Here is a 72,089-nt window from a genome sequence, read left to right as displayed (position 1 = left end):
TTAGAGTGTAATGATAACCCCCAAATTTGAGCTTCCTACATTTATATCAACAACTCTTTGATACAACCCAAAATGCCCATACTCATTCGTCCAACGCCAGAGTCATGGCGCCCAGCGAGCAGATCTCGTCACCCAGCGAGAGCTCAAACAAAGAGCTTCTCCAGCCCAGCGAGCTAGCTTGCCTAGCCTCTAAAGCCTACTGCCAAGAACACTCCAAACTCGCTTAACGAGCTACTTGCTCGCCCAACCACTCTATATAATTCTGCATAACACCAATTTTGTAGAATTTGAACCCTTTCAACCTCACATGTCCTATCTTATGCACTTCTACCAACTTCTACCACTTCCATTTGGCATTCTACGCCTCAATTGACCTATCCAAGTGTATGTATCTCAACCCAAACCATGTTTAAACTCATTTTACCATGAAATCCTAACTCAATCCAACTAAAACTCCATTATATAGACCTTGAATCAATTCTACCTTTTCTAATGCATAACTTAGAACCATAAGGGTATGAAAAAGTCACAAATTATTCAAAAACAGACCCCAAACATTCCATCTTTGCCTCATGCCTTCTACTTTATAAACTCATTACTCAAAACCTCTAAAATGCACTTAAAATCATTCAAAACACAACCAATTGGCTACCACATTATTCTAGATCACATATATACTAACTCACAACCCAAACAAGTTTTAAAGGACCATACAACCTGTCCTAATTCCCCATTTCTCCCCTTAGACCATTGTTTCTGAACTTCATCTATTAAAACCTCCATTTTGGATCAAAAATGACCTATAACTCTACTAACTCATTTCTACTCAACATTTCAACCAAAATAACACTACAAACTTCACAACAACAACATTCACAAGATTAAATCACATTCAACCAAAATCATGTAACCAAGTTCAATCATTCAAATACGCTTACTACTAAAAACACTCATTTCAAGCATAAAAATCAACATATATTCAACTAACAAACTATTAACTATCATTTCATGATTCATAACCCAAATTAAAAGAAAACATTAGCTTCTCTTACCTTAATAGGAATGCTACCAAGCTCTATACATGCACAACTCTTACTTCAAGCTTAAGAAACTCAAGAAACTCCTACAAACCACAAAATTATGATCGAAGTGAGCCCTTAAGATCTCTAATCAACAAGGAACTAGAAAATGAACTTAATTGACACATGTGAAGGAACTTCTAGGCATGGCCTTAAACGAAGAATTAAAAAAATGGTAGAAACTTACTTGCTCTAAAATGGAAAATGATCGATAGAGAATGAAGGATTCACCACACATGATCCCTTATACACTTCCTGATCGTTAAACCGATGATCAGGAATCAAAAATTCTAGAGAGAATGGAAATGAAACTCAAAGAAAGAGTTATAGAGAGATGCCTAATGTTTAAGAGACAAGTTTGTGAAATTTTATTCATATTATCAAATTATTTTAACATTAAAATATTCGATCTCATTATTTTAAAACACTTATCAATTCTAATACTCTATTTTCTAGGTTTTTATATTTCAATAAAAATATATTTTAAATTATACAATTAAACATATTTTTTAAAATTTAGGTTATATAATCTAAAATACATTTGCATGTATTTTAGACTTTTAGATTTCTGAATCTAAAATATATTTTTTATCTATAAATGCATTTTAAATTTCTAGATTAGATAATTCATAACAGATTTATCAATTAGTAATTTGGAATACATTTATATATATATATATATATATATATATATATATATATATATATAAATGTATCTATTGATTTGATATATATATATATATATATATATATATATCAAATCAATAGATACATTTATATATATATATATATATATATATATATATATATATATATATATATATATATATATATATATATCAAATCAATAGATACATTTATATATTGTGTACAACTAAAAATACTTTAATATGCAATATATCTTTAGTTACATGACTTGAAATATACTGAATTATACAATCGAAAATACATTTGAATTCTAAATTGTATAACTTCTTAATTATATTAATCCAAATATTTCTTATTCATCGGTCAGTTTTGAGGTTTTTTCAGCCTATGGAGGTATGGGAAAAAGGTACTCACGACTTCATAGTACCACCTCCCTTTTTACTAATGAAGTCTTTGCTTCCTGCACCTCTCAAATTCCTAACTATAGGCCCAAAATTAATGAGCAATGGAAGTAGTCTCAGAATACAATTCCAAAATAAAAGATAGGTAGAATCCAAATAAAATCAACTTTAAATTTATTTTTCAATTATTTCTTTGTTGAATAGATAAAACGTGTTTATAAAATTATAATTTCAAACTTGTAATTACATGAAAAATTCACAAAGATATTTGAAAAATCTGTACAAAGTGAAGATGGTTCCAAAGAGTTCAAAATAAAGATAGTTGAAATTAAATGAGGGTATGTTATATAGAAGTCACTTTTTCTTTACATTCCATAAACTTTACTATATCTAATGCATATTTTGTTCCCTCCTTTAACCTTTTAACTTCAACAACCTTATTCTATGTCTATCTCTTTATCACAAAACATTACCATATATTCCTTAAATTTAAGAAAAAGTTGGAAGATAAATGTCCCCCATTAATAGCAATGTAAAAGTCCACAATAATCTCTTTCAACAAACTTAATTAATTACTTTTTGCACCATCATTTATGTATTTAATTGAATTTGTTCTCCATCTTATTAAATGATTCAATCCAATCTCTTAGTTTTCAAAATTATAATAATATAATTCTTTTAAAATTCAGTACTGGAAAGTTTTAATAATGATTTTTCAATTTCATTATACCTTTTAAAAACGATTTAAGGTAATATTTTTAGTAAAATTCATGATGATAAAAATTATTTTAATAACATCCATTTTCCATTTCTCGTGTGCCACGTTTTTTTTATTACAAAGTCAACTTTCATCAATAATATATTACTCATTATTTATTTTATATGCCATTTTTGTAATATCATTAGTTTTATACCATGCTTTATTGTCTTAACATTATTACCATTAATTTAAAAAAAAAAGAACATTGCTTGTTTATAACATTAAATTGAGAACGTTCAAACAAATATGATAAAAGTAAAAATATAATACGATAAAATTAAAAAAATATTTAAAAATCTTCGGATGGTAATAGCACAAATATTTCATCTACTAAAATTGATATCATTAATTTCATAAATCATTATTATTATTTTTATTTAATTTCATAAATCATTATTTTTTTTATAAATTGTGTATGTGTAAATTAAAATTAATATTATTTTATCATTGAAAAAAAAAATTGTTAACTTGTGCTTTTCAAATTTAAGAAATTTGATGGAATTTTTTGTTAATGGATAAATCAAACTGAAATAAAATAAATAAAAAAGTTACAAGTAATTGAATCCGTACAGAATATATAATTCATGAATCATTTTTTTTGAAAAAAAAAATGCAAAAGAATATAAAATGAACAAAGTAGTTACTTTGCTTTAACAGAGAATAAAGTAAAAGGATAATAAAGGTAGTTAGTTAGTTGTAACTAACAACTGAAAAAAGTGTTTTTGACTAAAGAATGAGAATTGCAGTTGATTCTTTTCAGTGGAAAACTCAAAGTTTTGAATGGTAATGGATAATCATAGAAAGGCTAATGTTGTTAATGGCACTCCCTTTATTGTTTATTACACCTCCTTTTTTTTCTTACAAAAAATAAGTGTATGTTAGTTGAATCACACAATTTAAAATCTGTTTCACATAATAAAAATAAATCAATTAAAAAATAAATTCTACATTATATAACTTATAATATATTCTTAAGCTGTATAATCCAAAAATGCATTCAAATTCTAAATTATATTATCTATGAATGTATTTTATATTAAATAATATGGAAATACATATCGGAACATACAATCTATGTGAAAATGCATTAGTAATTATATAATATGGAATTCTAAAAATGTGTTATGAATTACACAATTTAAAAAACATTTTCCTATTACACAATCCAAAATATTTTTTCAAATTCAAAACTAGATTTATACGAAATCTACAACCCAAACACGTTACACTTCCATATAGATACAACAAGAAAGCATGGGAATGCAAAAAGTAATTATCCCGTTCATTCTAGAAGTTTGGTCACAAAATACCAACATTAGGCTTTTGCTTTCTAGACCCCACAATTTCTTTGAGCACCATCAAATTTCAAAATGAAAATTTTACCCTCAAAATGATTTCTGGATCACATGTTTTGAAAAAAATATTGGAACAAATTTTTTGAAATTTCTAGAATAATTTTTTTTACAAGATTTGAGAATACATTCCGAAATAAGCTTTCAAAAATAATATTTCCAGAAAAGCTGTCTGACACTAACACTGAGAATGATGATGGCAACGGTGATGTGATACAATACAACGATTAAGAATAGTTTAGTCGTTTCGTATTAATATGGGGGTGCATTTAGTATTATGGAAATGGAGGAGGCAATACCAATATTGTCCAAAATAGGTGTTGTTTTTAAACTTCTTTTTTTAAATGTTGTGTTTGATTTATTTTGAAGTTATATATAAGTTTAATATAAATTGAGTGAAGTTTTGTTTTAGTCTGTATATTTTTTTATCTTTTGAAAATTAAAAAAATTTATTTCCTTCTATCATATAACACTATTTAGATAGTTGCATATAGAAAAAAAATATAACGTCAACATGATACATTAAAAAAAGTCTTAAAATTGGTAAAATACAATTTTATTCATTTATTTCAATACGAATAAGAAACTAAATACATTGTTTTAAAATTTTTGAAAAATTTAAAAAATAAAAATTATAAAGAATAAGATAAAAATTTACGCATTTTACTATAGCTAAATTAATTGTTTTGACTGAATTTTGTATGCGAATCTGAGTTACAGGTAGACACTGTTCGTGTCTGATCCGATCTGTTGTCATCTCTGTAAGCAATTGCTCTAGAGAATATTTTTACATAATAGACCGACCTTAAATAATATGTGTAAGAAGAAAGTAATTAACTTAAGTGGGTAACAGTCCCTGATCGAGGTTTTTATATTGAATTGAATGCAATGTGGTTGTTGAGCAGTGAATTTATGAAAAGTTAAGCTAAATAAAATAGCACATAAAGAGAGGACACAATGTATATATGCATAGAATGTGGATTTATTAGTGAAAAGTGTTGAGGTTTATGAAGGAATTGAAGTCTTTCTTTCTTGGGTAGGATGTTGATACAAGTTGAGTATGTACACAAGTCTCCAAGTTCATTGGAAAAGGGGTAAAGTTTTTTTGTTGCAGTGATGACCAGCTAGTTTGGTCAAGGTGAGACTTAATTTCATATGCAAGTAGATAGTCAACTAGCAAGCTTTAATTATGGCGGGGTTTTAGTCTCTGAACTTGTAGAGTTATTTGTCTTTTTGATTTCTATGTTACATTAATGAAGGGTTTTGAGTTATGATGACAAACATTATTTTGCATTTAATGTAATTGACCTCCTTGTTTTAACATTTCCTACTTTAAATCATCATATTTTAACACATTTTGTTTCTAAACTTTAAGTGATAATTTATTTTCATACATAAGTCTTTATCTTTATCAATGCATAATAGGCCCAATACACTCTTCAAATTCAAATCTATAAATGTCTTACTCTCACTTTTTTCTAAAAAAAATATACATCTGTCTTTTAACAATGTATGTTTTATATGATTGATTTTTGTTTTTATTTGAATGAATTATATTATATAAAAATGTTTGCTAAATTGATGAGAATTATATGAAATTATAGTCATGTGTGGGATGACATGTGAGTTATTGTTTGTGTTGTGTATTAAGTATTGATATCCTTGTGCTAGCAGAGATTTTTTCGTAGTTCACTAATAATCTAAGTCACGTAGACTAAGATATTAGGTAGTAAAAAATAAATGAAAGAGTTCTTAACATTGTGATATGTGTGGATGTGTAACATATGTTATAATGAACTTATCTTCGTCTCTTAAGTTCGTTTGTAAATTTAAGTTTTTTTTTGAATTGATTTATATATTATTTTCTTGTAGAACATTTTTAATATACCTCTTTCCTAAAGGTTTCAATTATCTTAGTGTATATATCTATATATATAGTGTTTGTGATTGCTACATGTTGGATTTGAATGAAAATAAATTATCATGACTTGTTAATTAAAATATTTTATATATATATACACGTGTGAAATTTTTTATATTAATCAATTCAAACCATGATATACATATGTAAAAGTTATGTTAAAAATTAGTTAATTTTTAAAATAAATAAATAATTACTTCTATTAATTGATGTCCTTAAACACATTTTAACAATCATTAATTTTTAAACGATATTTTCAAAATATGTATTATTAAAGAATAACTTATATTTAAAATATCTTATTTTTCTATAATTTCTACTTGATTATTTAATAAAATTAAATTTAAAAATATATTTTAATTTTATTTATTAAAATTATATTATTTACAAAATTATATATATATATATATATATATATATATATATATATATATATATATATATATGAATATATTAATAATTATATATGTATGAATGTATTAATAATTAAATAGTTTGTTAATGAAAATTATGTTTATCATTTTTTTATATCAAAGTATTATATATATATATATATATTTATTATTGAATATTCTTTGTATTTTTACTATATAAAAATTAAATTGATATTATTTAAAAAAATTTAACATGAATTATGTTTACATAGAACTTCGTATAAGTTTTAAATAATTACATTTTTAACAAAATAAAATAAAAGATAATGGCTTTAAAATATATATTTATAATATAAAAAACACACTTCATAATATTATAAAAAGAAATTATATCTATGGAGTTCATTTTTATTTTATTTTTTAAGAGCACAGCAAGACGTGTTTTAGAATTAATAGTTTTATATAGAGATTCTATTATTTTAATATTAAAAGTTTATTCTATAAATAAAATTTGAGTTTCATTATCTTAAATCACATCATTTCTCTAAACTCTTTTTATAAAGTTTTCTCACTTCTCTCTAGAGTTTTTAACTTTTTGTTCATCTGTTTGAAGATTGAATTACTAGGGTGATCCTTGAAGTGAGCTCTCCACTTCTATCCAATCAATTTCTTTTATAGAGTAAATTGATTTTCTGTCATTTTTCTTAGTATGTACATTCTTCCTATGCATATGGATCATCTAGGTTTGCATTGTTGTTTGGCTTTCTTTAAGAATATATGATTGCCAGTGGTCCTAATGGTTTGCTATGATCATGTTTGTGTTGTTCATAGGAGTCAACACAATTCTGAGGGTTTAAAAGTGTTTTAGGGATTATTGAGTGGTTTGGTTGTCTCTCAAATAAATGAAGCTAATTGTCTTATTTTAAAGTTATAAATGCTTTGAGAATGATAATTTGCATGTTTGATTTCTCTAAAATTGGTTGATTTGTTGATGTTGGTTGTTTTAAGTGTTGTCTTGTTGAATTAGTTATGTTGAGTCATGGGGAAATGAAAACCTGATTAATTGAGCCAATTAGTATGTGTCCTGACATTAAAAATTATTTTTGACCCAAGTAATAAGAATAAAATATCGATTTGATTAGTTGAATAGGTTCCACTTTCACAAATCACTGAATTTTCTTCTATTGATATCTGATATAACGCTGAGCAGTAGCAAGCTGGCGCTAAGCGCTAATTCATTGTGTAAGTTTGGGAGCATTTTAGCTTTAGATTGTTGAATTCCAGACTCATATCGTTGAGCATGAGAAAATGCGAATGTTTTGTCACTAGGCGGTGACAGGGCACCACTGAGCGCCACTTTTCATTATAGATTTGGAACAAGCAAGAATACAAAGAATGACAGGGCACCACTAAGCGCCACATCTAGTCTTCTTCAACAATCTTAGTTGAAGGATATCACTATAATGATTGAGTTACATGCAAGAATACAAAGAATACCTCTCAATGCACTCTCCTTCCCCACTCAAAATCAATTACAGTAAACAAGAGGTGAACACCCTTACACTCTCACAACCTAGAAAGCAATCCCAACTTTCTGTAACCTTAGAGCAATTCCACTCTCTAAGAAAACCTTTTGAGAGATCCCAACTCTCAAATGAGAACGCACACAGTTCTCTCCTCTGGCACAAACGCACAAAAACTCAATCTACAGATTGAAAAAGATAAACTTGATCTTCACACTAGACACTCAAATAGTGCATATATGATTAGCAACCTTTAAGCAAACTTCTTGATAGAATCTTGATGTATAAACCCAAAGTTGATCCTTGATTCTTCAAGACGGTTCTTGGACACTTTCTGCAATCAAACTCAATCAAAATATCAATTATGAAATTGAATGTTCAGATATTAGTTTGAAACCGCGTGCAAGACAATTATTTATAGGATTTTTTAAATCCTGATGCAATTTAATCGACTACGCTATTAATGTAATCGACTACGTTTTTCCTACTAGTTTAGCAGTTTTTAACAGCATTTCGAAATTCAACTTTTAACCAATTTAATGGCGCATGCAATCAATTAAACAATTCTTAACAGCCAAAAATAAATGCAATATGAGCGTTATAACTGTATTGACTTGAAAGAAATTAAATTCATCATATGAGAATGACTTAACTGATTATACAACTTATGTAATCAGTTATGTCCAACACTTACGCAAAATTTCAATTTCAACTTTATTTTTCAGATTTTCATTGTTTTGAAAACACGTACCATATTTTCACTCTTTTGAAAACATGTATTGGCTAACTTTCTTACTTAATCAGTTATACACATTGTATACCAAATTATGTTAGAATAGTTTGTCTCCAATAAATGATATAAGAAATCTAAACAATTTAACAGACAGATTACATGGATTGCTTAACAGATTAAATTATACCAAAAATACATTTTCAATCTGTTTAACCATGTAAACCTTTTTCCAATCATTAATACATGTATCAAGCACACACATCAATAATATCAAACATTTGTAATGTCATTTTGTGCAAGATAACTATAAAACATATCCTTAATGTCCATCAACAAAAATGTCCATTATACAATGTTCATCATCATGTACATCATCAAAAACAACATATTTTTCCAATCATTAATACATGTATCAAGCACACACATCAATAATATCAAACATTTGTAATGTCATTTTGTGCAAGATAACTATAAAACATATCCTTAATGTCCATCAACAAAAATGTCCATTATACAATGTTCATCATCATGTACATCATCAAAAACAACATATTCAAAGATTCATTCTTAAACAATGAATATGCATATCTTCACAGATATAATCACAATGAATATGCATAACATATAGTTCAAACACAAGCAAATATATAAACACAACTTTGCATAATGTGTGCAAGAAACAATTAAAACATTTCTGTTGTTATCATGGAAACATATATGTGTTGTCATCATAAAAAACCAAACACATAAGGGATTGAGTTTAGCATTCACATTGCTCCCCCTATCAACAATCTCCCCTTTTTTTGATGATGCACAACCATGATGTACAACCAGAAATTGTTTTATCAAGGTTTAATCATTCGCGAGGTCCTTATTTGGGGTGAGAATCTCAAATCAGTCCTTTTCTTTTCTAGCGTCTCAATTGGGTCCTTATTTTGTGAAAATTGCAATTGGGTCCTTACTATTGCAATTTTCACAAAATAAGGACCCAATTGAGACGCTAGAAAAGAAAAGGACCAATTTGAGATTCCTACCCTAAATAAGGACTTCACAAATGATTAAACCTTTTATCAATTATTTTCAGTTTTACCAATTTCTAATATCAATAATTCTCCCCTTTTCACTAGCATCACTACTTTCTCCCCCTTTGGGCATTAGCAAAAAAGGTATCATGAATTAGAAACAGAATAGCATTCAGAGATACATAAATATGTAAATACATTGATTAAACGACTTTATCAATACACTAATTAAATGAATCTAGCAACATACACTACACGAGTATGTTTATATACTAATTAAACATGTCTATCCGTATATATTAGACAAATTTGTTCATACACAAATTAGACGAGTCTACTAATACACATTAAACGAGTTTGTCCACTCATTGATTAAATGAGTCTTGCAATACACATTACACGAGTCTAAATATATATATTGATTATATGAGTCTAATAATACAAATTATATGATCATGTCCATATACTAGTTAGACAAGTTTAACAATACATATTAAACGAACTTGTCGATGTATTAATTAAATGAGTTTAACAATACACATCAGACAAATCTTTCCATACATTAATTAGATTAATATAAAAAAAATATATGAGCTTAACTGTACACATTGGACAACATTGTCCGTACACTAATTAGACAAGTAACAAAAATTATTAAACAAGTCATTCCATACGTTGATTAGACGAGTATAACAAAAATTATTAGAGAAATCGGGAATACATTGATCAAATGAGTAAGTAAGAAATCATTAGACGAGTGTGTCGGTGTATTGATTAAATGAGTCTAATAATACACATTAGACAAGTCATTCATATATTGATTAGATGACTCTAGCAATATACATTAGAAAAACCTTTCCATACATAAATTTTATGAGTCTAATAATACATATTAAATAAGTATGTTCATTTACTAGTTAAAAGAATATTGTAATACACGTTAGACGAGTATGTTCATACACTAATTAGATGAGTATAGTGAAAAACATTAGACAGTTCTAACCGTACATATTAGATGAGTTTGTTCATACACTTGTTAGACAAGTAGAACAAAAAATATTAAATAAGTCATTCAATACATTGATTATATGAGTCTAACAATACACATTAGACGAATATGTTCATACACTGATCAGACAGATCTTGTAACACACATTAGATGAGTTTGTCCATATATTGGTTACACAAGTCTAACATTAAACAAGTTTTTTCATACTTGATGAGGTTGTCTATATACCTTTTAAAAGAGTGTGTCCATATACTAGTTAGACGAGTTTAATAACACATATTAAATGAATTTGTCAATGCACTAATTAGACGAGTGTAACAATAGATATTATATTAGTTTGTTCATACATTGATTTAGATTTTTATCAAATCTACATTACATATCTTTTATACTTTTAAAAAATCTACTCTATATTTTTGCATATAATTTATGTTTTGTATTTTTATAAAGTTTGCTAGTTATATTTTTACATACATATTTACTTTCTAAATCTATAAATTAATTTTTATATTAATTCTATTAAAAAATTTAATTATAAAAGTTGAAATATTTATTACTTCTTTCTTTAATCTCTAAATCTTTTAATAAACGTAAAAACAAATATAACACAACCTATTTTTCTCTAAAAAACACAATATGATTTTGTAATTGGTCTAAAATTACTCTACAATCAATAATAATAATAATAATAATAATATAACATAAATTAATTATAAAATTACACATAAATATTGTTAAAATATTATAAAAAATGTTGTAAAAAATATATATGTCTAAACCGAAGTTTGATCCCAAATATTCCGTGATATTCTTCCTATTCGACACTATCTGAACTAAAGTGAGTGGACTTGTTTAAGAATTTTCTTAAAAGAAAAGGATAATTTGGGAAAACAATTTCTACACAAAACGATGATTCTCGAAGTGTGATATATGTTCGGTGGTATCATCGAAGAACACGTTCATTTCTCTTCTTCCAAGTCCCGTCCCCATCTCAAACAGTTGGTACGCAGCACCACTTTCTCGTGTTTTTCTCTCTCTAGATTTCTCTCTCACTCTCTCACGAGATTTTCTCGCAGAAGAGAATCCAGCACGATGCAGTACAGGAACCTTGGGCGATCGGGGCTGAAGGTGAGCCAGTTGTCATACGGGGCGTGGGTGAGCTTCGGGAACCAGTTGGACGTGAAGGAGGCGAAGGCGTTGCTCCAGTGCTGCCGCGACCACGGCGTCAACTTCTTCGACAATGCCGAGGTCTACGCCAATGGCCGCGCCGAGGAGATCATGGGGCAGGCGATCCGGGAGCTCGGTTGGAAGCGCTCCGACGTCGTCATTTCGACCAAGATCTTCTGGGGCGGTCAGGGCCCCAACGACAAGGGCCTCTCGCGTAAGCACATAGTGGAGGGCACCAAAGCCTCGCTCAAGCGCCTCGACATGGACTACGTCGACGTTATCTACTGCCACCGCCCCGACATCTCCACGCCAATCGAGGAAACCGTGCGGGCCATGAACCACGTCATTGACAAAGGCTGGGCTTTCTACTGGGGCACCAGTGAGTGGTCGGCCCAGCAGATCACTGAGGCCTGGGCTGTGGCCCAGAGACTCGACCTCGTCGGGCCTATTGTTGAACAGCCTGAGTATAACCTCTTGGCCAGGCACAAGGTTCTTACTCCATTCCTCTCTACCTAGTGACATACTAATTGTTTTTGTACTTATCTTATTGCATGATTCAACTTCTCTGAATAAGCACTTACGCGGGACGGAAAAAAGTGAATTATACTGTTTCTTTTCGATGTGTTGAAGTCCGATTTGGTTTTATAAGCGGTTGATAATAATTTGAAACAGGAAAATAGTGAAAGGTTCAGCATAAACTATGATTAAAAAAATATTAAAGGCTGATGCAGATAGTTGAGAGTTGAAATTTCCTCATTGGTCGGATAGATCAGGGGAATAATAGCATCTTTTGAGAAGAAATCACTCACAAACCTAACAAAAAACAAGTGGTTAAGGCTGAAGCATTTACAAAATCCAATGGCTCACAGTTATTTAACTGCACGATGCTTTTGGTGTTTTAGCATCACTGAATCCTCTCTCATAATGCATGAGTTGAGAAGGAAAAATTTGTTGTTTATGGAGTAAAAGTATTTTTTTTTGTTATGTTTAACTTTGTTATTGGTATTAAGGTGTTCTAGGAGTTTGTTAGATATTGTATTGTAGTATTTCTTTTTTTGTTTCATTACTCTTTTTTATTTGGTTCTGTTTATTTGATTGACCTGATTTGACTGTATAATGGTGTAGGTTGAGTCTGAGTATCTTCCTCTGTACACCAACTATGGCATAGGCCTCACTACATGGAGTCCTCTTGCCTCTGGAGTGCTCACTGGGAAATATAAGAAAGGAGCTATACCGCCAGATAGCAGATTTTCTTTGGAAAATTACAAAGTACTTTTCCATTTGATGAAATCATTAACAATCCTCATTTTAGTTGATTCTATCTGGCATTTACTTTAGTGTTTTTTAGACAAGAAATGATTTTATAAAGTTTAGGACTATGGTTATTTTGTGCTTACAATCTTGGTACTGGATCTGGGATTTTTTTGTTTAATTTTTATTGACTATTTTGGCTTTTGTCTAAGTACGTTTCGTGTGGTTCTTTTTGTAGAATCTGGCATCGCGATCACTGGTTGATGATGTGCTTAAGAAGGTTGATGGATTACAGCCAATTGCGGATGAGCTTGGTGTTCCACTGTCACAACTTGCGATTGCGTGGTGTGCTGCTAATCCTAATGTTTCTTCTGTTATCTGTGGTGCTACAAAGGAGTCTCAGGTTAGTTCTTTTAGCGGTTTAACGAGATATTCAGTTTATCTATTGTTGAAATGTTTATTGTAATTTGTTGAAATGTTGTTCGGTTGTCAATTCCTATGACCTAGCAAAGTGAATTTTGTTCTTGATAAGTTCTGAGATGAAATGGTAAGTGATTGTTCTTGTTTTGGTTATGTGTGGAGAGATTTTTTGGTGCCTGTTCTTTTTTATTAAGTCTGGTGTTAGTGTGGTAAGATTGTTATTATGAAACTTCGCCTAGGACCAACTAAAACACCTAGAAATGGAAGTCTTATTCTCGCAACCCTTAAAAGAAATCAGACACTTTTGCTGACATAGCCCGTCCTAAATTAACACTTTTTTAAGAAAATAATTTCCCAAGATGATATTCCGATCAGGTTTGGCCGTTAGAAAAAGCTTAGAAAGATATCTCTAATTAATAGAATCATAATTAACCATATCCCAATTGATAAAAGGAAAAAATACTGAGATCACTAATTGATATTGTCATAACATTTAAACTATAGGAAAGATAGAGATAGAGCTGAAACCATGTGTTTTTGAGACAGCACAAATGTTTAATTTATATTAAGAAAACATAATCAGTACAATAAAAAGAGGAGATTTGATATCCTCTAATAGTAAAGATTTGATATGTGAATGGATAAAAATATTGTTAATAATACATACATAATCTAGATATTCTTGATTATATAGGATATACTCCTTATTTTTACAATTAATATTATCATATTTCTTAAACTATAGGAAAGATAGAGATAGAGCTGAAACCATGTGTTTTTGAGACAAGAACACAAATGTTTTATTTATATTGAGAAAACATACTCAATAAAAGTACAATAAAAAGAGGAGATTTGATATCCTTTAATAGTAAAGATTTGAGAAGGGAGTAAATAAAGACATTCTTAATAATACATATATAATCTAGTTATTCTTGATTACATAGGACATACTCCTTATTTTTGTAATTATGACACTTACTCTCAAGTTGGAGCATACAAGTCATGTGCTCAATTTTCGGCAATCTATCTCTGTGTTTGTCCTCGCATGAAAGACATTATTATTAAAGGTAATGTGTAATGCAGTATATAAGGTGCATTTGGGAACCTTTTTCAATTTTAATCTCTTTGTGGAGTCGGTTTATTCATATGAGCTTACAAGTGACTAATATTAATGAATTCTATTGTAACTATGAGCTTTTATTTTAAGGATTACAAGATTTATGGACTGAATTAAATGGGAAAAGGAGGATAAAATGTCTAAATGGCTGCATTTAGTGTGGAAATACGGAGCTTCTGTACTCAGAAGTATAGTATAGCTCATAGAAAGAACCATCTGAAATGTGATGGTTTCCTGAAGGCACACAGCTGAATGGTTTACATGTGGACAAACTTACACAGTCAATCTCAGGATGCACTGTTTAGTTTACATTGATTGAGCAAAGAAGATATAAACAAAACCGATGTATCCTGTAGTAGCAGAAGAAAAAGAAATACTCCTTTAACCATATGCATAATGTATATTCGTAACTTTAGAAATTATTTTTTCGTAATAAAGAGGATTGAAAAATATATTGTACATATAGTTGAGCAATGAAATAATTGCTTAAACATCCCTGTGTGTGCACAGTTATAACTCGCCTGCGAGAATGAACTTTACCACTCCATTTTCATATTTTTTCTGTTTCCTGTTTTTTATTCAACTCGTAAGAGAGCATGAAAAGAATTGATGTCATTCTTAGTTTGAGATATAACTTGCAAGAAGGAACATTGCTTTTGTAATATTATCTTATTTTTTTGATTTCTTTTGCTCAGATTCAAGAGAACATGAAAGCAATCGATGTCATTCCATTATTGACTCCTGTTGTGATGGAGAAGATTGAAGCTGTTGTTCAAAGCAAGCCAAAGCGCCCTGACTCGTACCGATAAATATGCATTAGTTGGAATACTCTCCTTCATCCCTGGGCCTGGAATGGAAATTCATGTTGAAATTGTATTGGTTTGGTTGATGTGATTTCCTCTTAAAAGACTTTATTTGTGTCTTATATTTTCCTTGTGGAACTGAATATGCCTTCTTTTTTATGGGTTCAAACATTCCAAATTGATTTTGGAAACAAAGCATTAAGATCTTGGAGTTTAGGCTTACGTTTGCCTTCCGAATTAAATGTGATACTATTATTTGTGGCACTACGATTTGGATTTTGAGAGTCCAGTTGCATATGTGGATCCCTTATCATGTAGTTAATGTCTACCTCGTGGAATAAGGCTTGGTTAATTAGTTATTTTGACAACGGCGTAAATTCACTTCATTCCGGCATTTGAAATATGGGTGGATACCTGTTTTGGTGAAGAACATGGTGGGTGTCAAAAGGATTTTTATGCTGTTTTAGGTTTATTATAGGTTTAAATCTTTACTTCGTTTCATTTTAAGGGAGAAATTTTTGTTTAGTATCTGATTTTAAAAGTGTGGACATTATTAGGTTCCAAAGTTATCAAAATTGTATGAATTGAGTTTTTTCCGTTAAATGGGTAATAACGAAGTTAACTTCCCGTTAAATGGGCAAAGAAATCTACATTTTTTCTTCTCTTTTCTACCTTTTTTTTAAATGTCCCAGTTTTTTTTTTATATTTTTATTAAATGATTTTCCTACAAAACCTACCACCATTATCAACTTAGAAAACGCTTTCATGTTACTGCACGCAAATAAGCTAATCAATCAACACACTTCATTCAAATAAGTTAATCAACCAACACATACTTCATTCAAATAAGCTAATCAACCAACACACACTTCATTCAAATAAGCTAATCAACCAACACACACTTCATTCAAATAAGCTAATCAGCCAACACACACTTCATGCAAATAAGCTAATCACCCAACACACACTTCATGGCAATAACAACAACATAACTAATAAAACTGTGTTGAAATATATCCTTTAAGACTATTTTTTTGCAAAATACTTCAGCATCACATAGAATAAGGTTGAAACCATCAAATGAATGTTGATTCTATGCTGGTAAAATATACATTGGCATATTCACAAACACATAGAGTAGAGTGCAGGTTATTTGCCCCCACTTTGTCCCATTTGACTAGGTATCCAACACAACTAAACCATACAAGAAAAAGCAAATTACAAAATTACAGAGTATTTATTTGACCAAAAACTGTGTATTTTGTTTAAATCATATCAAAAATCACGATTTTAAAAAGAATTATCGTAGACTTTTTTACCATTATAATGTAATTTTATGATGAAACTATAAAAACAGTGTAATTAAAAACAATAACTTTAAGTAAATTATGACAAATAACACGACTTTAAAATGAATAAATTGTATTATACTGAAACAATTTCATCGAATGAACGTGTCATAATAAAACTTTTTTAAGACTTAGTTTTATTTTATAAAACTTGCACTATTCTTATAATTTCATAATAAAATTTTATAAGAAACTTCATTATGGTATTTTAAAAATTAAATATGTCTTCACATTTTGCAAATCGTTAATAAAGCCGAATGTGTAAATTATGTGAAGAAAAATAGTGGTATATGCTTTTCACTACACTTAATTTCATATTAATGGTTTATATAGCCGCAAATACTATGAGTTTGTTTTAAAAAAAGAAAATTTCAACAATAAAATATTAAAAGTTAAAAATAATTACAACCTTACATATGTATCAATTGACACTTTGTTATCTTTAAAAAAAGTTTCAATACGGAGGATTCTATATTATACGCAAACATGTTAAATCTTCAAAGAAAGAATTTTATCGCTTGTTATTTTATTAACTTGTTCATATGCTGATAAAGAATATTTAAATTGATTAGTATAGATTTATATTTGACTTTTTTATAATTAAGTACTAGGATGTGAATATATACTTATTCACTTATTCTATTTTATGTTATTAAAGAATTTTAGTTTATTTAATATTTCATTTAAAATTTACGTAATTATAATTTTTTTTAATTTAAGCATTGAAGAAAAGAAAATATTATATTTTTGTTACTATTACATTTTTTATAATATAATATTTTTTTATTTTCAATAATAAAACATTAATAAATATTAGATAGATATGGGATACAATTTAATGTCATATTAAAAGATGATATATATATATATATATATATATATATATATATATATATATATATATATATATATATATATTTAAAAGAAATTGAGATAATATCAAATATAATGAAGGCTTAATATCCTCTTTGGTCCTCACTCTCGTTAGAAAATGTCAACTTAGTTCTCATTTTTAAAAGTGTTTAGAATATGTTTACAGACAGTTAGTAAAATTTGCGTCTAATTTGTCCCTTCCATTAAGTATAATCAAACAGAATTAGTGTGTTGATGATCTGGCACCTATTATTGATAATGTGTCAATATATTATTTTGTACGGTGCTGACATGTTAATAAAACACCATATTGAGGTTTTTTAAAGTTAGGGCTTTTATATTAGGGGAAAAATTGATTTAGGGTTTCTACATCGCGACATAGACGTCAACCTCTCCCTCCTCGGCGACCCCGACATCAGCCTCCGTCCCCAACCACCTCTCACTCCATCCATGCCAATGTCTCAAATCACGGAAATCTTCACCCATCGCGGCTTCACCCGTTGCAGCTTCTCCGTGGAGGAGTTCGTCGCTTTGAGTGGGGACCACACCGGTACAACGATGGGTCTTCTTCTTCAAATTTGTACAGTTGCCACTTGCTCTCGCCTCTCCTTCCTCCGCCCCTGCTCGCCGCCTTCCCTCCCACTACCCCTCCCAATGCAACCTCATCAAAACTCCCTCCCACCTATTTCCTGACTACAGATCCACCCACCAGTCCCCTTAGTACTCAGACTCCCCCTACCTAACCGACATCCTCAGCTTCCTCCAACAGTTCCTCAATAAAGGAATCCAACTCGATTGGGACCAAAGCCGTGACCCATACTTCACTAACTACATTGTCTGTCGCGCCAACAACAACACCTGCGGGTTCAACTCATCCTCCTAGAACAAACCATTCCTCTGCTTCCGCTACCGCTCCCAATCCACACTCACCCCACCATGGATTTCGCAAATACAAATCGAACAAAATGGCTTTTTTCGCTGCCGCTACCCACAACTTTGACCCCAAGCGGAAAATCAGGGACGGCGGGTTTGGGTCCGTCTACCTTGCGGAGCTCCGTGACGGTCGCCTTGCGGCGGTGAAGTACCTCCATCGCAACCACTCCTCCGTCGTGTTCTCTACCAAGTCCTTCTGTAACGAGATCCTCATCCTCTCCTCGATCCACCACGCGAACCTGGTGAAGCTCCACAGTTACTGCAGCGACTTGAGGGAAAGGAGAGGAAGAAGACCCACCGCTGAGAAGAAGACAAATTTAAAGAAGACTCTGTCTATGCCCTAAATCACATTTTCCCCAAATTAAAAAACCCTAAAAAGTTATATCTTTTTTAAGTCAATTACACGTCAGCACACACAAAACAATATATTGACACGTTGTCAATATATTGACACTTATATTGACACATTTCCATAACTGGTGTCAGATCATTAATGCACTAACTCCGTTTGGTTATACTTATCGGAAGGGACAAATTAGACCCAAATTTTACTAACTGTGGACATATTTCAAACACTTTTAAAAATGAGGACTGAATTGACATTGTCCAACGAAAGTGGGGACCAAAGAGGGTATTAAGCCTTAAATAATGTAGTGTAATACATTTACTCTCTCTCTCTCTCTCTCTATATATATATATATATATATATATATATATATATATATATATATATATATTATAAAAATTAAAAAATTTAAAATAAAAATTAATTTTTAAAAATATAGCTAAAAATTAATTAAATATTTTTTATTTTAATCACTTAATTTGTTATAGAAAAATTAGATGATAAGCATTTATAAAATATTTTAAATAAAAAATAAAAATAAAATTATTTTTTAAAAATATAGTTAGAAGTTCATTAATATTTTTTATTTTAATTTACTTGTTTTTGTTTTAAAAAAAATTTAAGGATCTAGGAAATAGTTTAGAGTAGAAATGATTTTATAAATGATATTTATATATTTTGTTGCAAATTTTTATAAATTTTTATTATTCAAGTTTCATTTTATAAGAATTATTATCTTTCTAAAACATTTTATTTTATTCTTTTTATCTTTTTTTTCTGAATCTTTGACTACGTCTTTTATTTGTTTGACAATTGAAATATATCATAAGAGTCTTGATGAAGAGTGTTATAATTTTATTTGGTCATAATTTTAAATAGAGTAGGTTCATATTTTGTCCTTCTTGTGAGTCTTAATGAGATTTGTTTCATGTAAGGGTTGTGGATCTTTTATGTGATGTTTAAGGGTTCAAGATGCATCTTTGTTCGATTAAGATTATTAGAATGTGATTAAATTTGATTGTAAATAAGGGTCTTTAAAGATAATGGAATTAGTTTTGATAATGACTCACAATTGAGGTAAGAGAAACTAGTTTAATTATATAATTTCAATTCTGCTTGATAAATAAATTGTGATGAGAAAGTGATATTGTTGATACTTTCTAATATGTATGTTTTTATGTTGAATTAAATTGATGTTATTGATTGTTTTGATTAAATGGAAATTAATATTTATGATATTAATTGGTTATAATAGGATTGTCTAATTTATTTTGTCTAAGGTTTATTTTGAATTAAATTATGGTATTTTTGAACTAAACCCTAAATTAAATCATGGTATTTTTGACTATATAAACAAATTGGGTAGCTTGATATGATTAGTTAGGATTTTAGTATTGGTATGATAGTGAGTGGTATCTTATAATTGTCAAGTGTCGTGTTAAAATTAATTATCTTTTAAAATTTATTTTTAATTTTCTCATATAGAAAAATTTGTAAATACATCTTATATATTTATATATTTGTTTTTACTTTTTCTTAATTATATAATACTTTAAATTAGTAAGCGATCCTACTAAATTCAGGTCTTACATAACAGTTATACAAAAGATATAGCCATTTCACTTTTTATTAATTTATTGTTGAAGTAGTTAGATATAAAAAAAAAGTAAATAAAAAATAAACATTAAGGATAAATTTTTTTATAAAATATGAGGTTATGTAAGGAATATATATATATATATATATATATATATATATATATATATATATATATATATATAAAATCAAATTTCAAGTATATACGTAAATAATAATGATCCTGATAAATACTTATAATATAATGATTGTATTTATTATAAACTTTACAAAATCCCACAAAACCGACTTGTAAGGTGAGGTTTGCATCTAAGTATGAATTGACCTTATCTCTAGTCGATGTGGAACTTTCAACACACCCCTTTTAAGTCGAGGTATAGACATCTCGTGCGTGATAGTAGAAATTGGGTGGTTCGATAACGGTCCGATAGCAGGTGGAATAGAAGAATAGAATGTCCACTTAGAACTTGCTATGATAGGTTCTAATCATGGTTCTGATACCATATTAGAAGTGGACTTTAAGCCTAACTCAACCCCACAAAACCGGCTTGGTTATAGGTTTTAGGTTCACTAACTTGGGAAAGATTAAGGACATATGATTTATGAAGAGATGATAATGCATTATAAGAGAGATGTGAAGAGATAAGATATAAGGTACCTGTGGATGACTGAGTAGCGGAAGAAGTAGATAACATGTTGCAATGATAGTCCTGCAGATAAGATGATTTATGTTTTGGCCTGATTGATTTCCTTTGTGGAGTAGCAGTGACAGGTTCAACAGAAACAAGTTGAGAAGAAAAAATAACAGGGTCTGAAACAATAGAAGGAGGAGATGTAGGTAGTAAAGAGGGTTGATCAGTAACTTCTGAGAAAAGAGGTGATGGAGAGGAAATGATTTTGGTGACAAAATCCAAGGAATTTTGTGTATCAATAGGTGAGTGCTTGTCACTAGTAAGAAAAGGAAATATGTTTTCATAATATACTACATTCCTTGATAGAAAAATTTCCGTAGAGTTTAAATCTAACAAAAGGTAGTCTTCCACTCCTTTTTTAAAACCAAGTAAAGCACATTTTCTTGCACGGGGTGGAAATTTTGTTCTATGAGCTTGAAGAGTTGAAGCATAGAAAAGTGAGCCAAAAGCTCGTAAGTAAGTAATGTTAGGTTTAACATTGTGTAACAGTTGAGATGGAGAAAAATATGCCAAAACTTTGGAAGGTAAAATATTAATGAGTTGCACAACATAACGAACAACAAAAGACCAGAAAATTATGGACAAATGAAATTGAAACATTAAAGATCTAACAACATTGAGAATGTGTTGATGTTTTCTCTCAACAACTCCATTTTGTTGAGGTGTTTCAACATAAAATAATTGATGTTGTATTCCTTTTTGTCTATAAAAATCTGTCATTGCAAACTCATTACCATTATCTGATCTAACAACTTTTACATCAATGCCAAATTGTGTTTTGATATAAGAAACAAAGTCAATAAGTTGTGATCTTGTATGTGACTTACTTGCCATCAATTTAATCCATGTGTGTCTAGACATATCATCCACTATAGTTAAAAAATATTTGAAACCATCAACAAAAGAAGTAGAATAGGGCCCCAAAATATCAACATGAATTAAATCAAAAGGAGCTTTTGAAACAATAGTTCTTAATTGAAAATGCAATTTCCTTTGCTTAGAATAGTGACAAGTATCACAATAAGTGTATTTTGTATCAGGTAAAGTGGCATACATGGTGCGTAATTTGATATAACAAGAAGAAGAAGGATGTCCTAATCTAGAGTGTCAAATATCTAGAGTTAGGTTTTATTATAGAACAAGCAATGAAATTCTCAAATGTAATAGAAACGGGTGAATATATGCTTATATTCTATGAATTGACCTTATCTCTAGTTAATAAAGATTGATAACATTTTAATAATTATGAATATATGTTTATATTCTAATAAATTAGATTATTAAATTAATTAAATAAAATAAAATAAGTTAGTTTACTGTTATATTAATATATAGGTATATTATAAAGATAAATAATTAACAATATTTAAAAAACAAATAAATAATTTAATTTAATATTTTAAATATTTATGTTCAATATTTTAATTTATTTATATTATGATATTTATTAAATTAATTTTTCAAAATATTTTTATCTCGGAAGATAATTTTTTGTATTCATTAAAATTATATAATATTTTTTATTTTGATCTAAAATTTATTTTAACTTTAATTAAAAATTAATTTTATATCAATATACATTTTAAAATTTAATTTCTAAACATATTAATATATTAATATTTGTAAAAAATTATATATTACGTTAAATAAAATACATATTTTTCACGCACTTTTACCTTTTCTTTTCTTTCAATTAAGATAAATCAACATTTTACATTTTTCCTTTTTCTTCAAGAAAATATCACATATATATTTCTCTTATATGTTTAAATAAATAAAAAAGCGAATGTAAACGATGGAACAAGACTTGACGTATATCCACAAGTACGTGTCCCTTACGTATCAATCTTGCTTCATCAAATCACACGCTTAGCAACAATTCTGGATTAGATATTTTTTTACAAACGCGCTTCTACGCTACGTGAGCACACCTCCCATATTTTCAATTTTTCATATACATTCTTTTTTCGTTTCTTCTAATCATGTTTTCTTTTCTACTACTATTCTCAAGTAAGTCCTAGTGTTTTTAATATTGCTTTTAGTCACAATAAATTTTAAAGGGATAAATTAGGATTTGTGTTCACTGTAATCCCTGAAATATTAAATGTATCTTTTACAAAAATATGTGTTACCTTCGTCTCCCTATTTTCACATTTTTTAGGTTTGCATTTTACATAACATTTAAAAATATTATTTTAGATTTTGGTAATAATGATAACATATTTAATTTAAGTGCATTGTAGTTTATATATATATATATATATATATATAATCTTCTATAAAAGTAAAATTATAAATAAAACTTAAAATAATTATAATTGTAACACTAAATTTTTAATTTAGTAAAATAGCGAAAGTGTTGGGTTAAGTTAAATTATAATTTTTAAAATAAATTTAATAACAAGTTATATAGCTTATTTAAGTTAGAGTATTTGGATAACATGTTAAAGGTATCTAGTTCAACTCTCATAAGTACCAATCTAGGTAAGGGATCTGTGATTTGTTTTCATTTAGAAAGTTTTAAGTTGGTATTTATTTAATTTTTTTTAATTGTGTGTAAATTTTTAAGAAAGTATTTCAATTAGATTATTTAAAAAAATATATAAAAAGTAAACATTAAAAAAATGTCATGTTTTAATATGTGATTTTTTTAAATATTATTTATTTATTGTAAAATTTATTATCATCCATGTGTCAGGTTAGTATAACATGTGACATTATCAATGTCGTGGTAGGATAATGTCACATTTATTAGTGTCAATGCTAAGTGTCATTCTCTTCATTTTTATTTAATCCTTATATATATATATGTCTATTTCATTCAATTTAATCCAAATTTGTTTCAAAATGAAGTAATATTCTCCCTCTCTAAATTAAGATCAAATTTTGTTGATTGTATAAATGTTATACTAATATATTTTTTTTAATAAAAAAGACTTTTTAAAATATTACATTATTGTAAATTATTAACCCATGTTTTTTTAATTAAGTTTTTCTAATAAATTTTAATATAAAAATTAGTATAACACTTATACAAATAATAAATTTAGTCCCAATTAACACGTGTTTGTATATTAATTAATTAATTCTTATAAAAAAATATGGATTAATAATATATTAGTTTTTTTTTTTTTTAAATTTGGTCTCAATTTGGAAATGAACAATATTGGTTCATTTTGAAAAAAAATTAGGATTAAATTGAAATAAAGACATTGACGTTGACATTGACACTAACATTTGACATTCATTAACATGTGGATTGTCCACGTGGCAATGTCAGTGTCAAGTGTTACGTGTCACTCTCTCCTGTTTGAACTAGGGTTTGAAACCAAACTTATTCTTAGGAGGATAGATGAGGTGATTCAGGTGAGATCTAATGTAAATCCAACTTTCTCTTCACTTGTGGGATTCGGGGGGACGTGTCACACCAAGGATCTAACACATGGGCAACAAAAAATTTTGCAAAAAAGAAATTAAAAAATCACATATTGACATATGACATGTTTGTTGGAAATCTAAGTGTGAATCTATGTGTTACATTGGGTAAAAATGAGAAAGTGGAGTAGCATATAAGGATGAAGACCCATTAACCCATTTTCTTAAGGTTTGGGTTGAGAGTGATGTCAATCTCTTATGTAGTTGGGCCTAGGTCTAAATTGTGTTGTATCTCCCCAATAAAATTCCTCCCTTCATAAACTCAATAGTGGTATCAGAGTCGATGATTAGTCTTGGTAACTGGCTCAGATAAGTAGAATATAGTCCTTGTATTGAAAGTCTCACTAACAAAGCTTCCAGGTAAGTGCGGGCTGTTAAGATGAATAGTGGTACGAAAATAGGTATTCGTGGTTGAGAATGCTTATATTGAAAGGAGAGTGTACCAATATGGAAAGCACTCATCCTTGGGAATCCAAGTGAGAGTCTAACTCCCACATTAGGTGAAAATGAGAAAGTGAAGTACCATATAAGGATGAACACCTATTAACCTATTACCTTAAGTTTTTGGTTGAGAGTGATATCAATCCCTTATGTAGTTGGGCTAGGTCTTATTGGTGTTGTGTCTCCCAGTGAACTTCCTCCCTTTATAAACCCAAAAATTGAAGCACTTTTTCAAAAGTTATGATGCAGTTAAAACATAAAGTCAAACAAGTACCAATTAAAACTTCTGAACCAAAGTGGAGACCAAACAAGTAATTAAACCTTGATTTAATTCCAAATTTTTAAGTTTTAATTTTGATTTGTTTGAACAAATAAATGAAAGCTTCAATTTCTGTTAATCTTAAATAATGGTATTTAAGTTGCGAAATGAAAGATTTTGAAATTTACAAATTTTAGTAAGTATCTTAATAGCATTCGAACTTGATTGTTACAATAAATAACTACATCAAATCTTTATATTTAGTAGCAATTCTTCAGAAATTATTTTAAGATATAAAAAAAAAGTTTCCTTTTCATATTATTAAGCTTTGCCATTGCTCTTGTATCCATACCTATTTGTACGATAGTTCTATAAATATATATATATATATATATATATATATATATATATATATAAATAGAAAATTTAATTTATAATTTCAAATTTCAAATTGGAAATTGAAAATAAATTGAATTTAAATTTTTATCATTTTATTGTTTGATAATAAACGTAAGAATCTAGAATATTGTGTTTTAGATGTGATAGAATGTTTTAAATAATGAGACTCGGTTATTTTAAATTAAAAGTTCAATAGTATAAATAGAATTTCTAGTAACGAGTTTCATTATCTAAAAATACACCATCTCTAAAACTCTTTCTCTAAGAGCTCCTTACACTCTCTCTAAGTTTTCTAACTCTCTGTCTATTTGTTTGAAGATGAGAGACCGTTTGAGTGATCCTTGAGGTGAGATCTTCGAATCTATCCGATCAATTTATGTGAAATAGTAAATTAATTTATGTTATTTTCCTCAATTTGTGTGTTTTTTCATGCATATGAATTGTTTTAGCCGCATGTGTCATCTGAGTCTTTTATAAGACTCTATGTTGATCAGTGGTCCTAATGGTATCCCCTGATCATGTATCTATAGTTTGTAGGAGCAGATAAGGTTCCTAGAGCTGTTTTTGGGTCTTTAAAGTTGTTTAGTCATCTAACAAGTAAGGGAAGCTAGTACTCTAATTTTTAGTTAATAAGCAAGGTTTGACTGATGCTTGTATGCTTATATGGCTGAGGGATTGTGTAATTGAGTTGTATGCTGCAATTTTACCTGTTGAGTTGAGATTGGGGAATGCAATTGTTTTTAGAGATAATATGATTTAAATTCTACTATGTTGAATGCTTGAAATTGTATTGAAAGTAAATTGTTTGGTTGGAATGTGTATTATCTGAAGAATTTTTGTTATGGCATATGTGGTTAATGTTAGGCTGAATGGGGGAGGCTTGTAAGGCATAAATCTACAGAATTAGTGTTCTGTAGAATTATGCAGACTTGTTGGGCGAGTATATTCTCAATGAGCGAAATCGAAGTTAGGAGACTCACTAACTTGGCTTTTGCAAAGCGAAAATATAGTCACTAGGTGAGCTCAAAGTTAGAGAGCCACTGACTTAGTATTTTTTGGGCAAAACTAAAATCAAAGACTCATTGGTTTGACAATGGGTGAGCGAGACCTTTCTCGTTAGAAAATTTATTAATTTTTTAAGCTTGTGCCATCTAATGTGGATCTCGCTAGGCAATTTATCTAGTTCCTGAGTGAATCAGTATTCAATGAACGAATAGATACTCTTGTTAATGTAACACTTAATTTATATGTGTGATTTGCTAGTTTATGATGAGTAAAGGATGTTTTGTGAATGCTAATGTGATATCTAGTTTGTAAATTATTTGAGAATGATTGTAATCAATCTAAGGAGGAATTGGTTGTGGTGTTGTTTAGTATGTATGTTTTGACATACAAGAGTTCATAAAGTAGATATTCTAATATACTACCAACCATTCAACTCATATAGAGAAGAATGAGGTCTGAGAGAGAATTGTAGGAGGGCTCTACCTTAGACGATTAGTCTTAGGCGTGAAAGATTAACCTCATGAGTAGTAGGGTGACAACCCCTTCGTTTGTGACTATGCAAAGTAGAAATACTATTATGGATGAACATATACAATGAGCTCTATGTCAAAGCATGTATCCAGATAAATTGAGTCAAGTCAACTACTTACATGTATATTTGAGTTATAGAATGTTATCATTGATGAACCAATATGTGAAGTGTTAAGTTGTTTATGATATTTTCTTTTGAAAGCTAGCTTACCCCGCATTCTTTTGTGTTTATGATGTTTTCCCTTTTGCAATGATCAACTGTTAGTGTGAGCAGAGAATGAGTTAGGTGCTCATATGTTGTTGATGGAGACCGATGGTGTTGTTGAGTGATCTGTTAGGTTTAGATAGATATTGTATAGTCGATTCTATCTTTGGAGAGACTTGTTAGTTTTCTAAGACCTTATACGTATATTTTGATGGTATAATTATTATTCTAGATATATGTATCAATATTTTGTATGCCTTTTATCTATCTGTTGTGCATTATCATATGATGTTTTGTTTAATAATTTATATTATTAAATGAAATTTTACAATAAATCCTAGTTATTAAATTTTTAATATGGCTTATTTATTTTTCTATTAGTAATTGTTAATATTACATTGTTATTTAGTTTTATGTTTATTCAATATATATTAAAACTTAACTTTAATTTTGATAATTTCTTTTATCATTTTACTTTTTATAGATATTATTATATCTTTACATACATCATATAAGCATGAGTTGACAAGGCATCCTTCAAAACCAATTAGTTATTTTACATAAAAATAACTTTTAAGAATTTTAAAAGGAAGCGGTAAAAAAATAAAAATATAGAAGCTAATGTATATTTAAAATCGAGTAAACTTGTAAATTTTATTTGATTGCTAACTTGATTAAATAGTCTCCCTCCTCGGTAAGATAATTTTTTGTTTCCAAAAAAGGCTTAATATTTATTTTGGTCCCTATATTCTTTATTTTTTGTCAAAGTGGTCATCGAGTTTTTACGACGTTCAAAGTGGTCTCCTTTTTTATAAATTTTTTTCAATTTAGTCCTTTTCGTTGACGGCGTCTAAATCTCTATCGGCATAGAGTCCGTGTAAGAAAAACGGAATGAGCTTTCACACAATAGAGCTCACAATGGATGACTCACGATTCAGTGGGATGGAGGTTGCGTTGATGTTTCTAATTCTAGTTGCACGATTTGGCTTTTCTATGGTGGAATTCTAGTTTTGGTTTTATTTGCAAGTTTTAGCGAAGATGATGATGCAAGGAAGGAGATAGCAGAGGAGATACGAACTTGATTGCATGAACAATGATTGATGATTCGCGAATGATTGTCTAATTTGGGTGGTTATCTAGGTTTAGGGTTTGCAGGTTCGCGAAGGTAATGGTGTGATGGAGGGAGTTTCGCGATTGCAGTGGAGAAGGCGAACTAAGGTTTCATGTAGGTGCTTCCAGGGTTGTTTTTCGTGTTGGTGTGGTTTTAGTGAAGGATGCTTGTGGATCTCCACGATGGTTTGAGGTTTTTGCGTTTTCTAGTCTCAGTTGTGCATTTCATATGTATGATGTTTTGTTTAATAACTTATATTATTAGATGAGATGTTACAATAAATATTAGTTATTAAATTTTTAATATGGCATTTTTTTTTCATTAGTAATTATTAATATTACATTGTTATTTATTTTATGTTTATTCAATATATATTAAAATATAACCTTAATTTTGATGAATTTTTTTTTATCATTTTACTTTTTATAGACATTATTATATCTTTACATACATAATACCCATGAGTGGATAAGACATCCTTCAAAACCAATTAGTTGTTATACGTAAAAATAATTTTTAAGGATTTTAAACAGAAATAGTAAAAAATAAAATATAAAAGCTAATGTACATTTAAAATCGAGTAAACTTATAAATTTTATTTGATTGTCAACTTATTAAATAGTTCCCTCCTAGATAGTTTTGTGTTTCCAAAAAAACTTAATACTTATTTTGGTTTTGAGTTTTTGCGTTTTTTAATATCTGTTTTTAGGTTTATACACGAGGAGATAATGATGGAGAAGATGAGCGTCATTACTCCCGGGTAGTTGGTGATTGATAGAGGAGGAAACCACTTTCACTTACCATGTTTCTATGTCACATTCCTGCCACGTACACAAAAAATTGACAGCTTATTTAATATTGACTTATATGAACACTATACTCTTAGCGATTTAGATGTCATCAGAAAAATATCAAATTAAACAAATTTAAAAAATTACTTTGAATACTAAAAAACTCAAAAACTAACCAAAAAAAAGTTAGAAATATAGAAACTAAAATAAATATTAAGTCTTTACAAAATGTGAAAGAAACGTACGAAATGGTAAACACGCGCTCCAAGTCGCGAATGGAAAAACATCAATTCAATTATAATTATCGTCACTGGTCCTTTGTTGAACAATATTACGATACATTCTTCCCACGTTTTTTTATTATATTTGAAAAAAGTAGTCAGTGGATTTAGTATAACAAGTATTGTAATATTTTATTTTTAGTCCAATAAAATAAATTAGAGAACTTCCTTTAATGTTAATTGAATATTAAATTTGAATAAATAAGTGTGATGATCATTAAAATTTAATTGTGTGTTTAATTATTTCAATTATTACTATAACTCAAACCAAATCAATATAACTAAAATTTTATATTAAAATTGTATTTTTTTATTATTACACTGAATCCACTATTTTTCTATTTCAAAATTCTTTAAATTAATATGAAAAATAGTAAATATATTATTTGCAATAAATTTATTAACTTGAATAATTCCCACTTTAAAAGCATATCTATTTTATTTGTAACTTATATTAAATTATTCTAATTTCAAATTTGTCGAAATAATATTATTATATTCCAAAAGATTAGCAGACAAAAAGTATATATAATCTCTAGTCTCAACTTGTCTCAAACAAATTTTTCATTTTGATTTTAAAAATAATTTAAATATATTTTTATTTTTTAATTCTTTGTGGTAAAGCATTAAATTTTAAAACAAAATATTTCATAAGTTGTTAATGATATTATCTTAAAAGACTTAAAATCGAAATATAAACATTTCAGAATTCTTAAAACTCCTAGTGGAAGTCGGGTGTCAATGAAGGATTCAAAATTTCAGAAAGTGGAAGACAAAGGTGGTTGTAGGAGAGTGGATCGATCGGTTTGTGCAGGAGGTATATAAGTTGAAATTTTGAAATTTGGTCCCACTTTCTGCATGCACCCTTCTTCTCAAAACTGCTGAACCCCATTTTCTCATCCTTCACTCTAGATTCCTCCACTTCTCTCTAAACTCTTATCTTTTTCTTCTTCCGATCACCAATCAGGCAACGTTTGAACTCTCCGACATTAAGGGCTTTCATTTAAACCGATCAAGTTGTGGTTTTAAGCCGGTGAGTTACTCCTCTTCTTAGAACGTTCGTTTTCTGACACCTGCAAGCCAAGTTTTGGTTGCATGAGTTTATCATCTCATTCTAAACACATTTCTGGTTTTTTTTTTTGTTTGGTTTAGTTTCACAAATAGTGACTGTAGGATTCAAAGATGTCTGGTTGTGAGCTATTTTGTTCAAATTGTGAACGTTCGACTACGTTTAGAGGTAAGGGAAGCTTGTAATTTAATTATGATTCTCATTTTATAATTGTTTACTGGATGGAATGATGTTATGTTTGATGAGTGGGTTGATGTTGTAATACTGCATGTTTGTTTGGATGTATTGTTGATTGAGGAAAAGGCATAAATTGGGTAGGAATATAGTTTGATTGTGATTCTGTAATAATCTGCAGAATTCTATAAACTATAACCGAGAGTCATTGTTGATCGTTCGGTTTATCCTTGGGTATTCGGTCTGAACTGGATTCTTCTTCTGTGCAGAAATTCAGTTAATGACCGATCGGTTTTCTCTTAGTATATTTGTAAGTAAGCGTTCGGTCTAAGTATAGTTTTCCCTTTTATGCTTCCTAATCAGTTAGTTAATATATTCTATAATATTTAAAGTCGTAGATGTTATCTTTATCCTTCATTGAAAATAAGTGTTGTGTAATTGTATATATATTCTCCTTCATTCTTAATATAAGTTCAGTAGCGTTCGGTCCAAGTAGTGCTCGGTTTTGAACCAAGCGCTCAGTCTCCATAGTGTTTGGTCTTTAACCAAGCGTTCAGTATTTTTATTATACTCTAGTGTGTACTATATTTGAACTAAGAATGTTCAGTCCAAGTCAATAGTATTCGGTTTAAGCTTGTAAGGGTTCAGTTTAAGTTTGTAGGTTTCACCAATAGTTATTATGATTTTCAGTTAAGTCTAAAATATATGTATTCTTTAGTATTCGGTACATTCTTAGAAGTTCTGTATAGTAAAATAATGTTTTGTAGTAACTGTTGAGTAACCAGTAAAAGTCCAAATAGTACCACAAGTGTTCGGCTTATGATGAGAGTGTTCGGCTGATGAGGAATCATATCTAGAATGGACCGTTCGGTCCTGTTCCGTATATAAGTGAAAGGTCGCCCGGTCTTACACTAAGTGTTCAGTTGTGTTAGTCTAGAAAGTATTCAAAATGTTCGGTCGTTTTTTCCTGTTGCGATGATCATCCTGTGGATGTGAGCAGAAGGAGAAGAGCTGCTAGAAGAGGCCCTGAAAGAAGTGGAAGTGAAAGCTGAACCATAGGACCGTTCGGTCATTAGGTTTGGTCTTATTTTGTATAACCGATCAGTATAAGCGTAGTATTGGGAACATATCGGTCTAGTAGTTAGTTTTGTAAAAGTTTAAATCTTGTAGTATTTTTGTAAGGTCGTTCAGTCATAAAGATACCCCTTTGTTTTCATAACTGAACTGTACTATTGTTAATATATGAATATTCTATGGTACGATTTATATTGTATTTTTGGGATATTACAAAACACTTGGTGAAATTAGAAAAATGATTTCAAATAAAAATCTTTTTATTTTAATGTAAGAGTGATTCCAAAAAAGAAATATCACTTTTATTAATCTTAAAGTGCAAAATTTGTTTTGATAAATTTAATAATCCTATAAGATTAAAAATAATTTAAATATAAAATTCTCTTTTAACTTTTTTTTAAAGATAAATATGTGATAAAATTTTAAGCTTAATAATTAACTTGATGTTGAACTAAAATTCATATGGAAAAATGTATTTTATATTTTAATTGATTGATAGCCCTGTTTTTATATTCTCCATGCATAAAATTAATCTATTAATATTTAGAAAAAAAGTTCTTTATTTTTTTAAAAATATTATCATATTTCTCTTTATAGAATCGAGTGGTTGAATTAGCTGAAGTGTTAAATATTTGATATTTTTTTTATCATTTGCTACATTTGAAAATTAAAGTTATTCTTACCACAATCAAGTGAACAAAAACACTTATTAAAATAAAAAAACATAACTAATAGTAAAGATAAAATATATATCAAAACAATATTGAAAGTGGAATCATTATATATATTAGTAAAAATAATAACTCAAGCAAAATTCTTTTTACTGAGATAACTATTCCTCTTAACATATTATTAAGAGTTTTTCAAAATTTTCTATTAGAAAATTATCAGAATAACTTATTAAATAAGAAGTGTAAAATGTAACTTGTTTTAACAATTATATAGTGGTTAGATTAGAAATTAGGTTTTCTTTAATTCTCCAATATTTTTTCATGTTTTAAGTCTTGAATTTCATAGTAAATTATTATATTTTTGAATATATTGAATTCAAGGTATGATTTATTTATTTACTTATAATAAATCTTCCATAACACTTTCTTTTTAAAATATGATGACCAAAAATTTAATGAAATAGATATAAAAGACAAACTCACAAAAATGAATATGTAATAAAAATTATGAAATTTCTAAATCTGTAAAGTAAAATCACAGAAAAAATAAGGTGAAAAGAAATACATTGAATATTATATAAAAGCCAAAACTACAATTTAGTATAATAAATTTATAATAATATGTCAAAATGATTATGACTTTTTTGTTGCTTCGAAACTGGATAAATAGATGGAAGTACGAAGTGATCAAATCAAATCTGTTCTCTGAATCTCACCATCTATTCTTCCTTTCTCTGCGAATTCGCTTCAATTTCCAAATCACGAACTAAAAAGATGGAGAAAGCGATCAACAGACAGAAGATTTTGCTTCATCATCTCAACCCTTCATCATCTACCCACGCAATCGAATCATCCTCTCTCTCTGTTAGTTTGTTTCACTCCCTTTTTCTGTCTTCACTTTCTGATCACTAACATGGCGTTTTCGTCGTTACCCTTTTCTTTTAATCTCTTGATGCTTGTTTGGCTTTTGGAAAAACTATCCCTTTTGCTAACTCTGCCAAAATCAGCTTCCTTGATTGGTTATTAGCTCAAAATATTTGTATATTCATTTCATAGGTTGTTTGGCTTGTGTGTTGATTACCCTTTTGTTACTTCTGTGACAATTTGTTCTCTTCTTTGATTGTTAGCTCAAAATTTTATAAAAGTTTTGATCTTGTACTTGTTCTCTTGATTGATTGTTACCTCATAATTGTGTAGAAATATTTTTTTCTTGGATGTATTTTGTGATTTTATAGGCTGCTAGAGTTCGAGTGGGGGGTTTTGGAAGAAGGCAAAACATGACTCTTTTGCTGGTCTCCTTCATTTATTGTTAGGATTTTGTTATTTATAATAAAATAATATGTATATGGACGTGTTCATGTTATGTTTGTTCAATAGGTTGTTTAACTTGTTTTGAAATAGAACGTGTTCATATCTGAACGTGTATTTTGACATTTAAATTGAAATTTATTTTCTTGATTAATTGTTTGCTAAGAATTCTTTAAGTTTCGATCTTGTATATATTTATGATTTTATATGCCCGACAGGGTGTTTGAGAAATTGTGCACATATGATTCTTATGATGCACATGGTTTCCTTGATGGATTGTTAGGCGCTTGCTGTATATTTTTATCACAACAATTTGTATATTGATGTTTTTATATGCTTTCAGTTGATTGTTTCTTTGTTGAACTCTTGATCACTAGGCTTCAGCATGTGCGGCGGGGGATAGTGCTGCTTATCATAGGACATCTACATTTGGGGACGATGTTGTAATCGTGGCGTAAGTTCTGCTCTTACTCAATTGAAATATGTCATGTTAAACAAGTTTTATTTATCTAATGATAGTTTACAGCTTTAACTTTTACCCAAAATGATGTATTTGCAATTTTGTAGTGCTTATCGGACTGCTCTTTGCAAAGCTAAGCGTGGTGGTTTCAAAGATACTCATGCTGATGATCTACTGGCTCCTGTTTTAAAGGTTTCAGTTCTTTGCTTTTGATTTCTAGTTTTTGTGCATTTTCAATTTTAGATGAGTTCTAATAAATAACTGCTTTTTCTTAAGCTGTGGTGATTTATGCAAAGGTACTTTGTACTTTGTACTTTGTACTTGGTACTGTAGTTCATAGTTTACGCTATCAAATGTTAACTTTCTATTCTATAACTCTACATGAACGTGGGTTTTCATCTTAGGCTGTAATTGAGAGAACCAATGTCAACCCAAGTGAAGTTGGGGATATTGTTGTGGGTACTGTATTGGGTCCTGGATCTCAAAGAGCTAGTGAATGCCGAATGGCTGCATTTTATGCTGGTTTTCCTGGTATGCGTACATATTCCATGCTTGTGAACCTGATGTGTGACTCTTATTTGTTACTGATAGTACATGTGATTTTATTTCCAACCAGAAACTGTACCTGTTAGGACTGTTAATAGGCAATGTTCGTCTGGGCTCCAGGCCGTTGCTGATGTAGCTGCTGCTATAAGGGCTGGATTCTATGATATTGGTAAAGGAGGCACCATTTTTCTTTGTTCTTCTTGTGATTGTTAATGATTTTTAGTGTCTTATGTTATCTTTACTTATTTTGTTTAGGTATTGGTGCTGGTTTGGAATCTATGACAGCGAATCCAATGGCATGGGAAGGATCAGTTAATCCTAAAGTATTTTTCCCTCTTTTCATCACTTCGTCTCCTCAGCTTTATTATATAATCTTCATTTTGGATTTAGGAAATAAAACCTCTAACATGGCTACAAGGTTATGATATTTTCTTTGGTGTTGTGACAGGTAAAAATATTTGAACAAGCACAAAACTGCCTTCTTCCAATGGGTATTACCTCTGAAAATGTTGCACATCGCTTTGGTGTTTCAAGGAAGGAACAAGATCTGGCTGCAGTAAGTTGGATACATGTTTTAATTCAAGATTTTGTTCGATTTTATAATTTAATGACTTTGAACTGAAGCTTCTTAGCAATTATGCTGTTAGGTTGAGTCTCATAGACGAGCTGCTGCAGCTACTGCTTCTGGTAGATTTAAAGATGAAATTATCCCAGTTTCCACCAAGGTATTGCCATTACAGGGTATATTGATTCTTTCTTTGGCTTCTTGGGTGCTGAATATAACCTCTTTTTTTTCTCAAACAGATTGTGGACCCAAAATCTGGTGATGAAAAACCTGTCACCATTTCTGTTGATGATGGAATTCGACCTGGGACAACAGTGTCTGATCTAGGGAGGCTCAAACCTGTCTTCAAGAAAGATGGAACCACTACTGCTGGTATAAGATCATAAAAACATGATTCATTTTCCCTAATCCCTTCTAATTGATGCTCTAAATTTAATCATATGATACCTGTGCTTTAGGTAATTCTAGCCAGGTGAGTGATGGTGCTGCAGCTGTTCTGCTTATGAAAAGAAGTGTTGCACTGCAAAAGGGCCTACCCATCCTTGGTGTATTCAGGTACATAGTCTGTGACATAGAAGCTTTAGTCCCTGGAAATATTCATATATTCAGAGCATATTGGCCAATGCTCAAGACTAAAGTTTGAATTAAGTTTAAAAATTTTAGTCCCTGGAAATGTTCATATATTCAGAGCATATTGGCCAATGCTCAAGACTAAAGTTTGAATTAAATTTAAAAATAAAATTGAGAAAAAATATAATTTGGAATAGATATTAGCTGCAGAATGATGCACTATTTGTCTGTTTTGGCCAAACAACACGCATACATACTTCATCTGGTTTAGTAAATGGTACATCTAGTTTCTCATTGTACTTGTTTATTTGACTATCAAGTCCTACTAGGTTAGTACCAATTTTCTTGCCAACTACACCAGCAACATTTTGGCACACGTTTTCACCGTATAGTGCTCTATTCATCAAAAGCATAACTGCACAGAACTCAAAATACATTCAAAAAATAAGTACTGACAAGTTTCTTTTTTGTCCAGTTTCTTATACGAGTGTACCCGATAGAAAAATAGAAAGGAACTGGCATTCACTATAATCTCTAAGCATAAGATTCATACAATATTATCTGGGAAGAGAAAAATTTATTGAATAAACTTGTCAAGCATTTCTTTAGAAACTGGAACTTCATATTTATATATTTATCTTTCTTATAATGAATTTTGTTCCATTCTAAAATCATAAACTGTATTATCAATGTACTTAAAAATTTGAAATTGAATAATTGATAAGATAGAATTGTGAACATTATTTATTGGCTGTAATCCAGGACTTTCACAGCAGTTGGTGTTGATCCTGCCATCATGGGTGTGGGCCCTGCTGCTGCAATTCCTGTTGCTGTTAAGGCTGCAGGTCTAGAGCTTGATGATATTGATCTTTTTGAAATAAATGAGGTACTTGACCAATGTGTTGGTATTACATTTTCCGTTTTCTCTTTCTGAATTTACATATACTAACTTCAATAATTTGCTTGTGTTAAGGCATTTGCTTCCCAGTTCGTGTATTGCCGAAACAAGCTAGGGCTTGATCCAGAAAAGATCAATGTTAATGGAGGTGCAATGGCAATTGGGCATCCTCTAGGTGCAACAGGTGTATATCACAACTTTTTATCTTACATTCCATATGCAACAATACCACTGTAATCTATATACCATACTCCAATCCCTTGTTGCATCGAATCTTTACTACTAAGTCAAAAGTTATAATTTAATTCTTTCTATTCAAGAGTATAGCAGTTAATTTTCTAGGATATCCTATTTGGAACATGATTATTGTCATGTGCACTTGCTAAATACGAATAATGTACATGGCATTGTTCATGTCTTTCAAGCATGGTTTCAATTTTTTTTTTTGTAGGTGCTCGATGTGTTGCTACACTGTTGCATGAAATGAAGAAACGTGGCAGGGACTGTAGATTTGGAGTTATATCTATGTGCATAGGTATGCTAACTGTATGTTTGCATTTGTGCATAAACATGTTGCAGAAAATGATGGCTTGTCTGGTTTGAGCAGGTACTGGAATGGGAGCAGCTGCTGTTTTTGAGAGTGGTGATTGTGCTGATCAGCTATGCAATGCCCGAAAAGTGGATGACCTTCTCCTATCCAAGGATGCTCGCTAGAAATTACAATCAAGAGGTCAACCACTGCTCAACAATTTGAACCTTTCTATTCATAAGACCAGAATTATTTTGTGATGTGTTTTCTTTAATTATCAACACTTACCTTTTTTTTTTCTCTCCTCACACAAGTTATTACATCTTTTCACTCTCTCTTTTCTATACACTTTATCCACCCTAATTATGATCAACACCCTGCTTTGCATAACAAGAAAAATAAAATTATAGTTCACATCAAAATATTCTCCAGCTTTACTTTACTGTTAAATGATTATTGATTGTATTATAGGTTGATTATATTATGAGTAATAAGTACATATAATAGTGATTATAACATAGTCAATTATATTTAAATATATAATATAAAATATAATCGGTTATGTTATATCGTATATTTGATTATGATTATGATAACAAAAATTAATTTAGTTAGATTTTCTAATTAGGTTTAATAGCCAATTTAGTCCTCACTTTGGTTGAAAAATCTCAATTTAGTCCCTCGTTAAAAAAGTGTTTTGAATTAGTCCTAACTTTTAAAATAGTGGGTCAGATTGGTCCTTTCTGTTAAATATAAGTTAACAAAATTAATGGATGATGATGTGACACAGCTTAAAGCTAACGAGGGACCAATCTAACACAACTTAAAGCTAACGAGGGACCAATCTAACACATCAGCTTTAAGCTGTGTCACATCATCATCGATTAATTTCGTTAACTTATATTTAACGAAAAGGACGAATCTGACCCATTATTTTAAAAGTTATGACTAATGTAAAACACTTTTATAACGAGAGACTAAATTGAGATTTTTCAACCAAAGTGGGGACTAAATTGGCTATTAAACCTTCTAATTATATTAGATAAGCTTTTATTTTATTTAATGTGGACCAAGTTAATTATTAACCCATCAATTCGATCACTGATGACTTCATACTAACCTTTAATTTTGTTTTATATTGCATAATGTCAAAAAATCTAGGTGTAAAAAGTCGATAACATTGGTAATAATTTCATATTGTTTTTTTAATTATAAAAACAATACTTCTTATTTTACCATACTTATTGTATAGAAAATAGGGAACAAAAATGAGTAAATAAGATTATTGGAAGCGTTTAGAGTTAAAAATATATTTTTCATTTTTATTCTATTTTTAATTACAAAAACATCCTTTTGTTCATGCCTCGTTTAATTTGAACATTTTTCTCATTTTCTTACAAAAATTAAAAAATAATAATAATAGTATATTTAGTTACATTTTATAAAACATTTTCAAAAATCTCTTTATACAATTCTCTCTAAGAAAAAGTGCGATGATAGCACGGAATAAGATCAGGATATGGTGTTATAATCTAATACATTGATAAGTAAATGACAAAGATGTTAATTTTTAATAGTTAGTCTTCTGATTCAAGAATATAAGAGAATCATCTTTTTAAAAAATATAAATGCATATCATGATTAAAAAATGTTTTAAATTAGCTTTTAATATCTTTACATATAAGTACATAAGTTTAAAAATATCTACAAACCTTAAAAGAAAAACTCTAAACACATAAAAATAAGGGTTAAATATGTTTGTAGTCCCTAAACTATTGGTCGTTTTTGGTTTTCGTCCCTCTTTTAAAGTAAGGTACAATTTGGTCTTCATTCTTTTCGAAACGTTCGTTTTAGTCCTCGAAATTTTGGTTTTAGTCCTCATTTGTTGCTAAATGAGGACCAAATTTTTAAATAGTGTTTAGTTTTCGAGGACTAAAACGAACGTTTCGAAAAGAATGAGGACCAAATTGTACCTTACTTTGAAACAGGAACGAAAACCAGAAACGACCAATAGTTTAGGGACTAAAAACATATTTAACCCTAAAAATAATAAAATAAAAATTACAATACTTTTATCTAGTGAAACCGGTTCGTGCAACAAATATAAACTAATTTCACCAAAAAAATTTAATATTATGTAAAATTAAAATAAAATTATAATTTATTTAATTTCTTAAATTATTTTTAAGTTTTCTCCTTCATTATGTTTTGATCTTTGACCTTATCATCTATTTTTTGAATTCTTATATATGTTTAGGAGATATTTTCTATCATTTGTTGTATACTAAAAAGACATAATTGTTATAAAATATAAAGTTGATAGAAAAGAAAAAAGAAAGAAGAAGAGGAGAGAACAAGAAATAATGAAGACTAATTTTTGTATTATTAAAAGAAAAAAAAATTATTTACAGATACAAATAGTTAATATAAATAATCAAATTTATATAAGTAGTCCTGGGAATGAACAATCATTAATGCATAACTATCTATCTCCTTTTAGTGTCTATTGATAAGAGAGTGTTAAATATAATATTGTTTATCATATATTTTATTTCATCCTAATGTAAACCATATCATTAAGATGATAAAGTTCAATCTTGTGAACTAATTGTTCAAAAGTTATCGTTGGTAAAGACTTCGTAAATAAATTGACAGAGACTTTCAAATGAACAAATCTTTTGAATCTCTATACCACAACTTACCTTATATAGGAGAATAAATGTAGTTTGCTAACAAATTTTCAACAAATGTTATATCAAGTCGAGTATATTTTCAAGATATATTAGTACTCCTATAGCATTAAGATATGGTCCTTCTGGATCAAAAAGTTCTTCATCCTTTTCTTGAGGTCTAAAAGGGTCTTTTTCAGCATCTAATGACCTCACAACCACTGGAGTGCATAATGGATGTGACTTGTACATATAAAATCTTTAAGTACCTTCATTATATAAGACTCTTGGTGTACAAAAACACATTTAAATACTTAATTTGTAATTCCAAACAAAACTTTGTCCTTTCAAGACCCTTCATCTCAAATGTTTTCTTTAAGCAATCATTTGCCTTTGTGAGCTCATTAGAAGTTCCAACTATCTTTATGTAATCAATATAAAACACAATTATGACAAATTCATTTTATGATATTTTCATACAAATACAATGACAAAAAAATCATTTTTGTACCTTTTTGTTAACAAGTACTCATTAAGATGGTTATACCACATATGTCTTTATTGTTTTAATCCATAAAGGAACTTGTTCAATTTTATTGAATAATCTTTTTTAGAATTTACATTGTTAGGCAAATTAAATTCTTTAGAAATTTCATATAAATTTCATTCTCAAGATAACCACACAAATAGGTTGTAACAACATCCATTAGTTGTAAATGCATACCTTCTTGTGCAACCAGGCTAATCAAATTGTTGTTGCATCCAATACTGATGATTATGTCTCTTTAAAATCAATACGAGGTCTTTATGAAAAAACTTGAGCAATTATCCATGCTTTTTATCTAACAATTTCATCATTCTCATTTTTTATGCACAAAAATCCATATGTACCCAATGGATTTTACACATTCAAGTATGCAAACTATAGGTCCAAAAACTTTTCGCTTAGCAAGCAAATCTAATTATGCTTTGATTGCATCTTTCTACTTTGACCAATAATTTCTTTGTCAACAATCTTTCATGGTCATTGGTTCTTGATCCTCATTGTCACTCTTAACATTATCGCTACATTATCTCATTCATGACATAATTGTTTGATATCTCATCATTTTCATCAATTTGAGGTACTTGAGGTTCTTTTGGAACCAAATCATTAATTGTGTCAAATGAATTTTTAAGATTTTCACCTCCTCGACTAGGTCATCTTACCTTCAATTATCTTTTATTTTTGGAACCAAAAGGCCTACCATGCTTCAAGCGTGTAATGATAATTCATTCCGACCAATATCTTTTTTATGAATCAATAGGCCTACCGCACTTTAAGCATGTAATGATAATTCCAACTAGTATCCTTTTCTAGTTGTTTTCTTTCTCTCCCTAATTTGAAAAATTGATTCATCAAAATAATAGTTGACGAATCAAGATGCAAATAAGTCTCGTGTTGATTATTCAAGATATTTTACTATTGATGGAGGATCATATTTAATATGTATTTTCAATAGTTTTTGAAACCCATGCACAGTCCCCTTTTATGGGGAAATTGGGATATACAACACCTAAAATTCTTAAATAAGAAATATTAACACCTAAAATTCTTAAATAAGAAATATTAAGTTGTTATCCAAAAGCCAAATGCAAATAAGAGTTTTTGTGATATCTTGTTGGCCTCATGTAATCAATACAACATATAAATTTGCATATCCCAAGTAACCATGGTAAGATTAACTCTCATAATTAATGGTCTTGTAATCAATTTTAAACATTTTATTAATGATTCTACAGCAATATTAAAACAATTTAATATTTTTAAAACTTAATGTAAAATAAAAATTTTATTTTTTTTCCGATCAAGGCTAATGGACCGGGTGTCATTGAGAGACTATAAGAATTTGTTCTTAATTTGTTGAAATGATAGAAATATACATTTATATCTTTGAATGAAAATACAAAAAGTTGCGCCTGAAAGGAAGATGAATGTGTAATTTTTCATCATCAATTTGATGTAATTTTTCATACTTTATTTTAATAAACTTGTATATAATAGTAAATGATTAATAAACTTTAAATTATTAATGTTAAAATTCATAATAATACATTGTTTTGGAAACAAAAATGAGGTGTCTCCTAAAGGATCTAAAACTTTGAATAGATTAACAAGGAGCATTGTTCTCATCTTTAAGGGGAAGAAAATGTGAAAATTGGGCTCGTGCCAACTCTGCACTATTTAGCAGCAGCAGTACAAGTTAAACTACATCATTCATAACAACATGCATTCATCGCCCCACAACAAATCACAATTCAAAAGACAGTAACAGTATATCAGAACTGCCTGCAGATCTTTCTGTAACTCTATTCGCTTTTGAATATCTACTGTATCAAAAGATAAATAAAGGCACTGTGATATTACAATATCAGGTTTTACCTTTTCCCTGAAAGAAAAAATGAGGTGGCCGATTGATGAATATCTAATGCATCAAAAGATAAATTGACCACTTAAGTCCTAAAATAGATTAGGTGATTGATGACTTGCATACAGGGCATGTTGTTTTTCTCTGGAGCCAAGGATCGATACACTGCCAAAAATAGATTAGAGCAAATTAGCATTTTACAACTTCTACATAGACACAAACAAATGTTTAATGGTCTCACATCTTTGTGAAATTTGTGCAAACAGGGAAGGTGGCGAATAGTTTCTCCCTTGGCTGGGGTCTCAAGACATATAGCACATGGCTCTGTCATGTTGTCATTCTGTGACAATGAACAGGAAACATATCAGCATAGAATCGAAAATCAATTCCATTTTCCCCCCAAATCCTACTTTCTGCTGTCCCAGAATTGAAATTGGACCAGCAGATCATGAAGGGCTGAGGGAAAAAGGAGACACTGTTAATCGTCATCCCAAAAGTGGATAAAGAATTTCACCAGAAAATAATAACTGACCTGGATGGTGGACTGTGGAAGGCTATTTATCAGATTAGTAGACGCACCAGTATGTTGGTGATTTCTCTCGTCAAGGGCCAATAACATTTCATAATCACTTCTGCAAGAAAACATGGACCACAAATTCATTTTTGCAGAACAGAGATAAAAGAAAGAAAACTTTCTGTAAACAATTGCGAAAGTCACCATACCCAAGAACTTAATTCAAAAATTCAGATATCAAGGAATAGAAACATATGCAAAACTGAGTAACAATATGGGGCTCCTGCACAACAAAAAAACTTGCATTTTGATGACCTGCAGTACTACTTAACATACAGAATGAAGAACTTCTATGTTGCCTCCTCACATTGGTACTTTTGTCTCATTCCGTCCTCTCACTTTCTTAGTTGTGTTACTATTCTAAATTTTAAGAACCAAAAATTAAGCTTAATTTTAGAGATTAAAATAAATGAGAAAATGAGAATGAAGCATAGGTTATGCGCACAAAGTATAAACTATTCAATACAAACTTACTCATTGAAATCACGTCGCCCATTAAAGATGCCATCAGCCATTCCCATATCATTGAAATCCCCCATTGAATTTTCTAAAGCTTCCAATATATCAAGTCTCTGCACAGGAGAGATGGATGCCATGGAAAATTAAAATTATACATGTGCAGTACAACATAATCCCAATCCGAAATTTACAAATTCAACGATAACAAATTCCTGACTTACAAGAAGCAGTGTATGCTTGTACTAAGAGACTCACTTTGATGTTAAGATTAAGCAAAAGTACAAGTTCTTACTATATAACAATTTGGTGTGGAAGCTAGAAGTTATGGTGAAAATTTTTTAGAGAAATACATGTACCAAAAATATGAGAACACAAGCCAAAGTCAAATACCAATGTGCTAAAACATCAAGGCAGAATACAAACTTTTGTACTTAACTTGCTTTTAAGATTTTACTTTTGTCTCGAGTTGTTTCTGTTCAAAATATCCCCTCACCTTATTGTCAAAAGTTTTCCTTGCACATAATTCCAAAGCTAGAGCAGTGTTATCAAGATCGGCTATGGCAGCACCATGTCAGAAACTGGTGACAGTTGTAGCTGCCACCACATAGAGGTGGAGGTGGCAATGCTGGTTTGACATCATGGCCACTTTGGACGTCACAGAAAAGACATCGTGGAAATCACATTTCAGGATGCAAGAATGTCCAGAGAATATTGTCAGATTTGTGACAAGAAGTCAAAGGTCAATGCAACCTGACCCAGACCCGAGGAAACAAATCCTAACTTCTAAAATACAGTTTTTGGTCCTTTATAACCCAACTCAAGTCCAATAAATTAAAAAAAGAAAAGAAAATGGACTGGATTATGTCATAAACCTAAGTCAATCCATGTCCAAAATTAAAAGGCTAACCTAGCCTTAAATGAACATAGTTGCAGACCTGTTCCGCCACCTTAGTGATAGACACAGCACCTCAGTGACAGACGCTGTTGCCTACAACTAGTTCCACCACAGCCGACAACCAGTTTAACCTCCGCCAACACCTGCAATCTGTTTTTTTTTCCCATTACTGATTTTATTAACATCTATCTTTTAGTTGTACGGGTGAGCTAAAACTTCAAATCTTTAATTTAAATTCAATCTATAAACATCCAAATTTATATTACTTTGTCTATTTTAATGGATTTATCTAAAATCATACTTTTGGATTCTATGTCCAGTCCATTTAATTGGATTTGGATTTAAATATAAAATAGATTGGATAACTTTTTGGATTTTGAAAATCCAAAATTAAGGTGAGAGTCTTGGATCAGTTCAAGTTATGCAAGTTTAGGTTGAGTTAGACCCATGTAAGGTAGAACCGGGTTGGATTGAGCCAAGTTGGTCTCAAGTCATGCAAAGTTGGATCAGACTAGGGCCTGAGTCAAGTTGGGCCAGGCCAGACCAGTCCTTTCATATAAATGCAAAAGGTAAATGCATACTTTGTTTGGTTTTCTTAAATAAAAAATAAATAAAACAGAAACTGGGGAAAAAGAATTAGAAATACAAGGCACCGTAGTTCCGTGCTACAACCACCTCCCCCCCCACCCCCCCCTCACTTTCCCCACCATATTAACCGTGGAAACTCCCTTTAAAAAACCAGCTAATAGAGTATCAAAGAAGGAACTTGGGTGAATTGAAAGAAATGCCTTTAAACAAGTCCACAATAAAATACTCTAGAATTTTTTTATTAAGATAATGAATTAATAACAAAAAAATGACTGCATGCTGCTAAGACATGACATTGCAAGAAAAATTACGTTAGGAAGTCATGAAGGAATGCAAAGAGAAGAAAGATAAGAAAAGAAAGAAGAAAATATCAGGGGGAAAATGTGTGACGATACCATGTCTAAGTCCATATCCAGAGGAAACCGGGGGGCCCTTCCTCTAGATGACATGTTAGGTGTCCGAGCCCTACTTGTGGCACGACTCCTCAACTGTGACACTCTATTAGAGAAAGAAACTACAGGCACAGCTCTCCTTCTTGAATTCTGATTAGGCAATATACGAGGCTGTCTGTTTGCCCTAGGAAGCCGTGCCTGTACATTGAAAAAGTAGATTTGTCAAAACCCCCCTACTCAGCTATCAATTATTATATCTCTAAATAGCCCAACTTTTCAACTAACAAAAAATTGCCCAGGCAACAAGATATCCTCTTACTTAAGGGTACAAGTTCCGATAATATTTTTCTAGCATCCTATTAACTTGGCTACAGAATAGCATTGAAATACGCTCATCACAGATAAATTCTAGAATATTGTACAGTTATGCCAAATAACAAAGATAACGGTTATGTTATATGTAGCTTTCAAGTTCCCTACAGACATTTCGACCTTTAATTCAACACCATCCATAAATCATCTATGTTTGATAAAAATATTTGAAAGGGTTAAATATGTACATACAGGACAATTTAGCATTGCTGCATAAAAGGAAGCCTCTTAACAACATAATATTAAGTGAAACATACAAGAAACTTTGTTTATACAGAAAGGAGTTTTCTGTAACATTCATTTAAGAAAAAGAGAGAAAAGGCTTAGTTACATGATGATTTATGCTGTGACTATTAATGGATGTAGGCAGAAGATCCTCTGCATGCTGCAACTCCCACGCTAAATGTTCATCAATCTGCAACAAGTCAACATATGATGAAGTTGTTGTAAAAAAAGAAATATATGCTTAAACTACATCTCATAAGAGGCGAGACAAGTAAGAAAAGAGAAAAACAAACCCCTCTGTTTTCTATGAAATCATCATGATACAATTGTTCTTGGAGTTCACGTGCCAAAATCTCATCTGCTTCCACTTGTCTTGCTCGAGCTTCCAAGCTATTGTTGTCGTTATCATCTAAATCTTCAGATGATTTGTGCCTTGGTGTGGATACCAACTCAACCACTTCAGGATCCAAGCCACGGCTCCGGGATGAGCTTGCTGAGTTCCTTGGTGTGGATAACAACTCTACCACTTCCGGATATGAACTTGATGACTCCCCAGGTGATTCACGTCTCCTTTGCCTTTTAGTCAGAATGTCAGCAGTAGGACGGTTAACAGCTGACTGGTCCACATCTGGCATGATCACAGAACTTGGTTGAGCAATATGATCTGATTGAGAACTATGTTGTACATGTGTGCTGCTTTGACCACTCCCAATGTTTCTTCCATCCACTATGTGTGTATTCCGCCTATTAATAAATCTTCCAACACCATTATTTCTCGTCATGCGATGCTCATCATACGTGTGCTGATTAGCATTCCGGTAATTACGAGTAGTTCTCCAACCACCTTGTCCTCCAGGGTATTGAAGTGAGTTTCTTGTATCATTATTGGTACCAGTGACCTCTTCATGATTGATGACAGGGCTAATGAAGTATGAAATTCCTTCTCAGTATTAGCCAAAAGATGAAACATGAATTGCAGGTTATAAGGGCTATCTATGGAGACTCTGATCAGAAAAGCTGAGTGAAGTCTCTAGAGGTCCACTCTTGGTGGGTTTAGATTTCACATCAATTAGAAATATGGTAAATGTAACCCCTATAAGGCTTTTTGCTAATCCTCACCATAAGATCCAGTTTTTAGAGGTAAACAAAAAGGCCAAATTCTTAAGACAATCAGAACTACCCTAATGCTAGAGGAAGACTTTTCTAACTCGTTATTTTTGTAAATGACCCTTAGTTCTAATTAAATGTACTTGTGTCAAAATCTTCATGAAGTTCCAATAACCCAGTCTAAGATCAATGATTATGACGATCAAGACTCAACAAATATGCATTTTTATGGTAAAACTTTTTACTGCAATAAATGAACTGCATGCATGCCTTTTGACCAAGAAAGAAGAAATAATCTCATTTCATTTTCAGTTGTAACCCCAAAAATCAAATCCATTTTAAGAGTGTTAAACTCTAAGAAAGAGAGAAACGTTGGGCTGAAGCCATATGTTTCTGAGACAGCAGAGGTGCCTTTTTTTTATATTGAGAGAAAGGAATCAATCCAACAGATGAAGGAGATTTTATATTCTCTAATAACAAAGACATGATACAGAAATAAAAACATTCCTAATAATACATATATAATCTAGATATTCTTGATTATATTGTATCAATTCCTTATTTCTATAATTATAACAAAGAGAACCAATTTCTAATAAAATGTGGACATATTGGATAGCCTTAGCAAGTAATTTAATACATTTATATGTTATATGATTCACTAGCTTGTTAAAGACTTTACAGCACCTAGTAAATTATCAAGCTACTAGCAGTTTATTCATATAATGTAATAAAAAATCCACGGAGATAAATCTTGTGGAACTCTTGATGCAAGATTACCAGCAAACAATGATTTTACATTCAAGTCATCAACCAAAAATTAGAAAGAACTTCAATGTGAACCATGGTCACGTTACCTGTTGGCAGCGCAAAAAGTTCCAGCACTGCGTCCACTGAATGGAGGAGAAATAAGAACTTCCTTTCCTTTAACTTTACCATTGCGCCTCTCTCTAGCAACTATGTCATGAACACTATTTGGTGACACTGCATTGCTAGAAAGCGCACGATCAGCATGGCTCTGTTCAACATCTTCATTTTGAAGGTGTCTCTGTTCAGCTAATTGTTTAGCCCTTGTTGCAATATTATCAGGTAAAATACACCCATTTCGAACCAATCTCTTGTTCCCTCTACCTCGTGGAGAGCTGGAAACAAATGGAGGCAAAGACACTTGCTTATCATTTTGGGATTGAGAATCCTGAGACAGAGAAATACCCTTGCCACGATCCACAGATGTATTAGAACCTGGAAGTTTACACTTTCCAGTGAAGGGATTTCTAGATGTAACAGAAGAATCTGAAATGGCTGGCAACAAAGAGTTCCCAATAGTTGCTTTGGGTGCTTTCTTGTCTTCAGTTGCATGATCTCTTGATGCACCAAGTGAGAAAGCTGGTTTCAGTTGTTGGCTCGGTCCATTATCTTCAGTCAAATCTAAAACAGAAATATCACGGTGAGATGATTTAGAAGAAAACTTGGAGTATATACTTTTCCCTTTCTCCATCTTTTCAGCTCCACTAGAATGCATTGTTTGGCCTCTCCTAAAGATGGGAGCATTTTGAGAAGTATAAGATTTTTCTGACGGGGACAATGTAGTACACAAATTATTCTTCATTTCAACTGCAGCATTAAAAGCTCTGCTCCTCTTCTCAGGATTACATAAACGTTTCTGATCATCACCCCTCACAATTATTCTATCTGGGGTATCAGGAACTTCCACAATTTGATCAATTTTCATATCTTCTGCCATATCCTGTTTTCAAATCATAAGAACGATAATGAAACATTGAAAAAAACAGTATTAAATGCAAATGACAGTAACTTATGCACATGAAAAAGTTCCATGGACCATATAAGAACTCTCCATATTCAGATGCTATTAGTGTGCAAAAACACTTTACAGCCTAATCTATTTAACCAAAAAATTATTGCAAACCAGATAACTATATATAATTCCAAATTTGAACCCATTACCAGCTGAACACCAAGGCGCAACTTTGCTGCTGCACCAGGGATCGCCCTCAAATACAATATATTTTAACCAAAAAAGTTTAACGGGAAGAAATTTGAAAGTACAGAGTGGAGAAGAATGCAAAAGGAATAGAAGGACAAACTCCTTAAAAGAAATAAAAATCAAACAGGACAGAACAAAAGATATCAGCATAGAAAAACAGAACAATCCAAACCCTCAACATAAATGGAAGGAAGCCCTTTAAAGGAACATGTGTTTTACACTATATAGAAGTCAAACACCAAATAGAAATAGTGTTCCTTAAGAATGCAAGAATTTAAAACCACAGCATAGAAAATATTGGACATTGTGAACAAAAATTGTCCTCTTTCCATATACCAAAAATTAGTAAAGCTAGTAAAAAAAGGTTCCAAGTATACATGTCACACCAAATATTCTGTAAAAAAATCTGAGCTTGCAACACACAATAAAACATATCAGTGGTACCTTATCCACATTTTTCATATTCCAAAATAAATTATTTCATTACAATTTGTAAAAGTACTAGTTAATCAAATAGAATCGAGTGAGTAACACAAATCTAAAATATAAGAAGAAAAATTTAAAGCTTAGCACAATTTAAAATTACCTTATTCCAGCAAAAAAGAATAAAACTTTTTTTGAAAGAAACAAATAAAAAATATAAAAGGCTTTTAGCATAGTAATATAAAAAACCTTGAGAAATATTACAAAAAAATTAACTATAGAAACGTAATAGTTAACAGAAACAAAATACGTAAAACCGCCGAATTGTTTGAACACCATAGTTTAGCACCCAGAGGCCACATATTGAAGCAAAAGCTACAAAAAACCTTATGCAATTTCCCAATCAAAACTGAAATGTAAGAGGCATACATAAATGACTGGTACCAACAGGAACAAAAACTAAACCCAATCACACTGACCTGAAACCAGAATGGCTGCTTCAATCAAATAAAATAAAAAACAAATTGAACTCAAATTTGAAGGCAAGTTCATCATTCATCCCAAAATGATGAAATCACATAAATTACAAATTATCATCTAACTTCACTGAATGATTTTCCTAACAATCACAAAATTGGAGCAAAACAATTCAATTTCTTAAAAAAAATGTGAAAACAAAGTTACTTCACTGTACCCACAAAATCATACGAAGAATAAAAAAGCTGAAACCTGAAACAAATGGATAAACAAGCACCATCGACCTCAGATAAAAATTAGACAAGCGATAAAAAATGATAGAATGAAAACCTAACCACCAACACAAAATGAATCAGATAGACAATAAAATCGCGCAGTTCACAAACAAAAAATAAATAAAAATAAAAAAAACAAACAAAAATCTAATCGAGGAAACGAAAAGAAAGCATTGAAGCGCATTTCAAAAGCATAAACGAAGCAAAAGAAAATTAAAAGATAAAAGGGTGAAAAAGAATACCAGATTAGTAGAAAGTATTTTTAGTAAATTTGAACGATGAAGATGAACATTACAGAGAAGAGAAGGGAAATGGATTTATCAGTGCGGGAAAGATGCCGGGTCGGCACGATCCGACCCTAATTCAAGGTGGATAGAAGAGCCCAAACCAAATTCCAGAATAAAAGAGACATGAACAGAGATAATTTTCATATGTTATTTCTGTTGTGTAAGAAATTTTTAAAATTTAACTAATTATTCAAACAATAAAGAATTAAAATAGTGACGTTTGATTGGTATTTGTGTATGGAAAGTTTAAATAATTTAGTTATAGAATTTAAATAAATGAAAATAAAGATTTTGAAAATAACTCAGCTTTTACACTAATATTTCATTTATATAGATAATGTATAATATCTATTTTGTTCCCAATTTTTGTTGGAAATATTCGAAATAGTTTCAATTTTTTTTCTGTTTAACGTTGTCATAGATATCGTAATTTGTGTTCAATTTAGTCCTTTTTACAACAGTGTTTAAATCACGGCCAAATGTCCAGCAGTGCAATTAGTGAATGATGTGGACACTTTAACTGCTGACTTGTCTTGACTGAAAGATGATGTAACCAATGAGGGGTTGCCGCGTAACAGCCCCTTTCCCATCCAAAATTAGGGTTTCAGATTGGGAGAAAGGGAAAAACCTAGTGGCTTCTTCCTCCTGCGCCGCTCACTTGCGTTCATGGTTGCTTGTGAATGAAGAAGCGACGCTGCTCAAGGGTTGACAGTAATGGCGCATTGGATTCATGAAGGGCAATGAAGATGATGACGGGTTTGTTTCATGGTTTAAACGAGTTAGGGTTTTGTTGATTTTGGAATTTGCAGGTGAAATATGTTGGCATCACATTGATTTTTTCGATTACGGAGGCTTCCGTGGCTAGGCATTGAAGACGAAGATGGTCTTCTGCGATGGCGGTTGAAGCTTCGTGCATCAATGGAGTTTGCAATATCTGGGTTCTTCTGCAGGTTTCTGGTGCGGCTGATGATGGTGATGCGTTGAGGATTGCGCGTGACGCTCGTGAGGTTGAACAACGGTTCGATTTAGGGTTCGAATGACAGCGCTGATGGGCCGCCATGGTGATGGTTTGAGAAGGAGAGGCATTGGCGTTGATGGAGATCCACGGTGGAGGAAGGGGAAGATGGTCCTGGTGGTGTTTCTGAGTGGTTGTTGGATGAAGAAAAGGAACAACGGTGGTTGTAGTCCACGTCATTCACTAATTGCACGGCTGGACATTTGGTCGTTAACGATTTAAACGTGTAAATAATTCATACTAAAGATTCGATAAATCTAAATATCTCAAACAAGCACATTTAATCATATTCAGATTTATAAGAAAGAAAGCGGAAGCAGAAAGACCAACCTCCAGCCATTGTTGTATGCTTAATTAAATTCTGGTTTCTGAACCCTTGCTCTTAAAACATGATGGTGATGTATATGAAGTAAAGAGTAGGCTCAGTGACCTGATATGAAATTTTCTGTAGTGCTCCAAAAAACCATCACAGAGTATTTTTATAACGTTAGAAGAGATTGTTGCGGGAATCATGGCACACCCACACGTTTGAAAACGGTTTTTTATTTAAAATGGACCACTTTCAGAATATTAATTGCTTTTAAAATAGTAACTGAAAAGGAAATAAAATAAATGGGATATGATATATATTCTTAAAATGTAACCTCTTTTCTGTATAAGGATAACATTCTCCCACTTGGTCCATTTTATTCAACCATCAAACGTAATAAGAGACCAAATATATGAATCATGGTGACAGTTCCTCTAATAATGAGTATTATCTCCCATGTATTACGATGTATTTAGTCTCACATCACAAGCTCTTAACTCTAATGAATAAACCATATGTCTATTCTAGGTCACAATTAAATGAGTTTTCTCAAAGTAACTAATTATGTGCACAAATAATTGAGAAAACATTAAACTGAATAAGAGTTTTATCAAAATGAAAGTACTTACAATGATTGTCATATCATGGAACCAAGTCTCATTCGTGTTACATGATCCTTAAAATTCTTTGGTGGCATGCCTTTAGTTAAAGGATCAACAATCATCAACTCGGTGCTAACATGCTCAATGACCACTTTCTTTTCTTTAACACGTTCTCTTATGGCTAGATATTTAATATCGATGTGTTTACTTCGACTTCCACTTTTATTATTCTTAGCCATAAAAACAGCAACAGAGTTATCACAATACAACTTCAGTGGCCTAGCAATTGAGTCCACAACTCTAAGCCCAGATATAAAACTCTTCAACCATACACCATGTGAAGTAGCCTCAAAACAAGAAACGAACTCAGCCTCCATAGTAGAAGTAGCAGTCAAGGTCTGTTTTCTGCTACTCCAAGATACAGCTCCACAAGCTAGCATGAAAACATAGCCAGATGTAGATTTTCTGGTATCAACGCAACCAGCAAAGTTTGAATCAGAGTAGCCTACCACTTCCAAATTATCAGTTTGTCTATACATGAGCATGAAATCTTTTGTTCCTTGAAGATATCTCATTACTTTCTTTGGAGCTTTCTAGTGGTCAACACCTGGATTACTCTGATATCTTCCTAAAACTCCAACTGCAAATGCAATGTCAGGTCTAGTACAAACTTGAGCATACATAAGACTTCCAACAGCTGAAGCATATGGAATATTTTTCATCTGTTCCCGCTCAAGATCATTTTTCGGGCATTGACTTAATTCAAGTTTGTCACCCTTTACAATGGGAGCTACACTTGATGAACAATCCTTCATGTTAAACCTCTCTAAAACTTTGTTGATATAGGTCTCTTGAGACAAACCCAAAATGCCTCGAGATCTTTCTCTATGGATCTTAATGCCAATGACATAAGATGCCTCACCCATATCCTTCATGTCAAAGTTCTTTGAGAGAAATTGTTTCACTTCATATAGCAAACCCTTATCGTTGGTTGCAAGCAAAATATCATCCACGTATAATACAAGGAAACAAATCTTACTCCCACTGACCTTTTGGTATATACATTGATCCATGATGTTTTCTTCAAAACCGAATGAAGTGATAACATCATGAAATTTTAGATACCATTGGCGGGAGGCTTGTTTTAATCCATAGATGGATTTATTAAGCTTACATACTAAGTGCTCATTGTCTTCAGAAGAGAATCCTTCAGGTTGTTTCATGTAAACCTCTTCCTCTAGATCACCATTAAGGAATGCTGTTTTCACATCCATTTGATGTAACTCAAAATCAAAATGAGCTACTAATGCCATAATTACTCGGAAGGAATCTTTTTTAGATACAGGAGAAAAGGTCTCTGTGTAGTCAATTCCTTCTCTTTGAGTGAATCCTTTGGCAACAAGTCTTGCCTTATGTCTCTCAATGTCGCCTTTTGAGTCTTTCTTGGTTTTAAAGACCCATATACATCCAATGGATTTTACACCATCAGGCAACTGAACGAGATCCCGCACTTTGTTGGATGCCATAGAATCCATCTCGTCTTTCATGGCATCATACCATAGGTTTGATTCTTTAGAACTCATGGCTTGTGAAAACGTTTCAGGATCATTTTCGGCTCCAATGTTGTAATCTGATTCTTGTAAATACACTTCATAATCACTAGAAACTGCTGGTCTTCTGACTAGTAGATCTTCTTAATGTCGTCTCAACATCTTGATGAGAAGCTTGTTGTTCAACTGGTTGTTCAACATTTACTTGTTGCTCCTCATCAACAACTTGATCTATATTATCATTCTCAGCAATTTGTGAAACTTCAATTATTGGTTGTCTAATTTGCTTTTGAGCTGGAGGAGCGTGAATGACTACCAATCTTTCATTTGATTGAGAGGTTTGAGCTTCATAGTGATCTTTTTCAAGATCAACGTCTTTATTTAAATCACTCCCACTAATCAAATCATTTTCAAGAAACTTTGCATTTCTTGATTCCACAATCTTAGTGTTATGAGTTGGACAATAGAATCTATACCCTTTGGACTTTTCAGCATATCCAATGAAATACCCACTAATAGTCCTTCGGTCTAGTTTCTTCTCTTGTGGATTATAAATTCTCACTTTAGACGGACATCCCCAAACGCGTACATGTCGTAAACTAGGTTTCCAACCTTTGAATAACTGAAAAGGTGTTTTTAAAACAGTCTTAGTAGGGACCCGATTTACTATATACACAACCGTCTTAAGTGCTTTAGTCCACAAGAACTGAGGAAGTTTTAAATTACTCCTCATACTTCTCACCATATCCATCAAGGTTCGATTTCTTCTTTCTGCTACACCATTCTGATCTGGAGAGCCAGGCATGGTATATTGGGCAACAATCCCATGTTCTTGAAGAAATCTAGCAAACGGACCAGGTGCTTGTCCATTCTCCGTGTATCTACCGTAGTACTCTCCACCTCTATCTGATCTCACAATCTTAATTTTATTTCCACATTGTAACTCTACTTCAACCTTAAAAACTTTAAAGGCATCTAAGGCTTCATCCTTAGAACGAAGTAAGTACAGATACATGTATCGTGAGTAATCATCTATAAAGGTGATAAAGTATTTTGGACTACTTGCGACCATATCCGGACAACAAATATCTGTATGAATAAATTCTAGTAAACTTGAACTCCTCTTAGCACCTCTTTTGGACTTGTTAGTTTGCTCACCCTTAATGAAATCCACGCAAGTCTCAAAATTAGTAAAATCAAAAGTACTAAGTACTCCTTCATTTACTAATCGCTTAATTCTCTCAATGGAGATATGTCCCAATCTACGGTGCCATAAAACAGAAGAATCCTCATTCATAACACATCTTTTTAACCCAGCGGAAACATGCATAGAACTATAAGCAGCGTTGTTTTTCAATTTAATAAAGTAAAGACCATCACATAATTCCCCAAAGCCAATAACTTTGGATTTATCCAATAAAGTAAAACCAAAATCCAAAAAATTAAAGGAAAAACCCAAAGGTGCAAGTTGTGAAATAGAAATCAAGTTCTTGCTAAAACAAGGAACATAAAAGGTCTTTTCTAAACATAAAACAAAACCACTGCTTAAAACTAAGTTGCACGTCCCAATGACTTCAACATGTGAACTCATCTTGCTTCCTGAATAGATGTGTTGCTCACTTCCCATCAGTTTCCTTAGGTTTTCCATACCCTGCAAGGTATTAGAAACATGGATTGTAGAACCAAAATCAATCCACCATGTGTTATGATTAAAATTAGTCAAATTAGATTCATAACAAACAAAAGCAAACAAATTACCTTTCTTTTCAAGCCAATCCTTAAACTTTTGACATGCCCTCTTCATGTGTCCCTTCTTTTTACAAAAGAAACATCTGGACTCCTTCTTAATAACTGGCTGAGCAGGAATCTTTCCCTTCTTATTAACTTGGTTCTTCTTATTCTTAAATGAAGTGGTCAAGTGCACCTTCTCCCCTTCTTCAATCAATAGTCTTTCTTCTTCTTGAACACACATGGTCAATAATTCATTAATAGACCACTTGTCCTTATGTGTGTTGTAAGAGATTTTAAAGGAAGCGTAATGGTGAGGCAAAGTGCACAAAATATAGTGCACTAGGAAAGAATCAGACATGGTAACTTCCAAAGCTTTTAGTTGAGCCACAATGTCCCTTATGCGCATGATATGATCATGCACTCCCTTAATTCCAGTGAGTTTTAAGGATGAAAACTGCATTATAAGAGTGATGGCAAGAGATTTATCAGATGTCGTAAACTTCTCATCAATAGCCCTCAGTAAATCCTTGACATTCTCATACTGATCAACCGAACCCCGGATTCCAGCGAAAATGTTGGTTTTTATGAACGTTACGGAGAGACGATTTGACCTCTCCCATTTTTCATAAAGTTCAATGGCATCTGGAGTGTTAGTCTCAGTAATACCCGGTGGTTCAGGTTTTCTAATAGCATAGTCTATGTCCATCCAGCCTAAATGAAGAAGAACTCTCTCCTTCCAAATCTTATAATGATCTCCTTTCAACTCGGGAATACCACACTTGATATCAGAAATATTCACAGATTGAGAAACTGCAAATTCAAAATATTCATGTTCATTATGATGGCGGTTGAAGAAGAGGAAGATGGTCTTCTGCGATGGCGGTTGAAGCTTCGTGCATCAATGGAGTTTGCGATATCTGGGTTCTTCTGCAAGTTTCTGGTGCGGCTAATGATGGTTATGCATTGAGGATTGCGCGTCACGCTTGTGAGGTTGAACAACGGTTCGATTTAGGGTTCGAACGACAGCGATTCAATTTTTAGGACAACATTTCGAATATTTCCAACCAAAATTGGGACCAAAATAGTTATTATAACTTACATATTATAATTAAAATACATCTTAGTCTCTTCTTAAAATACAACTTAAGTTCAAAAATTTAAGAACCAAGTTGCTTCTTAATAATAAACCGTGGAGATCTGTTCGAAAAGAAGCCTGATTCTGAAAATTTGAAAGTCATCTTTTAAAAAAAATTATTTAATTTTTTAAAACTGATGATTTGATTTATAAATTTTAACAAAGATCTAACGTTAATATAACATAAAGAAAAACTTAATTATATATTTTAAAAATTAAAAGATTAAATTAAATCCAATTAAAAAATTTATAAAAATTGGAGAAAAAAAAGATTTTAGCCTAAAATCATATATATGTTTTATTTGTTTTCAAATGATTTTTACCGATAGAAAGGAGGGAATCTCCACCCTTATATTGGTTAATTTGTAGTGAAATTAATCAATTGATTTCCACAAGAATAGATACATGCACATAAACTATAGTTTGTATTATAATAATAAAGGATTAATTTATTATATAACATAATAAAAGGAAAAGCAAGTAATATTAAATAATAAAATAACTTTATATAGTAATAAAAATATTAAAACTAGAAAAATAAATTTATACAATAATAGATTTTACCATTTTCAATAAATTTACAGTAAAGTTGTAAAAGTGGATTAAAACTTCCAGTCAACAATGGTTTAACATGAGTTCTATTTAGTTTGGATTAAAAAAATTACAAATTTCAGCATAGGTCAAAAATATCTTGACTTACTAAGAACCTGATTCACTTGAGTTGAACTCATGCTAAGTCAGGTGGACTGATCAATCCATCCATAAATTCTAAATATTAAATTATATAAAAAAACAAAAACTCTAAATTTTCTTATATCTCTAAATATATATAGATTGTATGGTATTTTTGTGATTTTAGATTGTATTTAGATTGAATTTTATTTACATTTCAATTAGAAAAAAATTGTGATTTTTTTTAAATTAAAAAAAATTATAATTAAGTGAGTCAATCTTTTTAACTCACCAACCTCGTGGAGAGTCGAACCAAGTTCAATTTTTTTGGACTCGCTAATAAATGAGTTGGGTTGTGTTGACTCAAAAAATAACCAACCTGTGACCTATTTGACAACTGTAATTTGCAAGATTCACAACAACTAAATACACTTCATATTAATTCTGATATGGTTTTTAACTCTTTGATGTATAATGAAACTCGTTTTTATTAATAAAATTTCTCATAGTCACTCTCATTTTCAATAAATTTGCAGTAAAGCTTTAAAAATGGATTAAAATTCGAGTTGACACGATTTAGCACGAGTTCGATTTGGGTTGGATTAAAAAAATTACAAATTTTAGCACAGGTCAAACATGAACCTGACTCACTAAGAACCTGACTCACCCGAATTGAACTCATACTCAGTTTGGTGAGCTCACCAACCAATCCATAAATTCTAAATATTAAATTATATAAAAAATAAAAACTCTAAATGCTCTTATATCTCTAAATATATTTAGATTGTATGGTATTTTTGTGATTTTAGATTGTAATTAGATTGAACTTTATTTACATTTTAATTAGAAAAAAATTGTAATTTTTTTTAAATTAAAAAAATGCAATTAAGTAAATCAATCTTTTTAACCACCAACCTGGTGGAGAGTCAAACCAAGTTCAAATTTTTTGGACTCACAAATAAGTGAGTTGGGTTGTGTTGACTCACAAAGTAACCAACCTATGGTAGGTTAGGTGACCTGTTTTGAGAACTTTAATTTGCAGGATTCACAACAACTAATTACACTTCATATTAATTCTGATATGCTTCTTAACTCTTTGATGTATAAGGAAACTCGTTTTTAGGAAGAATATAAATTATTTTATAAATCACTACTACAAAAAAGGGCTTTAATGTCTATTATTTTTTAACTTTAATGTCCAAAAAAAATACGAATACCATATTAAGAGACGCTAATTGACGTCAGAAGGTAAAAACGACGTTAATTGACGTAAAAAAACAACCAAACTCGACGTCCTATAACGTTGTCTATAGGATGCTCGTTGTATTGTTAAAATGAGGTATTTGACGTCAGAAGGATGTATTCCAACGTCCTTGTCGCTTGGTCATGCCCTTTTCGCTCAGTGAAGGTTTGTCTTAGGAGTGATATTGTAAGGATTTTGACGTCAAAAAGTGCACTTTCTGACATCCCTTCTATGCTTTTTTCAAATAAAAGCTTTGTTTCTACAGTTTTAGCAAACCTGAAAAGTTGAACCAGTTTTGGCATTTCATATATCTAGAACTCATATGAACAAAGTATGTACTAATCACAATTCAAACTATAAACTAAAGCTATGACAATTCTAACTAAAAATTAAAGTTATCAAAACACAAAAAATTGAAACTAAACTATTGTATGCCTAACTCCGCCTATCCAAAAGATATTTTGCTTATTCTTTCTCTGTCTTCATCATTGTGGCCTCTATTACTAGGGATGGATTTTGAGCCGTTGCAAAAACATGACAACTTTACCATCATTTTGCCAAATGTTCAAAGTCGAATGTGATTTGTAAGATGTGAAAGATATATTCTTACCTAAATCCAATCATTTCTAATTCTTGCTTGGATGATGGTCTTGATCGAAGACATGATGTAGTACCCGCATGCCTAGAAATTTGTCTACTTGTTACACTAAACATGAAAAAGAAAATAGTCATATATAATGGTCTAAATTTCACACACGAAAATTAATAAGTTAAAGATCAATGAAGCCCAACCTTTGGATAAATTATTTGAATTTGTTATGCTCTAAGCCTACCCACAACTCTAATTAAATTTGAAGCATTTGAAATATAGGTTAATATATTAATATCATAACAATTTGATATGAAAGAATGTAATACTTACGTTTGTAACAAGGATTTCAAGTCAGGTTCATCTTCCTATGCAAGAAACAAAACCATACAACTTGGTATGATTACCATCACTTGCCAATGGCCTCCATGGATTACAAATAGTGAGTCGATTAATTAAATCTTCATAAAATTCTACAATGAGTAACACATACCCATCAATGTATAGCATGATATACATCTCTCTTTTGGACTCAACCATCCATGTTTGCATATATGATTCCTTGAATTCTACTGTGTTTCCATATGGTTGACTGGTTTGAGGTTAAAAAAAGTCATACATGAATTCCCGACCTTGATCCATAATGATAGTGTCTATGTACCTATAACAATAAAGTTAAGTATATATACTAAAATGCAACTGTTTGAATATTTAAAAAGGGAAGACAATTAAAAATCTTATAGGCGCCATAGTTGTATGATTGAAATGTTTAACAATTTTTATCCACGAACGACCTTCAATGCATTATTTAGAGTATACAATGGCACATGACACTGGAAGCTAAATACTTTTAAGTCTCAATCTAGCTCTACCGGTCCTTTATTAAACCTGTGTAATTTTCTCATCAACTTGGATAAAGGATCATCCTCTTCTACTACCTCATCATCTTCATGGCTCACAGGTTCAACCATTGGTTATTTCTCAAGAAGGTAGAATTGAAATAAACATTTGTAAAAGTTATGAATAATTTATTTATAACTTGAACATAAAAATATTAAGCATAACAATATAATACCTGTTGTGGGCCAAAATATGGCATGATCAAAGCCTTAGGCGAAGCTATAAATGTGCCTAAGGCTTGTCTCATGAATTGTATTTCAAAAGTTGGCACAAACACTTAAGCGTAGGGGTTTTGACTTCATCAATTGCCACCTGCGCGTAGTTGGGCTATAGAGGAACACCATGAAGGGTTTCTTCTCTTGCAATCTGTCATCCCACAACCATTATGCACGGGTGATCTTCATCAACCAATAACTCATACTAATAATTGTAGTCACTATGATTTGCAATAGAGCATGAGCCTTTGGTGCTCCCACGAAATCCTATTGGAAATTCAGTGGGGTATCGTTTTTCTGTTGGGTCATGGTCTGAAGTCTTTCTTCAAGTACCCTTTAAATTTCTTATTATTGTTGGAGGCGTTCCATGAAGCGTTGCTCCATAACGTTGATGCTGTCATTGAATTTTTGCTTCATCTAGAGCTCTAGCTTTCCTTAATGCCTCCTGACTCATGGATTTTGTACTTTTTGGTTTAAGGTCAAAGTAGTCTTTCATTCCAATAGATCCTCCAACGCAACGCACACGACTTGGGTGGTTTGGCTTTCCAATGGTTGTTGTAAAGATCTTTTACTTAACTTGGCTGACATCTTGATGAGTGCATACTTATGTCCACATTTTAGATTTAATTTCAAAATTTTAGTGAGATTCTTGTGCTTAAATGGTTGATTTAAAGTGAATTTGTGACCATTTGATTTCTCGGGTTTGGGAATTAAAAAGACTTAAAATGTGATTTTTAGTTGCATAAATTATTTTGGATAGTCTAATGTTTGTTGATGCAACTGGAATTAAAGTTCGAATTGTAATTTTGAAAAAGAGAGAAAGGGCTAAAATGTAAATAAAGGAAATTTTTAAGCTTCTCTACAATTTTGGAAAATTAAGAAGGGTGTAAATGAAATTTAGGAGACAATTCAGTTGATATTCCAAAGATAATTAATTAAATCTAGAAATATCAACAGAAAAGATCTTCTAAATATTTTTATAATTATCTAAATCTTTTAATTATTTGGAAGATATAAGATAAAAAATCTTATCAACAAAATATTTAGAGTCCAAGCTCAATCAAGCCCTATATAAAGAGACACAGGGGAGGCAGAAATCATAACTCATTCATTCATTCATTCTCAAACTCCTCCATTGGAAGAAAGCATCCACCACTCCTCTCACTTTTATTTTACTATGTATTTCACTCCATTCGTTGAGGACTAAGCTTCTAAGGCTATTCTACTGTAATTTCATTATGGATTCTAAGGTTAAGTTGATTAACGTATTTGTTTCTTTTGATTATTGATTTGAGTTATTCTTCTTCTATGTCTTTAATCTCTCAATCACATTAAAAGTAATGATTTTTGCATCATAAGGTGTTTGAATCTACATGCATATTAATCATATGAGTGCAAGGGTTACTAGGTTTGATTGAGAATTTACTTTGATTAAATTTAGGAACTTTCATATGATTAAACGAGTTTTTGCTACTAAATGGGGAATATACTTTGATTGGTTGTAAGAATTTCAATTATAATTAATTGTGAATTTACTTTGATTAATTAACTTTTAATTTAGTTAGGAGATTTAAGAATAGACATGATTAAACACAATAGGATTTGATTGAGAATGTACTTTGGTTGAATTCATTATGAATAATTTAGAAAGGTCTTGCATTTGATTGGGAATCTACTTTGGTTAATTGTGTGATTGCCCTCAAGTTAATTAAGAATGTACTTCAATTAATTTGAAACCTGAACAATAATCAATTGAACAATGATTTGTGGATAACCGATGATGAATTTATCTTGGAAAAGCGTGGAATTAGCTTATTTCATTATAATTGTTTCTAAGTTTCCTATTTGTTTCTTAAACATTCTTCAAACATTAACTTCATTAGCATAGTCTCTCACTTTTATTCTTGGGCATTGCTTAACATTCATAAAAGTCAAATATTGAAAAGCAATTCCGTATTCATTGGGAAACGACTCAGGGTTACATTAACCTTATCTACTTTCTTGAATACTACTTGACAATACTAAAGTTATTTTTAAAAGTAATATTAATTTGACAACTTCAACAATAACATATCACATATGTACCCTAAGTTTGTTAGTCAACCAACTCATCCTACATATCATAATGAAGTTTGATACGTAAAAGAGTTTGTTACATTAAAGTCATATGAACTATGGTTGAAGTAAAACATCTTAAACAATGTACATGTTTTAAGTAAACATACCATAATATCTTGCCATATGAGATTCTTCTCCATTTCTGAAACGTCATCCCAAGAGGCAATGACAATTGAGACATGTGTTTTGGCCAACATGACTAAATAACTCCTAAACTTGTTTACATGTACGCCACATCGGTGTTAGGACCACGAGCTAGCCTCAATAAGTTAAGAAAGTTTTGTTATGTTCATGAAGTGACCATTTTTCACTCATCCGTGGGTGTGCAGACTTTATTTAATCAATGTGTTGCGAAATGTAAGGAATAACATAATCTATGTTGTTTAAGTTGTAAAAAGAAGCTTGATTAACTTATTTTCTACAAACACTTTCAATCTTCACTCATTGAACACCCTTACCTTCACATTTACCTTCATGTTTATTCTTTGGAAGCCTTACTGGTTAATAACTTGTCATATAACTTGAACAAAATTCAATTGCTTCTTCTGGAATGTAGCGCTCTATAATTAAAGCTTTCGGTCAATATTGATTCTTAACATATCCTTTTAAGATTTTCATGTATCTCTCAACTGGGTACATCCACCTCAAGAAAACTAACCCACATATTCAAATTTCCCATAGTAGATAAAGTATCAAATGAACCATGATATTAAAAAATGAGGGTGGGAAATACATTTTCAATTGGCACAATAGTCTTATGGCCTCATTTTGCAAATCATGCAACAGTGGAGGATCCATAACTTTCTTGCAAATGGCACTAAAAAATAAACTCAAACGTGTGAGAACACCTCTAATAGAAGCAGGTAATATGACTTGAATAACTACTGGTAAATTGCATCAAGACATGAAAATCGTAAGACTTTAAACCAACTAACTTTAAATCTTGCATAGAAACAAGGCTACTGATATTTGATGAGTAACTTTGTGGAACCTTCACACTACTTAAAGACTGAAAAAAATGTTTTTCTTTTTTAGAAAGAGTTTGACAAGTTAGAGGAAAGTAAATGTGTCTTTCAATTGATTGTGGATGTATAAATGAATAAATGATCAAGAATATTGTCCAAGTCTTGAAATATTTGATTAAGAAAACGAACAAAAGGATAAAAGTATGTCTTGTTCACTAGGTTTGTGTGTTCAAAAAATCCTTTTTCACACACTTGACTAATACGACATTCATTCATCCAACTTCGATCCATACCACTTTTAAAAAGTTTATAAAAAATAAAAAAAAGCAAAAAATTACATCAATAAATTAATCTAACATACAATAAACATACAAATATCTAAGACAAATACAACAAACAACATAAAAAGTACAATAACAAAACTAAAAATCATGTATGCAATAATATATGACTACATTCAACTTTTGTTTTTGCATGAGAGAGGGTTTAAAGCTAAGAAAGACATGTTTTTCTCTTAGGCATGAATCAGAACCAGAGGGGGTGCAACCCAAGACCTATTGTTCTTGGGTGAGTAACATTGGGGCTCTTCTAAAACCCTTTTCTTTGGCACATGGGTTCTCAACCTAGATTCATAGGGTGGTGAGTAAAACAAGGACGTTTTAGGCAGAAGTGAATAAGGAAAAATCTACCCTAGTGTGGGAGAATAAATAGGAAAATCTGGAACGTGAGTTATTAGGGAAAACTAGGAAGTTTTGTGGGCTGAAAAATCAATTAGTTTAAGACCCAAACCTTTGTTTCTATTTTAAAACCTTGAACCACATAAGGAGTATATTATAAGATGGAAACCTAAACCTAGGAGGGACACTTTTGACCTAGATAAAAGAGGAACTAGCGGCAATAAAGAGTGAACTGAAACCAGTGGTTGTAGTGATAAGAAGATAGAGACCAAAAGCGGAGCATCGAAAGAGGAGAAGAAACAGTGACAATTAGTAAAGTTTTCTGGGTATTTTAGGAGGTAAAAAGCATAGGAAACCATGTAAGGGGAGTAACCTTACAATAAATATACAAATATCAAAGACTAATACAACAAACAACACAAAAAGTACAATAACGAAACTAAAAGTCACATATGAAATAATATATGACTACGTTGCAATGTCATTTAAAACCAACAAATTAACCTTGATAGAAGGGAGTCATTAGCAGCAATGGATAATGACTTTATTCGCAGTGGACCTTTATAGAGAACAAAAACACCAAATGAATACAAAAACACAAACAATATCGTAATGACGACTTGAAAAACACATACATTTATGGTAGATATCATAAAACTGACATTTGTTGTTCCTTAGCTTTGTGAACGAACCAATTGGTTCACTTAAGGAGATGGAGTTTCAACTTGTGTAAGCACGATAATACTAAATGAAAAAACAAAAACAATCGGTCAACAAAATACACCAACAAAGGAAAACACTTTTGCAAGATTTGAGTAGAAACTAACATTTCTTCTTTCTCACATTCATCTCCGAAAATGCATCTCCGAAAATGCAGGTTCAAGCAATATGAAAGTGCAGAGAAACAATGTGCCTAAGTTATGTTTTTACAAATTTTTATACGCCATCGTTGGAAAGAGTGTAATTCTGACATGTTATAGCAATTTGACGTCGAAATCTAGAGTTTCCGACATCTTATGATAGTGAATTGTTATAACTGCCCACAAATTTCTCTAATATTTTCACACAATTTGAAAGGCATATGACGTCGGAATTCACCTTTTCAGACATCTAATTCGTTGGGCACTTGAAATGATTAATGCAAAAACATATAATGTCTGAAGGGTCATTTCCCAACATTAATTGACGTCGAAAATCACCTTGATGTCTAATCAACGAGTTATTTAAATGAAGTGTCAAAAATCACCTTGATGTCTAATCAACGGGTTATTTAAAGGTTTAATACCTCTTTTGGTCCCTCGAAAGGGGGCAAATGTTCAATTGTGTCCTACGTTTTCTAAGAAGTTCAATGTGGTCCCAACTTGTGTAAAAAGTATGCAATTAAATCCTTTTTGGTAACGACGTTAATTTTTTAACGGGCCAGGTGACAGGGTGTACTGAAGTTTGCAACGTGTCTGGGGAAGGTTAATACGTGGCTGTGTGAGGTTAATATGTGGTTGTGTGAGGGAAAACATGTGTATATTACTGTGGTTAACAAATCAGAGGTTAGGGTTTGAGTTGCAGAGAATTGGTCTTTGAGATACGAATGGCTTCTTCCGAAGGGTGTTCGTCGTGTTCGAAAAGTTGGGGCAAAGGATCTTCTCGGTCGTCCCATGGTTGTGGTGTGAGAGGAGGTGGGATAATCCCTACTTGTTATTGTGGTGATATTGTTGTAACCAAAGTGGCGAGAACTACGAAGAATGCTGGGAGAAGTTTTTGGGGTTGTCCACGTTACAAGGTTTGAAGTATACCCTTTTGAGTTAATGTTTTTTTGACTTGATGCATTTGTTGATAGATTCCCTAACTTGGTGAATAACAGGGTGGATCTTCAATTGGCAGCTCGTGTAACTTTTTCAAGTGGTGTGTTGAAGAGAACGTTGATGAAAACGATTGCACAATGGTGAGGAGGATAAGTCAGTTGGAAAATGCAGTGAAGGATTTGTAGAAAATGATGAAGTTGTTAGTTAGATTGTGGTGGACCTTGTCATGTTCAGGTTGATTTAGTTAGATTGTAACATCCTATGTTGTGAAATGTGTAAGATCAATTATGCAATTCAATGTATTACGTTCCATTGACTATTTTAATGAGTTAATTTCAATGAATAATGTTCAAATCAGTCCCCCTTATGGTTTAAAAAAGTTGAAATCAGTCCCCCATTTGCTTTAAAAATGTTCACATAGGTCAACCCAATAATGCATATGATGATGAATAATGGCACATATTACCAGTTTCTGCAAAAATAAGAAATTTAAGTACAAGTTTTGACCAAAACATCATCAAACCACTTTCATTCATTACCACACATAAAACAAAGACATAAAGACATCAGTTCACTAATATTCAGTACATAATACCCCAAGTTCATGTAACAAACAGTACATATTACACCACCATGTAAGTTAACTATCTAATAAACCAATTCATCTAAGTATCTTTTCTTCTGACTTTGCATTTTGTTGGCCGGGATGATTGGGGACTTGGTGACTGTGATGGTTTAGGGGTCGGGGAACTTGGAGGTGGCTGTGTGATAACAGTTGAAAAACTGTTATTTTCATGCTTAAAATTGACACTAAAAGCAACCTTTACACTTAGAAACTAGCTTGAAATCATGCTTTTCTTCATATTTTCATAAATAAGAGAGCTAGACAGGTTTATGCTTGATTTCAGTGTTTTTGTGCAGGTTTTAAGGTGAATTTAGTGAAAGAAGTGAAGAAGGAGAGAGATGAAATCAGAAAAGACATCAAAAAGTGCAAAAGGAGAAGCCGAAGTCACCGCTCAGCGGCAGTTTACCGCTGAGCGGCACTCAGGAGCTTACGGGAGGTCCGCTGAGGGGCAAAATGGCCGCTGAGGGGAAGAAACGACTCACGCACTTATCGCTGAGCGGTACTTTACCGCTGAGCGGCACTTTTATGGGCTTGGACTTAATTTTCTGTAATTTACGAATAATATATAAGCTTTAGGGTTTCCTAGGGTTAGGTATCTTTGGCTGGAACGAAGAAAACACTCTCTCTTCCACCCCTTTGAAGGAGGATCTTGGATGCTAAGGCTTCCTCTTCACCTTTTTAGGGTTTTATCTTTCATTCTTTCATTGTTATTCATCTAGGTTCACCATGAATATGGTGAACTAAACTCTGTATGTTTGTTGGGGAATCAATGTAATCTTTTGAAGCTCTCATATATGGAATTTGTTTTTACATCTTTTATTTAAGATCTATGCTTTCTTTCATCATTAGTTAGGGTTTTTCCTCTTTGCTTAATGCTTGCATTGTTTAACTCATTCGATGCATGATTATTGGTTTTGTCGATACGGGCACGTACGGGGAAGTCTAGATCCGGGGAATTTCTCCCAATATTATATTGGTTGTCGTTAAGCTCCTGCACTTATGAACTAATTATTAGGAATGCTAGGAATTGTATGAACTCGTGATTAGGGAGAAGCCTTCTTGAAAGGTACTTTAGAGAGTGGCATTAACAATGATGATTTGAATGTTGAATTCCTAAAATATATGAGAGTGGATAAGATGAAATTGACCCCCAACAACATATTCATACATATATTTCATTGAAAGTGTTTATCTTTTGCTTTTTCCATTGATCAAAACTTCATGCATACATATTTAATTTTCGTCTTTTGCATATAAAAATCCAAATATTTCGTCTTTAAGTCTTAGCTAATCAATAAACCACACAACTAAACTAGGCCGTGAGTCCTTTGGGAAGAACGATACTTGGTCTTACCAAGTTTATTACTTGAACGATTCGGTCATACTTGCCGATTGAAAAACAAGTTTGTGACATCATATTTTGGTGTTCATAAATTTGTCCATCAAGTTTTTGGCGCCGTTGCCGGGGACTCTGGTTTAACTGGTTAGTTTGTGTGATTATTGATTATCTTTGACTTTAATTTTGAATTTCTGTTTTTATTTTTTCTGTTTTTATTTTTTCGGTTTTTATTTTATTTTATTTTATTTTATTTTATTTTCTGTTTTCTGTTTTTATCTTCTCCTATATCTTTTTGTGCTAACCAAATATTCTAGGGTTTTGTGTTCTTGTGTATGCAGGAGGCAATTCGAACTAGGAGCAAGAAAACAACAGAACCTCTTCTTGAAGGTCTAGACGAGAGTAGACGGAGGAGAAGAATCCGAACATCTAGAGAACTTTTCCCTCCTCCGGAAACTCTGTTGCAACCATCACCACAAGGTTCTGTTCATAGCACAGAAAATATGGAGAACAATAATATCAGAAGAACTCTTGCTGACTACACCAATATAGCTGGACCTCAGCACTTTAACAGTATAGCTAGACCTAGAGTCAATGCAGCTAGCATGGAGGTCAAACCAGCACTGATCCAACTGGTAAAAAGCAACCAATTCAATGGGTTATCTCATGAAAGCCCATATGAGCACCTCACTACCTTCAATGAGATTTGCAACACAGTCAAAATTAATGGGGTGCCAGATGAAGCGATCAAACTTAGTTTGTTTCCTTTCTCATTGGGAGGCAATGCTAAACTTTGGTTGAATTCTTTCCCAGAAGGAAGTTTCACAGATTGGGAAGCAGTGGTGACAAAGTTTTTAAACAAGTACTTTCCACAATCAAAGGTGACAAAAGGCAAGCAAGAGATATCTTCATTTAAGCAGGGCATAGAAGAATCACTGGGGCATGCATGGGATAGATACAAAAGTCTGCTAAGAAAAACACCCGCGCATGGCTTTGAAGAACAGAAAGTAGTCTTAACTTTCCTTGGAGGGCTTGGTTCACAAACCAAGATGATGCTGGACGCCTCAGCAGGAGGCAATATTAAATGGAAAACTCCAGAGGAAGCCACAAAAATTATAGAAAACATGGCTACTAGTGATAATGAGATGCACAGTGAGAGAGGAGCTCCTATGCAACAAAAAGGGGTTCTCCAATTACAGACACATGATGCCTTGCTAGCTCAAAATAAAATTCTAATTCAACAGCTGGAGACTCTGACTAAAACTCTTGCACAATTACCCAAAGAGTTGAAAACTGCTGCATAGGTACAAACCCAGTTGTGCGAATTATGTGGAGGTGACCATATCAATGGTCAATGTGCCTTTCCAGTTGAAGCTGTAGAGGACGTTAATTTCATGGCCAATCAATTTCCATACCGTCAAGGGAATTACAATCAAGGGTGGAAACCACACCCAAGCATTGGTCAAGGACAAACTGGGCAAGCTAGTCAATATAATAAGCAGCAGCAGAACCCACCTTTTGGCAACAGTTATCTATGCTTAATGAAAGATCAACAAGGTTGGAAGAAACTCTTCAGCAATTCATACAGAAAACTGAATCTTCTCAAAAGAGCACTGAAGCTGCTATAAAGAACTTGGAGATTCAAATGGGTCAGATTACCAAGCAATTGGAAGAAAGGCCAAATAGAAATTTTGGGGCTAATACTGAGGTTAACCCCAGAGAAGAGTGCAAGGTGGTAAAGAGTGTTGATGATGATAAAGTTGAGTTAGATACAGAAGAGAGAAGAGACATAGAGAGCAAAAGTATTTTTCCTTTTCCAATCTATCAAGGGAAACAAATGGACTTCACAGAATTATTCAGAATGGTGGATAATGAAGCATCTTGGGAACAGATTCTACAGCAAATCACAGTTTACACAAAATCTGATGAAGAAATCTCTACAAAAAAGAGACGTAGAGATGATGAGGCAAAAGAGTGTATAACTGTTAAAAAAGAGTCATTCCCTCCTAAAGCATCAGATCCAGGCAGTTTTTCTATCCCTTGTACCATAGGAAAGAAAAAGGTAAAGAAAGCTCTCCTTGATTTAGGTTCAAGTGTTAACTTGATACCTTATTCTTTACTGGAGCAAATCGGCAATGTTAAAGTGAAACCTGCAAAGGTTAAAATAGTAATGGCCGATGGATCTTCAAAGGAGCCATGTGGGATTGTAGAGGACATTATAGTTTGTGTTGGCAAACTTCAGTTCTTGGCAGACTTTGTGGTGATGAAGATGGAGACAGAGAAGATACCTATCATACTTGGAAGACCGTTTATGAAAACGGCCAGAGCTATTATTGATGTAAATGAAGGTATAGTGGTGCTCCAGGACAGAGAGGAGAGAGTGGTGGTAGACGTCTTCAAAGATGAGACGCAAGCAAAGGAGGAAGAAGCTAGTTATAAAGCTGCATTTCAAGATGCACCCATGACTAGCCGGAAAGATGAAAATCTCACGGTTTCAGGTAACCATTGTTTGTTGTTTCAGGTACCCAAGGAAGAAAATATTGGAAGAGGAGGAGAAATTCCTAATGACTGGGAGAAAAGAAGACTCCAACTTGGCTCACCTGTAAGAATCAAGAACAAGTTGTGGGTTGTGAAGGGCTTTAAAGAGAAGGAGATGATAAAGATAGAGTCTCCATATTCTAGAAGGACCAAGACAGTTCAGAGGAAACAGCTGAGGAGTTGGTGGAATGACAACATCAACTATAAAGAAGATGGAACTTGAACTTTATTGGGTCAAGCTAATGACGTTAAAAGAGCGCTTGCTGGGAGGCAACCCAGTGGATTTAAAGACTTTTGATTTGGTTTTGTAATTTTTAATTTGTGAACATTATTTTTGTAATTATTTTGTTGGAGATAGCATCTACTGAAGGATGCTAGGTGGTTAAGTATCTACTGAAGGATACTATGTTTGTAACACCTACTGATGGGTGTTGGTAAGAAAATTTTGCACCTACTGATGGGTGTTGGTGGATTTTGGGTCAGGCTCGTGACGTTAAACAAGCGCTACCTGGGAGGCAACCCAGTTGATTGAATATTTCTGTTTGTTTATTTTAGTTAGGGTTTGCATAAGCATTTTAAACATTGACTTACAGGGAACCAGTGAGGGGCATGTCTAGGAGGCACGTAGGTTAAGAAAAGGAGAAGAGCACATCACGAAAGTGCCGCTGAGCGGTAATTTACCGCTGAGCGGTACTCTCGCAGAATGGGCTTTAGTTCCCCTTAGCGGGACCCAAGCCCATTAGGGTATTTGTAAACCCTAAGCTGCGCAAGTTCTCATACTTTCAGGCTTTTCTCTGCACAAACACTTCCACATACCTTCTCCAAGGTTTTCCACATCTTTTCACTCTTTCCTCTTAAGAAAATTTCTCTTCCACTCACTTTTTCACTAGTGTTCCATCCAAGTTTGGGGTTGGAAGAGAGTATCTTAGATTGGAAACATTCTCATTGCATCTAGTATCTCCACCCAAGAAAGTAAAATGCATTTTGTTCATTCTAGGGTTTTTGATTTTGAATGTGATTGTCAAAGCATGAATATTTAGGGGTTTTGATTTCTATGCATGATTTGATGATATATTTGATGTTTGAACCGATTAAACTGCATGATTATGAACTGGAAAACTGAAAATTGCATTTGGGTGGAGTTAGGACAGCTTTAAAACAAGATTTCTAAAAATCTGCAGAGTTACCGCTGAGGGGTAAACTACCGCTGAGCGGCACT

General features: G+C 31.6%; 4 protein-coding genes across 6 annotated transcripts; 2 read left to right on the top strand and 2 right to left on the bottom strand.

Annotated features, from left to right (window-relative positions):
• Positions 1-11,682: 11,682 nt before the first annotated feature.
• Positions 11,683-15,847, top strand: KAB1 (potassium channel beta subunit 1). Its single transcript, XM_047314414.2, has 5 exons — positions 11,683-11,824; positions 11,899-12,478; positions 13,115-13,258; positions 13,479-13,643; positions 15,473-15,847. Exons 2-5 carry the CDS (start codon positions 11,915-11,917, stop codon positions 15,584-15,586), a joined length of 987 nt encoding a protein of 328 aa, XP_047170370.2. The 5' UTR covers positions 11,683-11,824; positions 11,899-11,914; the 3' UTR covers positions 15,587-15,847.
• A 17,656-nt stretch (positions 15,848-33,503) lies between these two features.
• On the top strand, positions 33,504-38,037 carry LOC124838734 (3-ketoacyl-CoA thiolase 2, peroxisomal). Its single transcript, XM_047314415.2, has 14 exons — positions 33,504-33,679; positions 34,501-34,577; positions 34,691-34,775; positions 34,988-35,114; positions 35,200-35,298; positions 35,385-35,452; positions 35,578-35,685; positions 35,777-35,854; positions 35,934-36,066; positions 36,153-36,249; positions 37,027-37,150; positions 37,238-37,346; positions 37,614-37,697; positions 37,770-38,037. Exons 1-14 carry the CDS (start codon positions 33,590-33,592, stop codon positions 37,874-37,876), a joined length of 1,386 nt encoding a protein of 461 aa, XP_047170371.2. The 5' UTR covers positions 33,504-33,589; the 3' UTR covers positions 37,877-38,037.
• Positions 38,038-42,552: 4,515 nt separating this feature from the next.
• On the bottom strand, positions 42,553-50,968 carry LOC124838731 (RING/U-box superfamily protein). 3 transcript variants are annotated; one of them, XM_088096955.1, is made up of 9 exons: positions 50,806-50,964; positions 48,238-49,127; positions 46,567-47,194; positions 46,380-46,463; positions 45,680-45,874; positions 43,817-43,914; positions 43,301-43,400; positions 43,010-43,108; positions 42,553-42,933 (listed from the first exon to the last, which is right to left on the bottom strand). In XM_088096955.1, the coding sequence occupies exons 2-9, from the start codon at positions 49,122-49,124 to the stop codon at positions 42,871-42,873; spliced, it is 2,154 nt and encodes a 717-aa protein (XP_087953081.1). In that variant the 5' UTR covers positions 49,125-49,127; positions 50,806-50,964; the 3' UTR covers positions 42,553-42,870. The 3 variants fall into 3 exon arrangements, with proteins under 3 accessions (XP_087953081.1, XP_087953083.1, XP_087953082.1); XM_088096957.1 differs by lacking the exons at positions 42,553-42,933; positions 43,010-43,108; positions 43,301-43,400; positions 43,817-43,914 and adding an exon at positions 44,295-44,446 and having other exon boundaries at positions 50,806-50,968; XM_088096956.1 differs by lacking the exons at positions 42,553-42,933; positions 43,010-43,108; positions 43,301-43,400; positions 43,817-43,914 and adding an exon at positions 44,453-44,846 and having other exon boundaries at positions 50,806-50,968.
• A 4,975-nt stretch (positions 50,969-55,943) lies between these two features.
• LOC148194008 (uncharacterized) lies at positions 55,944-56,518 on the bottom strand. Its single transcript, XM_088096417.1, has 2 exons — positions 56,086-56,518; positions 55,944-55,978 (listed from the first exon to the last, which is right to left on the bottom strand). Exons 1-2 carry the CDS (start codon positions 56,516-56,518, stop codon positions 55,944-55,946), a joined length of 468 nt encoding a protein of 155 aa, XP_087952543.1.
• Between the last annotated feature and the right edge of the window lie 15,571 nt (positions 56,519-72,089).

This window comes from Vigna umbellata, chromosome 8 (genome assembly GCF_029865625.1).
Source record: "Vigna umbellata cultivar VRB3 chromosome 8, Vumbellata_1.0, whole genome shotgun sequence".
Lineage (NCBI taxonomy): Eukaryota > Viridiplantae > Streptophyta > Magnoliopsida > Fabales > Fabaceae > Vigna > Vigna umbellata.
This window is presented reverse-complemented; position numbering and strand designations above follow the sequence as displayed.

Coding starts and splice junctions, on each gene's coding strand:
- KAB1 (XM_047314414.2), top strand. CDS start 11,915: ATGCAGTACAGGAACCTTGGGCGATCGGGGCTGAAGGTGAGCCAGTTG. Junction 12,479..13,114: donor ACCTCTTGGCCAGGCACAAG/GTTCTTACTCCA, acceptor ATAATGGTGTAG/GTTGAGTCTGAGTATCTTCC. Junction 13,259..13,478: donor TTTCTTTGGAAAATTACAAA/GTACTTTTCCAT, acceptor TTCTTTTTGTAG/AATCTGGCATCGCGATCACT.
- LOC124838734 (XM_047314415.2), top strand. CDS start 33,590: ATGGAGAAAGCGATCAACAGACAGAAGATTTTGCTTCATCATCTCAAC. Junction 35,453..35,577: donor AAGGATCAGTTAATCCTAAA/GTATTTTTCCCT, acceptor GTGTTGTGACAG/GTAAAAATATTTGAACAAGC. Junction 37,347..37,613: donor GCATCCTCTAGGTGCAACAG/GTGTATATCACA, acceptor TTTTTTTTGTAG/GTGCTCGATGTGTTGCTACA.
- LOC124838731 (XM_088096955.1), bottom strand. CDS start 49,124: ATGGCAGAAGATATGAAAATTGATCAAATTGTGGAAGTTCCTGATACC. Junction 47,195..48,237: donor ACTTTTTGCGCTGCCAACAG/GTAACGTGACCA, acceptor ATACTTCATTAG/CCCTGTCATCAATCATGAAG. Junction 43,109..43,300: donor TTCCACAGTCCACCATCCAG/GTCAGTTATTAT, acceptor TCATTGTCACAG/AATGACAACATGACAGAGCC.
- LOC148194008 (XM_088096417.1), bottom strand. CDS start 56,518: ATGCAGTTTTCATCCTTAAAACTCACTGGAATTAAGGGAGTGCATGAT. Junction 55,979..56,085: donor GGATTGGCTTGAAAAGAAAG/GTAATTTGTTTG, acceptor AATACCTTGCAG/GGTATGGAAAACCTAAGGAA.